The sequence below is a fragment of the Akebia trifoliata genome, chromosome 12 (assembly GCF_017979445.1).
Source record: "Akebia trifoliata isolate Shusen 1 chromosome 12, ASM1797944v1, whole genome shotgun sequence".
NCBI lineage: Eukaryota > Viridiplantae > Streptophyta > Magnoliopsida > Ranunculales > Lardizabalaceae > Akebia > Akebia trifoliata.
Window position 1 is genome coordinate 27,544,511 of NC_141386.1, and position 72,089 is coordinate 27,616,599.

At 32.6% G+C, this 72,089-nt stretch overlaps 3 protein-coding genes across 3 annotated transcripts; 1 reads left to right on the top strand and 2 right to left on the bottom strand.

Annotated features, from left to right (window-relative positions):
* Nucleotides 1-2,064: 2,064 nt before the first annotated feature.
* Nucleotides 2,065-13,519, bottom strand: LOC147389243 (COP9 signalosome complex subunit 5-like). Its single transcript, XM_086417625.1, has 6 exons — nt 12,984-13,519; nt 11,960-12,241; nt 11,664-11,811; nt 11,377-11,456; nt 2,621-2,698; nt 2,065-2,536 (listed from the first exon to the last, which is right to left on the bottom strand). The coding sequence occupies exons 1-6, from the start codon at nt 13,407-13,409 to the stop codon at nt 2,441-2,443; spliced, it is 1,110 nt and encodes a 369-aa protein (XP_086273751.1). The 5' UTR covers nt 13,410-13,519; the 3' UTR covers nt 2,065-2,440.
* A 15,027-nt stretch (nt 13,520-28,546) lies between these two features.
* On the top strand, nt 28,547-41,353 carry GC6 (golgin Putative 6). The gene is made up of 20 exons (XM_086417618.1): nt 28,547-28,777; nt 29,046-29,104; nt 29,302-29,354; nt 29,752-29,879; nt 30,151-30,203; nt 31,218-31,364; nt 31,485-31,558; nt 32,467-32,536; nt 32,864-32,917; nt 33,015-33,110; nt 33,878-33,928; nt 34,118-34,204; nt 34,525-34,638; nt 34,733-34,804; nt 36,706-36,891; nt 37,013-37,116; nt 37,265-37,313; nt 38,119-38,184; nt 39,252-40,025; nt 40,608-41,353. Exons 2-20 carry the CDS (start codon nt 29,060-29,062, stop codon nt 41,160-41,162), a joined length of 2,778 nt encoding a protein of 925 aa, XP_086273744.1. The 5' UTR covers nt 28,547-28,777; nt 29,046-29,059; the 3' UTR covers nt 41,163-41,353.
* A 15,392-nt stretch (nt 41,354-56,745) lies between these two features.
* LOC147389245 (wax ester synthase/diacylglycerol acyltransferase 4-like) lies at nt 56,746-59,256 on the bottom strand. Its single transcript, XM_086419044.1, has 4 exons — nt 58,445-59,256; nt 57,400-57,744; nt 57,158-57,295; nt 56,746-56,935 (listed from the first exon to the last, which is right to left on the bottom strand). The coding sequence occupies exons 1-4, from the start codon at nt 59,183-59,185 to the stop codon at nt 56,774-56,776; spliced, it is 1,386 nt and encodes a 461-aa protein (XP_086275170.1). The 5' UTR covers nt 59,186-59,256; the 3' UTR covers nt 56,746-56,773.
* Between the last annotated feature and the right edge of the window lie 12,833 nt (nt 59,257-72,089).

Below are 72,089 nucleotides of genomic sequence, written 5' to 3' on the forward strand. Positions count from 1 at the left end.
TTAGTTTCTTAGTTTAATTGTTTTTTTATTTTTCTCTACAATTTCAAATTTACCCAAATTAAATTGAATTGACCTCTCGTCCAATAATTGTTGAATCCAAATTTCTTTTTCTTTTTTGGAGGGCAGTGAATTATGAACTAGATAAGGTTCGATTTGAATTTTTCTGTGTGATGAGCATTGCAGAAGAAGATGACGCATCCTTATGGACAATTATCATTATAAGTGAGAGCGATAGGCTTACAGTGAAAGGATAAAAATTATAAACTACATTCAAGGATTTTATAGTGTCAAGTTCAACGATTTCACACACATATACACTCACTTTACATGTGCTCTTGACTTGAAGAAGACAATTTTTGTCACTAGCTTTAATCTCTAAGATAATTTGTTTAATTCTATGACCCTTTACAAGTGGGGTGTAAAATGAGTTGAATTTTTTCCAAAACCCAAGTGATCCGAATTTAGCCGGTTTGATTCTTTAGAGTGTATCTGAATAAAAATGGGCCGAATATGAGTTGATGTCTTTTGACTGAGTCGGATCCAGATTGAATACGGACCCATCCTTATATCTACTTAGATCCAAATGAAATATTAGTTAGAAAATTATACTTTTATGTTTCGAAGTTATCTTTCATCTACTACTTTAATATATCATGAACTCTTATATAAAATAAAATAAATATGGTGGTAAATTAAAATAGTCTAACAATCAGAAAAGAAATATAGCAAAAAAATGTTGAAGTGTATGAAATTATCCGACCCAATCAACCAGAATCAAGTAATTTGACCAAATCAGATTCAGATATGGGTTAGTGAAATAAAAATGGTTCGGATATGATTTTAAGTAATAAGATCCGGGTAAAATTTTGGATTCAGATCCAGTCCGAATCCGACCCATTTTAAGCCCTAATTACAAGCTTTGACTTCAACCTTTTGGTAAAACTCACTAATTTACCAATCAACTTCCATCTCCCAAAGCCTATCTTGATATTAGGGTTTGATGGTTGAAAGTGATAAATTGTTTAGGTTGAAGAGCGGGGCTTAGAAGTTTAGGACAAAAGATTTTTAGGAAAAATCAAGGGATTTAAAGACTAGAGACAAGCCGTTACATTAGTATCTCAAAAATTGAAGTTAAGGGATGTCTCCCATTCAAAATATACGTTGGGTATCTCTAGTTTTCACCAAAACCTGGAAGGGTTCTTCAAAATTACCCAACCTTAAATAACTGGTGTGATTTAATTATTGGATAATTTGTAATAATTATACATATATATTTATTGATCGGTTGCAATGATTATATAAGTATTGGGACATAAAAAATATATACTTGAAAGTGACATGTGCATATGATCATGTATCAAAAGGGTTTATTTGTAATTTAAAATATGGATTAAAAGATTTTTGAAGATTATATAATTTTAAAAAAAAAATTATATATATATATATATATATATATATATTTCTGAAATTTTGAAAGGTTAGTAAAGTGCTGGATTGAAATTTTGTTTTTTTATTTTATCAAAATGACCTTGATTATATAAGAGTCGTGATTTTCTAACACACACACGCCCCTATACTTCCCTTGACATGGCATGGGCTAGAACCATAGATTTTTTTTTCCCTTGGGATACACAACTGAGGTCATTTATGACCGCTTAAAGTTTGGAGTTGAATCACTTCTACTCATGATTTTTAAACTCGGTATCGCATCTCGTCTCGCTCAGCTCCGATACTGAGTCGTCTCAGACAAGTTTTTCGATACGTTTGAGATGTCTCATGAGATAACTCAAAAAATTGCTCAATCAAAAAATGACTTTGTGAATTGGTCTCATTCAGCTCTGATACCGAGTTAACTCGGGTGATATGTCTCCGTCCCGGACGACTTTAAAAACCATGCTTCTACTCCACCTTCTCTCATTGTAATAGTAAGGAAAATGCTGAAATGACACAGTATTTACTGCGATTCTCACAAGAAAAATAACTATATAACTACTATAAATAAAAGAAAAACTATAACTATAATGGTGTGGCAACAGCATTAGCCCAAACCAAAGAAAAAAAAAATTTGAAAAAGAAAAATAACTATAACTATTATAAATAAAAGCAACTAAACAATGTAATACTTTAGCATCTTTCGCAACACATATACCCTTCTCTAACAATATGTAGCACTACTACAAACAGATCTCGAAGCAAGCACATGTAAACCAGATGAATGAAATAAGAAATCGTGCATAATCTTACTCCTGATTTAACTGGAACTGGAGAAAAAGAGCAACTAATTACAAATCTCACCACCATTCACTTTATGAGGAACCAAAATTTCCATTTAGTGCTTGTTGCATAAAAAACAGTTGTCAGGATGGGGCCAGCAGCTGTAAGCCTTTGGAGTTCAAAATGTAGTGTGTTTCATCCGAAGCTGCTAATATCAAGGCCAACCTCAGGTCTCAACCATGGGTTCAGGGCTGGATGTCTCAGTTGTCACATGGGACCTGTTGCACTGATGCACAGAGTTGAAAAGGGTGTCTTTGATAACCTGAGGAAAGAAAGACCAGTCAGTATAAGAATAGACAGATAGGTGTGTCAGCTTTGATGAACAAGAAATAAGAAGTTAAGTCACCTGCGACATTAGTCCATGGACCTGCTCGGCAGTTATTTTCGAGCTATCACGAGTGATCTTTGCAAGTTGAGAATCTTCCTGCACTTACAAAGAAATGATCATCACAATAAAGATTAATAGAAATTGGAAAGCAAAGGATACAGAGAAGACATCAATTACTAGAATCCACATCGTAGGAAACAGATTTGTCTTCAACTCCACCGTAACAACTGTCTTGGGTCTTGATGAAATTAATACAACAGTGCTGTTGATGGAATAAGGTGGGCTACGGAAACTAAAATGTTCAAAAAATACTAACTGGACACCACTGCCTGAAAAAACCCAACAACATAGCAGGGATTGGAGATTGCCAAAACAAGCTCCAGGGGGGAATTTACTGCTTCATTCTTATTAGAGCATAGCAAACGAATGGAATAAGAAAGCATTTTTAGAACTCTGTTTTCATAGTGGTTTAAGTTTAATTTAAACATCATTCATGTGTATTGGGCACTCATCAAAGTGTTTCAACTTGGCTGTGTCTTACTCAACTTCCTAATATTCATGGACACTGGATTTGTTCTACTTGATTCATTCAACACAATCAAGCACCCAAATCCCCTTCTGACCTGTCTTATATAAATGAGGGAATAGAAGATACAAAGGAGGAGAATAGCCGCGCCTAGGTCTTCCCAGAGAATTTAGGAAAAAAGAAACACAATTTTCAACACTCCCAAAATAAAAATTCTGCTCTTCCAAGTTTCTTAGGAACATTAGGTGTGCTGAGCTTCCCGCTAGATTTCAGTTTGTTGATTTGTTTTCTATTTCAAATAAAAATAATGGTATCAATTTAGGTTTGATGTGAGGGGGGATTTTGGTTCAGAAGTAATTCCAATAGTTGGGAGGTTAATTCCTTGGCTAACTTTACTAGTTGAATTACTTGTATCCCAATCTTTCCTAGTGAAAAGGCGTCCTTGTTTCCAAAAGTAACCATACCAGAGTGCTCTTAATCATATATTTTATCAACTATTCTTTCCTACATGTATGTATCTTTGACTTCTCTGCTTCCATCATTTCCCTCCAAGGTGTCTTTTTTCATTTGGACAACCACCTTGGATATACTATTAACTATTGATCATATTATGTCGCAGAGCATCAACATTATGGATTTTGGTTCCCTTTGTAAAATGTTAGTGGTAAATCCAGCAATCACTTTATTACCAATTGTGATTTTTTGCTCGAGTGGTACCTTCTAAATGTCTTTGGATTCTTTCCCGAGTCAGTATATTCTTCCTTCCAAAGTTGGCATACCACAAATGTCTAATTTAGAACGAATTATTTGGGGTGGTTCACTCTTGTTTGAAGTGTGCTGAGGCCTTTTGAAGGAATGGAATATAAGGATGTTTGATGGGAAGGAGCAGTTGATTCATGTTTTCGTCGTTAGTACTGTAGGTCTCACATTTTTTTTTCCCGAGTCCTTGAAGGAGTTTTGGGGTCTATTTGTTAAGGATTTTGTTCATGGGGGGGATCTTGTTATTGTTGAATAAGTTGATGTTTTTTTTTCCCTTCGCTTCTTTGCTTTGTAGTTTCCCTTGTGATCTCTAGGTAAGTCTCCTCAACTTCCTTCCACACCTTGTTTCTTCTGTTAATATAATCTTGCACTTGTCCAATGGGAGGGGAAAAAAGTGCACACCAAGTTAATGGTGAAATGATTAGCCTAGACCAATTCAACTTGTGATCCACTTTTGATGGGATTAAAATACTCAAAATGAGGTAATTTTGTGAGGAGGATATCACAAAAAAAGGTCATGGACTCACCTCCATGTGGACCCCATAGATTCAAGTTAAAAATCATTGGATGGGTTTAGTAAGAAGAATGTGCCACAAGGCAGGACATATCCATAAATGTAGGGCAGCTCGTGCGTTTGGATACATTGGGCATAATTGCTTATGAGGTAGAATCGAGAGTAATCTACCAGCTCACCTTCCCAGGGTGAGAGGGATGGAAAGAGTCCTAGATTTTATTCACTATCAGGATTCTCTTCCTTGACAGATCTATCTTAACACCATCAATCCAAACATTTTAATGCAAAGAAGCATGCATACAAATTTGAAGTCTCCTGACACCATTACTTTTTTAACCTTGTTTTAGTAAAACTTAATTTCATTTTATAACCAAAAAAAGGGATCAGTGGTGATGCCTGTAGTGCTTTGTCATTTGAATGCTCCTTGAGCTTTGAAATCTTGAATTGATCTTCTATGCGAACAATCTTCCCAAAAATAAAGCCTATTACCTTTGCATGCCCTGAATGCCACAATTTTCCTAAATTCAGTCATACGTTTTGCATGTCTACACTTCAGAACCAAATAAAATCCTCTACTGCCACTCTCCCAATCAAAGGAACTACTCTCGAGTTTAACCTCAATTGATGTTCCCCCACAAGCTATTTTCCTCAATGCCAAATCTCCACAACCACTTGCCAGGCAAAGCAATGTTCATGACCTTAAGGTTGTGGAATTATCTTCCGATCCACCAAGTGAAGCCCATGGTCATCCTTATCCTTCAATAAGATATCGTGAATGAGCTTGTCGATTTGCTTCTCAACAGCTTTAGGGATGAGAAATAGTGAGAGAAATGTATATGGGTATTAGAGAACGTTCTTTTGATTAGATGTTCTTTCCTCCCCTTGGATAAAAACTTGGACTTCCACACACCCAATATTTAGCCAACTCTCTCAGTGGCTGCAGCCATATGGACAGATTCTCAGGTGCAGCCTCTAGTAGCAAACCAAGGCAATTAGATGGGATTCGTCCCACCTTGCAAAGGATTGAATTAGACGCTTCAACCCCCATAGACCTTACTCTATGTTAGGATGGACACTTTCAAAAGTGGCACATGAGCCCCTCTTAGAAACTTAAGCAGACTTGATGAGTTGTTGGTAAACACAAGAACGTCATCAGAGAAATAAAGATGAGAAATACCACCAGGTGGTGGAGTGAAGGCTGAGGGACTTGGGTGTGCTCCCCAAGCTTGTGAGATCGAGTCTTCCCTGCCGATTATACCTAGTATGCTAATTTGTGGTGGATGGGTGTATCCGGTAGGATTAGTCCTACTTCCAAGGGGGTGGGGACACCATACATTATAAATAAATAAAACTAAAAAAAAAATAAAGATGGGAAACCAAGTCGACATTCTTTGACCACAACCCAGGTAAGATTAGTGTCATTCACCGACCTTGAGATTAGCCTCACCATGACCTTAACCACTATGCCAGAGAGGAAGGAGAAAGGGGGTCCAACCATGCCATAGGGCTCCACACCTCTTGAAAAATTCTGGTGAACTACCATTTACTTACTAGGATCAAGAAAGATGAACAGGACACATTTTGTAATCCAGTTAATCCACACATTCCAAATCCCATCCACCCATACATGTATTCTAGGAAATTCCAATTCATGTGGTCATAGATATTTTCCAATTTGATTTTTCACAATCCCTAATTTGCCTAACCGTATCCTAGAGTTTATGCACTCGTTCTCAATGAGAACGTCATCCAAGGTTTGCCTTTGAATTTTCGAAGGTTCTTCACAATCAATACAAGAGTTGATTCTTTCGATTCTTGACCTGTTATTCTATTGGTGCAAAATTTTCAAAGAGTTCAAGGGGTATTTTTTTGGTCCGGTGGGATAGTATTTGTAAATTTTATGTTGCTTAGTTTGTTGGTTAATTTCTTCGCTTTCTTTTTTGGGGTGGGTCACCTCAACCTCCCATTTCTTGTATTTCTTTCCTTTTCAATAAAACAAAAAAGATTTGCCTATTCTTTACAAAGGCATTTTGTTTCAGTGTAATAACTTATGGAATAATTGTTTTGATACTCGAGGTAAGCATTTTGACAATTTTATAAGAGCCTGTGAGGCTAATTGGTCTAAGCTCCAATATATCAACGCTACTTGGGGATCAATGCCACAACTGTGCTATTGGAATAATGATCAAGATAGACCTCATTTTGAAAGCCTTTAAGACCCTCATGGAATCATCTTTAGTGACTTCTTAACAAAATTTAAGGCAAGCCATCAAGAATTTGTCTAGACTTGGGGATTTGTCTTATCCATCCCTTTAAGCCTCTCCACCTTCCTCTTTGTCAAATGTTATTTCCAGCCATTTAGTATGATTAGGTGAAATCTTATCAAATAAAAACTCATCCAAAACAGGTCTTACTTTGTATTGTTCTAAGCATAAGTTCTTATAGAAATCAACCACCTTCCCTAGAAATCTTCTCCTTCCGACACATTCCCTCTAATAAACAAAGGAGAGAGGAGTTTGACATTCTATGGTCGTTGGTCGTATGGTAGAAAACAATTTTTGTAATGTTTTCCAATTCTTTTAACCACATTATTCTAGATTTTTGTCTCTGACTAATCTTCTCAAGGAGAACGAATTTTTGGAATTCCATCCTAAAATTCTTTTTTTTTTTTTTTCATTTTTAATTTCCCTTCAAACAACAAACCCTCAACCTCCTCCTTCAGCTCTAGGATTGCAATCTCATTCAATAGATCACTTTTCTCTACATCCACCCTCTCAAACACCAGTTTGTTCCAACATTTAGGATTTTCCTTAAGACTTCATTTTTCATTTTAACCTGAAGCCAATCCTTATATTTAAAAAACAAAAGAGAGAGAGAGAGAATTCCACAGATCCCTTAAACTCCAAGAAGTTGGGATGATTCAAGCACATATTTCGAGAAAAAATGGAAATGGATAGGACAAAGCTTTTCCATCCTCTAAGACTAAGGGAGAGTGCTCTTAAGCCAGTTTTGGGTTTGGAATCTAGAGAATAGTAGTGAAATGCTATTCACAAGAACTCATTATTACAAATCTGCCCAATGCACACTTAGTGGGGAACTACCAATATTATTGAACCAAACAAAAGAATCACCCCCAAGAAAGAAATCTAGTATAAAATACCGGTTTACAAGTTCCCCAAATAACTTCATGCGTATTGTCCCATGCAAATGCCTAGCAAAACAACTAATGACGTTAAAATTCACACCTAAATACCAAGGGCAGTTTAAAAAACGATTGTTGTTATCAAAATATCCCTAGAAATGATTCCTTTTCTTATAATTTGAAGGTTTGTAGATCCCCAAGTATACTCAAGAAAAGGCCCCCTTCCCCAAGCATTTACACAAAAGAGGGACCATGACTAAAGCTAAGATTGGAAGCACATACCACGCAATGTCTCTAATTCTACACAAATCCGAAATGATGTTCTCCGAATGATGACCAGTTTAGTTTCCAAGAGAGTGACAAAACTTGATTTTTCTCAAAAAAAAAATTTATAAATAAAGAAGATTTTATTTATCAAACAAGGAGGCCGAGGAGCCTCCAAATACAAGAAACAAAAACAAAAAGGGCGAAGAAAAGCATTACAACAAAAGCACACAAAACTAATTACTCCCCATATAAACCAACTCCCACTTAAAGAGAATATCCTCAAAAAAGACGCCTTTGAACGCGTGATACAACTTACACTTCCAATAAATAAAACCCATAATTGAAATAACGACATCTTAAATTGATCGTTCATTCCCTTCAAAAAGCATGCTATTCGTCTCCCTCCATATAACCCAACTAACCTGAAAAGGAGTGCCTCCAAGCTAGACCCATTATCCAAATCTCTTTCAAACCAAAAAACTAAAACGTGAGACTCCAAAACATCCAAATTGGATAAGGAAGATGAAATGAGGTTTTGGGAAAACTTCAAAGCTCCATTAACAAGTGACAAACATAGAGTATAGTGGGAATAACTAGACTAGAAATACTTGAGAGAATGATAGACCATGGGGTACCAATAAATAAAGAAATGAAAAAACCAATATAAACATAGATTACAAGATATGAGAATCCATACTTCTTAATCCAAATTCATGAGAAAAAAGAAGGGCAGATATCATATTACCAGGTTGAAACAATCCAATGAACATGATTTTGGATGTTTTGCAATGAGATAACATGTCCAATGTCATAGTGAAGATCTCATTGCAATTCTTCTTATAGAAACAACAATGAATTTGGAAGGCTTTGAATCTTGTCGGTATTATCCATTGATTGACTTGATGGTTGCTTATTTTCTTCACGAAAAAGGTCCTTCGAAGATTGCAAACACTTTGAGAAATAGGGAAGGTTGTACTAGTGAAGAAACACGTCTTCAAATGCAGTCAGAGCATATTGGATATTCGAATTCAATTTGGCCTGCACCAAAAACATCTTGTCAGTCTGAATTGCTAGCATTGTCAACTTGACCGAAGATCCTCTTTGGTCCATGGTACTTCCAATACCAAGTGACCTATGGGCCTATATGTTTCACGAGCATATTCACACCGTAGATAGAAAGTTTTTCACTTTAACAAATAGGGTTATTGGGAGCGGAGCTAGTCTATTGATAAAACCTCCCCTTTGGTTTTTTCTTGAAATTCCATGTTTATTGTTAACCTGAAGAAGTAAAGAGCGGAGCATTGAAATCATGTTGAGACCACTTGTATTACATGATTATCCCTACCTCAACCCAAAAAAGACTCATGAGTCCCTAATGCATGGAAATCTTTAATTGCCCCCTGCCAAGTGTCATCTTACGATATTGATTCCCTCACTTATCATTGCCTAAATCTCCTGCAGACCATGTTCAATTCCAAACTAAGCCCTATAGCCAAAACCTAAATTTAAATGCTTTCTCCATGAACCAAGAAAATTTTGTTGACCGCTTTATCATGATGTCTTGATTATAGTAACCATTTGTTCCATTTAATAGAGAAAGGACTTGATATGTTGAAAATTGAATCCATGTTATCCACGTTATCCACCTTATTTGGCAAAGCATCAAATGACCTCTAAGACGATTTTCTAAAGTGGTCTCCCTTGGGAGCTTCAATGGTTTTCCCTTAATTTTCCATCAATTAAGCCTCGAAAAACGATTATAGTTTGACAAAGACAATCCCTCAAAAAGAAGTTTGAAAAACTACCTGAAAGAGCTTCAATGGTTAACCCCCTTCGGGGTATTTGCCAAGATCGTTATTGATGTAGATAATTGCTAAGTCTAAAAGTTTCATGGCCTTTGTCTCGCAATCCACCTCCACAAGAACTCCAAGAACATCTATGCTAAGGACATTTAATAAGATCGTTGTGGATGTAGATAATAGCAAGTCTAAAAGTTTCATGGCCTTCGTCTAACTCCAAGAGTATATATTGTTTTTCCAATAAAAGTTGTGGGACCAAAGGAGGAGAGGAACGCCCCCACCATAATGTTATCCAAAACAGGACCAACAATCCACAATGAATCTATGGTTCCCAACTCCAATCACCAGTGTCGAAACTGGAATTTATTCTGGCAGATAAGTAGATATTGGATGCTATTTATGAAGGCAAAATCATATGGATTATCCATGAAAAACATGAGATGCTCAGGACAAACAAAGTGATGTGGAGATCAACAAGGCCAAAGTTGATATCCTTCAAGGCCCATTTGAGGTCTTCCAAAGGAAAAATGGTTTAGTTTGCAATAACAACAAAAGCATCCTTCCAAAGGTCTATGTTCTTCAAAGAAACCTGAATTTTGGAGCATGATCGAGTTAGGACACATAGGGATGAAAGCATTGGGCACTGGAGATAAGGTACAGTGGTTTGCTATGGCCTCAACACAAAGACCGTGGGACTAGCAAAATCTAAAGGTTCCAATAATGACTTTCGATAGTTCCATCCACCCGAACCCAATCGTACCGAACGAAGCAATGAAAATAGGATTTTCACCTTTAAGCGAGACCACCGTAATGCACAAAAGTATCCCGTCCTTGTTGCTTTTAATATACACTATATTACTCCATTTGAATTCTGACATGCTAATTCAAAGGGAATGTACGATCCCCTTATCGCTTCTTTCCTTTCCTACCAAATGACACAATCTTCCCTATCATACTTACTTTGTGACAGAGGAAAAAGTTATTGCTTCCACCACCATCACTTAATCCCATGCAATTGCTTAGCAAGTAATTTTGTCCTGTCTGCCACAACCTTACTTCATAAGAAAGTTTTATGTTAATTGTTATAATGGACTTCACTCTTGAGTCTTGACCAAGCTCCTATGTTACCAAATGTATAACGGAACTCACACTTCATATCCACTTGGATTGGCTAAAACAATGGTGTGAACTGTGAACCGAATATCAAATTCAACCAAAAACATTCTTATTTTGCCACCAAAAAGATTGATGGAATCAATTCATCTGTTGCATACCATGACCTCCGTCCTGAGACCATTCTCACTAAAAATCGTATTTGGTCTCATCCCTATGTGGGTATTCTCACAAGAAACCGTCTTTGGTCTCATCCCCATATGGGCCTCAAGCCCTCAAATGACCTATGAAAAACCATGAAAGATAATCCAAGGATTTCCTACGCATGCTCTCTTTGCCAAAGATTCACAATATTGTAGCACTTAAATAAGTATGACCATGTAAAATTTCTTTCTTTCTTTTTTGATAGGTAAAGACTATGTCAAATTTCTTTATCCATACAAAACTAATCCTACCTAAAACGTTTGAAATCTTCAATGCAAATAATAAATAAATAATCACGCATCTTTAGCAAGCGTCCAATCATTCAGACTAGTGGTTGAAGTTATAGGAAAAACCCGGACAACCAACCAAAGCAATATATGTATATATTCAGGGTACTGGCAAAACTATTCTAATGGGACAATGTTACAAATTAAACATATATAAATTGACCTCTTTCTTTCTTTGTGCGGGTAGAAGAAAAGACCCCAATCGTGAGTGAAGCTGATTCTCCGCTTGCTCCAGCTTTTCCGCTACATGATGTAAGGGAAATTATTTAATTTCAAAGAGATAGAACCAAGAAAAATGCTTCTATTGTTATCAAAATGACCAGCCAATGAGGTTCATTGAAACTAATAGTAATCAAATGACCAAGTAAAAACTATCTTGCCCCACTTACATGATAAAAAATAAAAAAAACACACCATTTCCATAGCAAGCAGAACTAAGGTAGGACTCACCAAGATCAGAAATCTGCCCCGCAACATAGTCCCTATTTCCCAATAATGGAGAAGAGGAAAGCGTGTTCACCCAATACTTGTTCCATAGTAAATCCAAGAGGTGGCAATCAAGAGAAGATTTGAAATATGTGATATCCAAAGGATAATACTGCAACAACAAGCATTCACAATGAACTACCATGGACTCTTATGATGAATTACAAAACAAATACTATAAATAAATACCATTGCAACTACTACGACTACAAAATCATTGATTCTTGAAAAGTAGGTACACCTAGGAATGTAAAATAGACCTGTTTACAATGCACGCCGAAGTCTTCAATCTTATTTAAAGGGATAGTCTGATACTCTGAAACAGGCTCATCCGGAGGCTTATACCCATCGGGGTAGGTCCTAAAAGCTCCAATGTCAACTTTCCCAGCTGAAACAGTCCTCGTTGGATCAATCACAACTGCCAGAAATGGTTCCTGAAATTGCTGGTTAAGCATCTGCGTCGTAACATCGATGCCTGAAAGCCAGCATCCGTAACCAGGATGCGAATGGTACCAACCAACCACATTCTCCAATCGCCCAGCCTACACCGAAATTCATGGAAATTCTGATTTGTAACTTATGATCAAATCACAAAACAAGAATAAAAAATAAATACGATAAGAAAATGATCTTATTCGAGGAAAATTCGAGATAGTCAACGTCCAAAATCCAAAAGGATTCAAATAATATTTCTCATTCAAAGTCAAAATACAAGAGATTTATGGTGCAATTATCTAACCAACAAATTCAAATTCAAACTAATTGGCATAGCAACAAAGTTTGCATTCGGTAATTATTTGGTGGAGTTTCAATTCGGATAAATTTGAGAAAGTTTCATTAAAAAAATGGGCAAAATTTCGGAGATCATACAATATATATGTTTGGGTTTCTTACCAAAACACAACATTTTCAACCTCTCTAAATATCCTATTTTCTTCTTGATGTTCGAATGTTGAAAAAAATAAAATTTTGAAGGTTAAGGATAAAAATGTTACCATATTCCACAATTAATTAAGGAATTGTCGTTTAATTCGTAAATTCACCAATTTAATCGGCTAAACCCTAATTCCAAGAATCAGAATCCAATCACTTATCCCAGGATTTAGGGTTACGGTTTTGTAATTTGATACCTGCTTATTTCTCATTGATTCTCAATACCAAAAGACATATTTATATATAGTGCACTTATCTAACCAACTAACCCTAAATCCTAATTAAATTCAAAACGAAACGAATCCAATCCCTTGTATCAGTAATTAGGGTTAGGGTTTTGTAACTTGATACCTGTTTGTTAGTCTGGGAATAATCGACCATGTACTCATAAGCATCAGCTTGAGCATTAACCCTAGTTTCGGTTCCTTCGACTGGCAGGGCAAAAGCGTCCATCACAATAATGGCATCACCATCGATCTTCCCCTGCATCAACCCCATGACTTCGATGTTTCCACCAGATCTAGCGTGGACGACCATCTTTAACAGGGCGAGAGCTGAAACCTTGACACGTTTGAAGTAGTGAGGATCGCTAGCCCATGGTTTCTCCTTCTGAAACTTCGTCTGGGCTGATTCATCGTAGAAGTAAATGGCGTCCGAATCTACAGAAGAAGAAGAAGAAGATGGGGGAGGAGGAGAATCCATCTTTACTATGTTGTTCTCAAGCTCCCATGTCTGCTGCGCCATTGCAGCTGATGCTGCGACTGCGAGAGACTCCATTGTTAGGGTTTTTTTTGTAGAGAACTGAGCAAAGGAACCCTTCGAAGAGCTCTCTTTGTGTTCAGAGTTCAGTTTCCTGGACTTTTCTTATCGAGTTTGATGTGAGAGCTTCTCCATCTAATAATTATACGGATCCTTAAGAAACTGACATTTGGAGGTTAGGCAAAAATTGGTGGGTGTTTGATAACGCTTTTAAAAGCTCTTTTAATCGCGTTTGAGTTGTAAATTTACGTTTTCATCCGTAATCACCGTTTAATTAAAAAAGCTACGCTAAAAAATTGTATTTTTAAATGCAAATATGAGAAGTTGTGTAGAGTCACTTTTTTTATTTGCTTTTGCGGGGAAAGCAAACACTGAAAAACGGTTCACTTATAAAGATGGATATGCCCTTGATCATTTTCTTCTCTTTTTTTCCTCTGTCGACATAACACACCTCTCTTTCTCTCTCTCTCTCTCTCTCTCTCTCTCTCTCTCTCTCTCTCTCTCTCTCTCGCTCGCACAGATCTCTCTCTTCTTCTTTTAGCTGTCAACAGAACCTTGCACAGCTCTCTCTCTTCTTTTCGACACATCCTTTCTCTTCTTCTTGACAGCACCTCACCAACACACAATTGTTCTCAACAGAGTCTCACATAGCACGCTCAACTGTTTTTTACTCTTTTGTTCTCGACAGAAGGTCATATAGCCCGAATCCCGAGACAACCCACCTTCGACAGCAGCTGATCTCGACACTAGTTTTTCATACGACGATCATTCAGGTATCATCTCTCTCCTTAACCTGAGCCAAATAAACCCTTGATTTGTATGTAAAAAAATGATTGATTTTCATCTTCAAAATTAATAATTTTTGTTGAGATTTGTTATAAATTTTTAATTTTTTTCATCTTCAAATCAAAGGTTTTGATTGACTGATAATCAAATGTTATCGGGTATTCGATAATTTAATTTATAATTTTATAATTTTTTTATAAATCAAATCGAATGTTATCATGTATTCGATAATTTAATTTATAATTTTATATATATAAAATTTTATAACATTAGATTAGGATAATCTAATCGAATAACCGATATTTTGATGTAGTTTGTAACATCCATTGAATTTCAAATTCGAATTGGAACAAATAAAATAGAAATCCTAATGTAGCTTGAATCAAATCGAATATTATCGGATATTCGATAATCTTATCAAATACCCGATATTTTGATGTAGTTTGTAACATTCATTGGATTTCAAATTCGAATTAAGAAAAATAAAATCGAAATCCTAATATAGCTTTGTTTATTATGATTTATTTGTCATTAATTTTAATGTAGTTTGTAACTTTTGTATGCATTTGAAGATTATCTATTTGGTTTTGTTACTAACTTGATTAAATTGATGAAAACATGTGAAATTTAGTGGTTATTTATTTGGCTTAATCTAAGAAAATATATGAAATTTGATAGATTATTGAAGTTTAATTGATAAATTTGAAATGTAGTGTATTATTTGGTTGGATTGATGAAAATACATGATATTCGGTGGTTAATTTCCTTAAATGTAATTGATTCTTAAATAGGATCTAATGGATTTTTAGAGTCATTATTTTTCATTGTCAAATGAATGAGAATAATTCAAAAGGTGTAAAAGCATATTGAACACCAAATAACATGAAGTTTGAGTCGAGATATACCATGAATTAATTAAAAATGGGAAGAGATCACATAAAATGATTGACAATATCAGATATGAAATGTTGATGAAGGAGTTTAAAAAAAATAACTAATGTTTATTATGATAGAGGGCAAATGAAATATAAGTGGGATAAAAAAGGTATTTGGGAATGTTAGAACAAGATTTGCACGAATACCAACGTCTCTTATGATATTAAGATCGACATATTAGATGCAAGTGAGGAGTAGTAAGATGAGTAGTTAAAGGTATATTTTTTGTTAATTTTTCTTTTATTTATTTAAAAAAAATTATTTTTTATATATAATTTAGGGTTTTTATTTTTTAAATCATCATCCAAAAGATACAATATTTCGAACGAAGCCTCTGAAGTTTGCGAAGTAATTGGATTTCATCTTTTGAAGCACATATGCTATTGGTAGCTGGATGTGGTTGCTTACATTTGGTACAATACCATATACCTCACAAGCCTAGGAAGAGAACTTTAATGTTGATGATCTAGATAATGTCATGGAGACCCAACTCCTAGAGTCTCAACGCCTCTAAACCTAACTCTTGATGATACCGACGAGTTTGAGGATAATGTTATCCTTACTATACCCCTACCCACATATCATATTCAACGTAAATGTGGCAATACTCTACAGTATCAAGGTCGTAGATAGAAGATGACTACTACTATGAGAATTGGTTAAACACTGGATAAGCTCGTAGATGTAATTCACAGTCAGACATATGTTTCTAACAACCTCGTTCATATTAAGAAAATCAGTATTCAAGAGTTCATCGACCTCTTAAACCAACTAACAAATGTAACCCTAAACGGTGATCTTTATCATTTTATGTTGAAGATGTTTATGAAGAGCAAACAATTCATATAAAATTTTTGTGGGTTACGATTATCAGCTATTTATCTTGGGTGGTCAGAGGACGAGATGACTAATTTTCTTATTAGAAGAGATTTTTAGACATTTTTTCATGTTATTTTTATATTTATGTTGTTTTTATGATGCACCTATATGGTGCAATATACTTTGATTACTTTATTTACTTTTTGCACTAATATAATGCAATATACTCTATTAGATAGATATGTTATTTTCTATTGGATGAATATTTGATTTTCTGTTAGATGGATACTATAATTAATATTATGGATAATAATTTTTGTTGTATGTGATGGATATCATTTAATTGTGTCTTTCTATATTGTGTATTGTAAGTTGGATGTATATACCACTAATATGGAATTATAAACAAGTCATATAGATTTAGATGTTGATACCACAAATATTATTAATTTAGATGATAATATGATTGATACCATCAATTCAAATGGTGTTACCATTAATACTATTGAGTTAAGTATTTTAAATATAATTACGACAATAGTCGTTCTAGGTTCATTATTTTATTGCAAGAATTTCTTAGGTAGGGAGCCACATAGTAATAGTCAGTACGGGGAGATTGACTTTGCGTGAAAAATACTAAATGATAATTATACGACATGTCATACACTATTTAGAATGGAACAACACGTATTTCTGAATCTGTGTATCATTTTGGAAGAACGATGTCTATTAAAGATGGAACGATATATTATTATTAAAAAATAAATATCGATGTTCTTATTGATAATAAGACATAAGTAAGGATAAAGAATAATAGTAAATCGTTTCGATCACTCACTTCAAAAGGTTAGCAAATATTTCAACATAGTTCTTTTGACTATTATGAACTTGTTAATGTCTTTAATTGTATCTCCCAACTTCAATGAAGTTTCTTTGCATATCCATAACAATCTTCATTTTTTACCTTATTTTAAGGTAATTTTTTATGTATATATATATTTTAAAAATATTTGTTTAATTAATGTTTATAGATTAATATATTTTAAAAATATTTATGGTTGTATTGAAGTGATAGATGGGGCGCATGTCAGTGCATTTGTATCAATCTAAGAACAAGTGCGATGTCGAGGACATAAGGGACTCACAAAATATAATGGCAACTTGTTCATTTGACATATTGTTTACTCATAATAATTGGTCGGGAAAGATCGGCTAATGATTCACGTGTCTTCCTTCATACATTAAATACTCATAATTTAAAATTTTCATATTCTCCATTATGTCTGCATGTAAAAGTTTGTCAATTATATATGTTTATATTCAATCCTAGAAATTTATTTTTTTAGATAATAGGTAAATATTATCTGATAGATGTTGGGTACCCATTCATGATGGTTGTCTTACACCTTATCGAGGTATTCGATACCATCTACAAAACTATAAGAGACCATAAGCAAATGATTGAAAAGAACTATTCAATCATTCATATTCTTCACTTCGAAATGTAAGCAAACGAATATTTGAGGTTTTAAAGGCAAAATGACAAATAGTGAAGTTGATGCATTTATATAATTTGAACAAATAACGAAATATTATTATTGCTTGCGTAACATTGTACAATTTTATCAGAAAATATGTCATTGTCGATGAAAATTTTACTCGATTAATAAAATAATAATCAATGAAAGAAAAAGAAGATGACATCATTGATTAAGAGTATTTAGTTCCCCCTTCAGTAGATCGTCAAAGTCAACAAACAATGAAAATACATAATGATTAAATAGTCGATGTCATTTTTACTGGTAATTATTGATACATTTTTATATTATATTTTTTACTTTGTATTATAAGTGTAAATACTATTATTCGATGTTGAGACATAGATTATATTATTTTTAAGTATATTTTCAAAATTCTATACATATTTATTTATATTTTTATGTATGATGAATAGCATTGATGGTAAATTATATGTATTTACCATTTTGTTCGAGAGATAACATTAGTTACAACTAAATCAAAAGAAAATAATGTGAGGATGTTTTATAGATGTTCATTTTCATAGGTAATATATCATTGATATTAATGTTGGATGTCTAATTATATAATTAAATTGATATTAATTAATGTGTTATTTTACTTTATAGAAACATGCATGATCTTTTGTGTGAGTAGATGAAGTTGACATTATCAATGATAATGTTACTCAAGATAAAGTAACGGTAACAAATAAGAAGAATGAAAAATATATATTATATGTATTTGTTGGATGTATATTTTTTATATTTGTATTTATTTCAGTTTTACTTATTATATTAGCTATGATTATTATGTTTAAATAATGGGAGAATATAAATAAGATGTTATGTGGATGTGTTATGTATATATATGATGTAATGTGGATGTTAGATTGTGTATTATGCAGGTATTTTCTTTATTAGAAAAATTTTATATGTTCAGTTTTAGGAAGAGATGCTGTCGAAATTTTTATAGAATTATAAATTTTTTATAATTTTGTATAAAATTTAAAAAAATTTAAATTTAAATAATTATTTTTATAATTTTATAATATAATTTATTATATTTATATATTTAATGTAATTATATATTTATAAAGGTATTTTGGTCATTTTTTGTTCATGTTGATTTGCATTATCAACATTAATTATGCAAGTATTTTCTTTATCAGGAAAATTTTGTATGTCCATTTTTAAAGGAGATGTTACGGAAATTTCTATAGAATTATACATTTTTTATAATTTTTTAAATAATTTTTTAATATAAATTTATTATATTTTATATATTTAATGTAATTATATATTTATAAGGGTATTCTGATAATTTTTTGTGAATTATGGGTACATTATCAACATTAAAGGTATTTTGGCCATTTTACCCTAATATAGTAGAATCCAACAGTTGTATCAAATAATAATTACCAGATTCTGGTAAACATCACAACACTTTTACAAGACTCTATCAAACAAGTTTTTTGAGTTCCAATTTTTTACAGTTGTTTTTGACAGCAGAATTTGACAATAAATTTTGACAATTATATCAAACGAGGCCTTGATGTTCAGCAAGATATTGAAAACTTGATGTCGTCTCTTTCAAAAGAAAATTTTATTTAATTGATTAAAATTAATTATGAAAAATGATCAAATCCAATTAATAGAAATCACTCATCTAATTATTTGTTTGAGTACTTTTTCACATGAGAAACATCGCAATTTATGTGCAAATCCCAATTTCTATTCATTGTATTGCTATCAAACACATTATTTGTCATCTTAAAGCATTCATTAATCATCTCTCCTTGTTAATTGTGATAGGATTTGTAATGTAGATATGAGGCAATTTCTTGTTCTTTTTCTCTTTGACAGCTTGTTTGTCTTTTGTTAGGTTTGTTTATTTCTTTTGATTGGTCTGCTAGACCTCAATTTCTTTAAATGAATTTATTTTTACTTATCAAAGAAAAAATCATCTCACAGAGTGTCAAGCAGCATACAACCATGGCATACTGTAGCAGCAACCAACCGTGGCTTGGGGTGCACTTATATAAGATATTTTCATGCTATATTAGTGGAAGGATATTTCGTTATCTTTTTAGGTATTTTTATATCAAGGGCCCGCTCAAATTTGGGTGTCTACAATATTCATACCCCTTCAATTATGACTAAGGATTCAATATGGTGTCTCGCTCCTACTATGATTTTAAATTTATTTGATATTGTGATGACTAATTCGGATGAGACAAATGGACAAGTCAAACGTATCGGATGAGATTTAAAATCATGGTTCATTTGTCTCATTGTTGAATGAGACGACTCAAAAATATTGAAAAACTTGTCTGAAATGACTCGATCTCATTCATGAATGAGTCGTCAAAACAAGTTTGAAAATCATAGTTCCTAGGAACGATGTTCAATTGGAGTTTAAATCACCTTGGGCTCCTAACCAAGCCATGCGTGCAACCCAATGCATATGTTATCCAATTCAAACGGGACATCGTACTGGATCGTGACTCATTATGACTCAAGAACCAATGTGATGTCCCGTTCTTATTTTATAGGAACAATGTCTATGTGGCACAATTTAGTTAGAATTTAAATCACCTTGGGCTTATAATCAAGTCATGCACATAATCTAATGTGTATATTTTCTGATCCAAATAGGACATACCATACAGGATCTCGACTCTTTAATTATATGGTATGACAACATCAACTTTATGGGTTTCAGTACTAATCATATATGTACCATACATGCATTAAAGACGTGAAGAAATCAATGTTTATTATATTCCCTTTCATGATCAAGTCGAGGATGTGTTCACTAAAGGCCTAATGGCTCAAAGGTTTCAAAGTTGACACCAGCTAACAGTCATTGAGGTCACGTCCCCGTCTAGCTTATAGGCCAATAATGGTGCAACTAAGGTTGTCAATAGAAGGGTTGGGGATAGACTCAGTTGAGTCCTAATGTGACCTTAAAAAGACGGGTTGCCACTAATCAAATTCTAAAAATTATTATCTAGCTTAATTTGGCCAATCCATATAGGCTTGAGTCATAGAATCACTGATTTCTTTTCCTAAATTTGTTTATCTTAAAAGTAGGTTATTGTTGTTCAAGTAAGTTCCCTAAAGTTTTTGCTTACTAGAAACTACTTTCGAAGAATTTACTATGAGACATAATTTTTCACGACTCTACATTAAGGTAATGTTATATTTCTTTACCAGAGCATTATGTTCACAATAAGATTTTTTTCTCACTTTTGTGAAAAATAAATAATAGAAAGCAATTTCACATTTATTTAAATATAATTTAATAATCCTTTGTGGATCGGGTTTAAGAGCTAATAATACAGCAAACATGTTTTATCCTATATGGGCCAGAAGTTTCAGAATGGACTAATATTTGGGATGATTTCTACGGTGAGTAAATCGTCCTCACAAAAAAATCAGCCCCCGTCTAAAACTTCTAGCCCTAGTTTACAAGTTGAAGAATCATGGATCATCAATTTTTACTGTTAATTTGTAAAGCTTTTTTGACGAGGTTAGAAGTTTTTGAATGGACTGATTTTTTGTAAGGATGAGGTTGGGATATCATCCTCATAAAAAACTAGTCCATTCCAAAAGTTCTACATTAATGGCTCTTGAACTTGACCCATCTTCTATTTAATATATTATTGCAAACTGGGTTGGGTTGGGTCAAGTTCTATTAAGCATTAGTCTGACCTGAAGTTTATCGACTTGTTAATTATGAATTCATCTATAATTGATAGACTCAAAATCAAGGCCTTAGCTCTTATTATTTCTGGGGGCTAAGCTATGCTTGGTTAGTGGGTTTTCGGACCTCTCAAAAGTCTAGTTAGCTTGCACAATAGTCCAATCAACACTCACATAAGATTCCCTTAAATGTTGCAAAAGTAGAAGGACCATGCAAGACGCAGGTCCTAATTTGGGCAACGTTTGTCCACATAACACTTCAAACCCCTAGATTTGATGGTCTAGATTATGTTTATAATAAATTTTTTTTTTAAATCAGATTTTTTTTCTTTATTTTTGACTTCATATAAGACTTTGAAAATGGGCAACCACTCGGTTTTCTTATTGAAGACCGTATTGGTTCTGACACAATACGTCATAATTTTTCTATCTTAATGTAACACTAATAAGGAGAAATTTGTCGATTAACTTTAAAAGTCAAATAATTTCTTGAATTGGTATCAAAACCTTAATCAGTTCCGATTTGTATTCAGATTCATGACTCAATACTCTAGAATAAGCCTAACTTGTAGGGACATGCAGAGTAGTTAATTTATTAGTTTGGTTTACTTTGACATCTATACAATTTAAGTATGCAAGTTATTGAATTATATGAAAGCTAAGTTAATGACTCACCACCTTCAAACAACAAACCAAGACCTTTTGGAAAAAAAATGAGTCTAATCATGAATAGCGTCATCAGAAAAGACAACATACATACTACTATAATATTATATATTTATAATAATTATATAGATAGAAGGAAATCTAGATTTCTCAAAATAATATATTATATCTTAGTTATTTGAATCACTTAACCCAATGATAAAATTCGACAAACTCAAATGTTTTTTATTTTTTTATTTTTTTATGACAGGATTTTTAGACCCATAGGCCCGACTAGTAGGAGGTAAGGCAACTGGTCTCTTAGAGCACCGTATCTCGTCCAAATCCCCCTGGTACACCACGTACATGCAATACCCCATAAATCATATACACCAGGAAAATAAGGAAAAATTCATATGGGTGATCAACGAGGGGGCTTGAACTCAAAAGCTCTTCCTTTTTAAAATGGTGCTTTGACCACTACGTCCAACACTCGTTGGTTAGCAAATTGAACTGATTAGATTCATAAATTGATTAATACATGATTTGTTGTAACGAATATGTACTACAAAAATTAATTTAAATTTTGTGTAATTATTTTAAAATTTTAATATAATTTATATCATATTTTATAATTTTATATATCATATGGATTTATTTGTAATTTAAAATACTAAGGTGATTTTGTAAATAACATGATAAAAATGATATTTATATAATTTAGAAAGTTAAAACTAACTAATGTAATTCTAAAAATCGTGAGATTGTGGATTTTTTAAACTTTGATAGAAATTTCCTTTATAATAATAAAGTCAAAAGCACATATGGGGTATTTGGAGTATAAATGCACTTGTACAAATACGCATATATTACAAAAATAAGGATTTACGTATGATTTACATTTTATGTAATTATTTAAAAAAATTAAATAGAGAATCTAATTTATACCCTATTTTATCATTCAATACATTCTTAGAGTCTTGTTGTAATTAAAATATTAACTAATATAGTGTTGTACGTAATATAAAATAAGTTGTTAAATTTTTAAAAACTTTAAAATTTTAAATAGATAATCTAATTTATATCTGGGATTGTGGATTTTTTAGCTTTGATAGAAATTTCCTTCATAATAATCTATTACTAATATTAAAAAAAAAGGATTGTTTGGTAAGACTTTTTCATTGGACTAAAATATCATTTTATTTAATAAAATTCTATTTACATCAAAATATCCATAATACATTTTTCTTACGACTCTTGAACTTGATATAATTTCACAAATTGCTGAAGTGGATGTGTAGAGAACCATATCAGCATGACTCTTGGTTCACGCACGAAGAAAAACTTATCTCCTTCAACTTCTTCACTTTCTCTCAAGTTTCGAGAGCCTAATCAACAACATTTCCTTACGATTATGCTTCGTCTTTGTAACTCTTACAAACAAAAGAGAGACTCATTTCCTTCAACCTACCCTTCGAAAATATAGAATGAGAAAACTATTCAAAAAAGAAATGGGTTGACATCTGAATTTTCAATTTCCTCTCTCTCTCTCTCTTTGAGTCAGTTCAGAAGATAGAAGAATTTCTTGTAACCTATTGTTATTGTCTTTTAGTTCTATGAGATTATTGGTTTGAATACTTTGTTGGGTGATTTTTTTTTCTTTTCTTTTTTATAGATTTTGTGTTTACGACGAGTAGAAGAGTCGATATAAGTTTGTTTGTTTGTTTGTTTTTTTTTTTAATTTTAAATTTTTGTCTGTTTGGGTTTCTTGGAATGATTCATGGGTATATGTATTTTTTTTTTATGATGGGCTTTTTTACCGAGTTTTAAGCTTTACTATTAGAGTTTTTGTGATTTTCGAACATGGGGTTCTTCTTATCACTATTTTAGTTGGTTCACGGAGTTTTGGATTACCAAGTTGTCACTGTTTGATTTAAGATTTGGGTTTGCGTTATGTTTACTTTTTATTATTATTTTTAAATGATTGTGGGGTTATGTGATTTCAATTGCCTTATGATTTCTTGTTTATACATAGACGAAAGAATAATAATTGATCGTCAAAACAGGTTTTTTAAAGACGTGTTATAATACAGTTGGTTATGATATAATATTGACTATTATATCAATGGATACAATTTTTTTTTTTTTTTTTTTTTCATTTAAAAAATATTGGATGATATGCGAATATATGTTATTGTGAAATTGTATATCATTGTATATGCTATTTAAAAACTACAATAAAGATCACTAAAGATACTTTGACCTACAGGATATCAAAAACAACTCTAACTTATCCAGATGTTGATATTTCTTAATCTAAAGGATATGGTTGTTGTAAGTAGACACACTACAATAATTTTAACGAGAGTTCACATCCCTTGTTTGTTTGTTCTCTTAATCTTTTCTTAAGAAAATTATTATATTTTATCTTTTTTTCCCATTGTTCGAATATTTCTCTTCTAAATAAAAACTGCATTTGATCTTGTTAATTTTAAATTGATATGGGTGTGGATGGATGATTTATTTTTATCTTGTTATTGATCAACTAAGTCATTATTCTTTCATGATTTGTGTCATTTACAGTGTTATCATGAAGGATGTTCAAACGCATGGAAGCTTTAATGTGTTTATGCAGGAATATCAAAATCAGGAGTCAAAACTTAATAGATAGGTTATGTAGCAGAAAAATGCACTAATCTACAAGTGCTATGGTTGCACAAATCATGTTTCGTTTTCATTCTATGTTGGGTAGCTGCATGTTGGCTCGTGTTTTATTTTAAGAACATGTGAATATATAAAAGGGCTTCAGTATATTAGCAAATTTAATTTTTTGGAGAAATGTGAGAGAGGAACCGTTTATTTGGCTTATGAAACAAGTTAAAATTTTACATGTTATTTCATCATGTATATATGTTTTGTTACTGCAATATAACTGTTGGCATTTTGATTAATTTGAATATGTTAGGAAATAATGCAACCTGTTATTTCGAGAGTGATCATTTGGAAAATTTTTATTTCTTACTTCTTGTCAGATAATTAAATTTTAAAGTTTTTATGTAGGACTGAAAGACAAGACAGATTTTATCTCAACTTTCTCAAACTAAGGTAATTTTCTAAAATCCTTATATTTTTTATATTATTTTAAAATTGAAGGAGAATATGTTGATGTTGGGATCCAATAAATGATTTAGACGGGTTAGTATTCCCTGGATGAATTGATGGAGATTTATATAAATCAATAAGTTTGGTCAATTTATCATTTATTTTTTCTCTTTTTTTGAAATTTTTCTAATTCGTATTTCAACGCTGGATAATTTTATGAATCAAATTGAATTAATTAATCTCAGCAGTCTTGAATTTTGAAAACCATCTTGACCAAGATCAACGTGAAGGTCGTCAATTTCATTGGTTGCTAAAAACTTTCTTCTCATCACTTGTTACGGTAATTGAACTAATGGATTTTATTCTTTCTAAAGATTGAGTTGTAAATCTTTAAATGTTTATTTTCTTACACTTTTGTGAGATAATAACATTTTGGTATACTTATGAACTTAGCAGTAAATTTCAAAGATGTTCTATATAACTTTTACATATTAACAAAAAAGATCAAGATGGTTTGTTTCATATGTTGGCTGCAGTTTTATGATTAACATTATTAATGTGATTGGTGAGGAAAACCTTGTTTCAACAAATTGCGTTAAAGCAAAATGTATTTCTTTAATTTATTTTAAAAGAATTGTTAAGGTTTTCACTTGTCAAACTAAAAAGAACTATAAATTAGTTTGTTGTGATTACAATATATCACGTAATATTACTAAAGTTTGTGACTTGCACACATCCAATTGATATCATTAAATGAAAGATCTTTGATTGTAAATTAATCTTGGGATGCTATTTATTAAAATTATTGGGAAATACCTTTTAGTAAAAAAAATAAAATATATTCACGTGCAACGCAAGTACACTTTACTAGTAAAGCTAAAAGCAAATGTGGGGCATTTGTAGTACTAATGCACTTGTACAAACACACATGTATTCTAAAAATTAGGATTTATATATGATTTATGTTTTATATAATTATTTTTTAAAAATTAAATAGATAATCTAATTTATACCCTATTTTATCATTCAATACATTCTAAGGGTCTCGTTGTAATTAAAATATTAACTAAGATAGTTTTGTAGGTAACATAAAACAAGTTATTAAATATTTTAATATTTTAAAATTTTAAATAAATACTCTAATTTATATCATCTTTTTTTGATTTAATATATTATAGGAGTCTTTTTGTATTTAAAATATTTATTTAGGTAATTTTGTTATTTTAAATATGATTTTTACCATGAAATCTATAGGGTTTTGGTGTTAGATGCCAATGTGGCCAATGCTTCCAAGTATACTCACAAAGATGGAGTACAGATTTAAAACGACAAGGGAAAACTTTGGAAAAAACGTAAAAAACAAGAAAAAAATGAGAATGAAATGGAAAAAAAAAAACGCTGAAACAAAAACGATATCAAATATATTATAAATTATGAAAATGTATATATCTAATAATACATAATGCATTTATTTTAATTTATTCTATCTTCTCAATATAACATGCTCTCAAATATAATTATACTGTTACGATACCCAAAATTTTTTTACACATCAACATATCCTTTGTTGAAAATAATATACTATTGACAAAAAATGAAAAATCACAAGAAAGAGATATTATCATCAAATCTCATATTTCTACATTTATGAATCACCAAATTCTATTATGTATCAAATCTCACATTAAAAAAAGAAAGGGTCTAGTTTTTTCTAAATGAAAAATACTTGTTTAAAATGTAAAAAATGTGTTTTAAATGAAAAAAATGCAACTTTTTTTTATATATAAAAAATGCATATATATATATATATATATATATATATATATATATATATATATATATTTATTGTTTTAATCGTCAGAAGTATAAGACATGTTTTAAACGTGTTTTTTTTCAACAACAAAAAAATTGTGATTTTTGGTACTATATCGCCCAACTATAAACAATAAAAAACACTTAAGATATGTCGAATTCAAAAAATACTACTTGTAGGTATTACTTTTATATATATTATTTATAGGTAAGCTGGACTTGAACGCACAAATCAAAATTGTTTTGCAAATGTGTCAAACAAGCTGAACTATGGGACTATGCCCCATTTTGAAGTATTACTTAAAAGTGTTTTTTTTTTTAAATAGAATATATTTAAAATAATTCTATTCATTTGAAGTGAGCATGCACTTGAGTATTGTAAGTGCCCATGTATTTTCAAATTAATAGGGTTTTGTCTAAAAAATCAAAACAAATGACCTAAATGCCCTTATCTTCAAGGTCTAACTGATTTTCTCATTGACACTAATCATCTTCAACCTTAGGGTTAAGTGTTTTACCCCATTCTAAAAGCCTAGGATTCAATCTTCTTTAACATTCAAATTTGAGAACAAGATAAAATTTTGGGTAGAAAAGTTAAGAATTTCTAAATATAAAGAATGTAATGGGTTAAAGCCAAGATTGAAAAGAATAAAAATGACATATCCTAAAGATTATCATTTTGGAAATGATTGTTTTTCTTCCTTAACCCTCAAATTATATCTCCTTCAATCTTCAAATTCTAGGAATAAGATAAGATTTTTATAAGAGAATGATAGATTTTTGAGTTAAAAATGAAGGTTTTGTTACATTACATTCAAGAATAAAGATAATGGATAGAAATTTAAATAAGTTAAAAATATTAACTAGAGTTGAAGACAAGGGCATGGTCTGTTTGATCACGCATGAAAATTCATTTTCCATGGAATTTGAAATCCATAGAACAATAGTATGGAAATTGGATTTCTTAAGATAAATTTTTTTAGAGTAATGGTTTTCTAACTCCCCCACGTGGCATACACTCCCCACGTCGATGTGCATAGAGCCATAGATTTTCATCGGGATACACAATTGCACATCCCCAGAAAATATGTATTAGTGTATCCTGATGAAAAAAGACCTATGGTTCTATGTATAGTCACGTGGGGAGTGTTTGGGAGAGTATGACATGTGAGAGGAGTGAGAAAATCATGATTTTTTTTTTTTTTTTTTTTCCTTTGTTTGATTACACATTGGAAAATACATCTATATTCAAAGAGACGTAATAAAACGACTGTTAAATAATATGTGATTGACGTGCTAAGTGCAAAATTCTTATATCTTTTTCCTAGTGTATCCTGAAGAAAAAGATCTATAGTTATGTGTTTTTGTCACGTCAGGGAAGCAGATCATTTGTAGCACACGATTCCTATACACAATCCTGTAGCACACTTTAAATGATTGAGAGAGAGTATCAACAATAAAAGTTAGATTCCACACTAAAAATCTTGGGAGTTCAGTAGCCGTTCATCTTTAAATATATGGATCTTAATCAAAAACATATTTTTTGATTTTAAAAATCAGATCTTAGTCATGATCCCAAGAGGCTGAGATGCTTAATTGCTACAGTGTACCGTTTTGGTAAATATTTTCCAAAACTGTATCGTTTTGGTAAATTTTTTCTATTTAAAAAACAGAAAATCTAGCGCAACACTTTAAAGCGTGCTACAGAACCGTGGGACACGTCAAATATTACGTGGCATCAAGGAAGAGATGTACGGCTCTATGTAATTGCCACGTCATCCGCGTAGTTGTTAGCGCGTCCCGTTATCATTAGTCATATTCGATTGTAGTTTTCACAAGAAGAACAAGAGAGGGACTTCGTCTCAATACCCGCTGGCTTGAAAGTTGAAATCCACGAAAGAAATCGAAAATTTCAAAAATCTGAAATCGCTGGAGTAGATTTTTCGGATTCAATTCAAGACTTCATTTCCCTCTCTACCGGAGACCGATTCGAGTTGAGAACCTTACGATTTCGATCTGAAGAGTTTTTTCCCCAATTTATTTCTACGGGCAGCTTTGAAGGTAAGGAAACAAGAAAACAGTGATGTAATTTGAACTATATTTTTACAGATCTGTATGATCTAGGGTTACGAAGGTTCTCTCTCTACACTCCAAATATGTTTGAATTCATAAATTTTCTCCTTTAATTTCGCTTGATTTTCAGCTATTTTGGTCAGATTGTGTCAGTCTTTGTCAAATTTGATTTCTTTTAAACCCCCAAGTTGTTTTGTTGTTCATTCTCTCTCATCTCTAACCAGACATGTTTGATCAAATTTGTTTATTGGATCAGGTTCTGTGATTCCAATGGATTTCAAGCTCGGTCGCATCAATCTCAACGCAGTCGCTCAGGTGCTTTTCAAAATTTTATTTATTTATTTATTTTATTTGTGTTTGTGTGTGTGTGTGTGGGGGGGGGGGGGGGGGGTTACTTCCATGATTTTTTTTGCTTCCTTCTTTGCTTTACATGTAGGGAATTTGATACTGTTAGTTAAGGTTTCCTCATTTTAAGTTTTTCTGGGAATTAAATTGGATAATTTGTTGTGCAGGGTGTTGGTGGGCTTGTTTTCGGAAATGAGAGTTCTACTTCGAATGAGGATAGGTAAAATTATGATAATTGAATAGAAGTTAAATAATCAAGTTTTAATTCTCAATTTTAGACCGTTGAGATAGTGTAAATTTTATGTAAGCCTTGGATGGAATTTGTCAGTGTTTCAGAATTTTTGCATAAACTGAAAAAAAAAAAAAAAAAATGAAGTTTTGACTTTGTATGAGATTTATTTTAAAAAATTTCTTTTTGTTAGTGTTTTTTAATATCGCTCCCATAGGCATCATTCCTTAGTTTGCATTTCAATTTTATGTCTCGATTAAACTCTTTAAGTTGGTTACATTGTTTTCTTATACACTTTTTATGGTTTATCTTGGAATATACGCTTGTTAATTTTTTATTTTATTTTGAATTTGACTTGTTATCTCCACTCTATGGCTTGTTTCGATAGCTATGTGGAACGTTTGCTCGATCGTATAAGTAATGGTGTCCTAGCCGAAGACAGGCGTGCTGCCATGACTGAACTTCAATCTGTTGTAGCAGAAAGTCGATCTGCCCAGCTAGCATTTGGAGCAATGGGTAACAGCTTTTTTTCTCATTGTATAAAGAAAATTAAGATTCTTGTTTAAAAAGGAATATTAAGAGGAAGGAGAGATTAAAAAATTATTTGGGTAGTGTGGGCAGATTTGAGGACATTTGAATTAACAAAATACAAGTTTTTAGATGGAATTGAACGGAGAAACATGATTGTTTTAGCAGACCCAGATTGTGGGAATTGGGATAAGTTTTTGATGATGATTTTCTTATTTATATGACCTCATGTGTAATGCATGTCAGTTACTCTTCACAGGCTTCCCAGTGCTTATAGGTGTCTTGAAGGAAGAGCGTGATGATGTTGAGATGGTTTGTAATATTCTCTTCTCTAGGTTTATTTTTCTGTTATCAAATTGTGTAAATTGATCTATCATTTCTCTTCCATTCTCTGTTAGATACCATGGTTCATCATATAAAGTAGTTCCTGACCTGAAAGATAAATTAGGCAGAAATTGTTATCCAAAGGGAAATCTCAAAATCTCTTTCTGATGGGTAGTCCACTCCCTCACCTTATATGATGGATGCAACCCGCTATACCTCGATTAGATCAAATTATGATGGATGCAACTATACCACGATTAGCGGAAATTATGATGGATGCAACTATACCACGATTAGTGGAAATTAACTCCCATGCAGATCTTCTATGCTTGATAGCTTTTCTTCATCTACACATATGGGTTATTCTGCCATGTTATCTATATATATAACTTTTATTTGTCATTTTTTATTTTACTTCTAGCTATGGTTCTTTTTTTTATAAGTAAAAATATTTATCAATGAAAGGGAGGTCGAGATGACCTAACCAAGAAGTACAAGCAAGAAAGAATGACCAAATCACCTAAACAATATCATCTACACAGCAGCCAAGTTAGAAACCCTATACCATTTTACAAGAAAATCTTTAAAGGAGATCCCTTGAACTCTTTAAATAGTTTTCCCCATCAAAATAACAAGGAAAAAACTGAAATGACAAGATCCTCGAAGATACGCCTATTTCTCTCCTTCCAAACACCAAAGAAAATGGAAAAAAAGGCATGAGGCTCCAAAGGATATACTTAACAAGCTGTAGAGTAGACCGTTATAATGGTGTCATAGCAAAGGGACGTTAGCATTGCATCTTTTATATAGACAATTTAATGACATTATGTAGTGGAGGGCCCCACTACAACTAATATTTCAAAAATGTCAAAATGAATTTCAAATTTCAATTTTGAACTTAATAATAGCTGTTATTTAAAATGTTACACTGCTTCTTCCACTTTCTTGCATCTATTTTTGTATTTACTGGTGTTATAATGTACTTTTGGTGGATACGTGTAGGCTAGAGGTGCCTTGGAAACTCTTGTGAGTGCCTTGACACCCATTGATGCTGCACGAGGACCAAAGAATGAAGTCCAACCAACTTTAATGAACTCTGATTTATTTTCCAGAGAAGCAGAAAACATCTCTCTTCTTTTAAGTTTGTTGGTGAGGTTCTCTTGACCTATTTACTCTTTGTATTCTTCTAACATTTGCTGTGGTTATGTACCAAAGTTGCACGTGTTATGACTATAGTTCTACTACTTGCCCTTGTGAAATTTTTTGCAGGCAGAGGAAGACTTTTATGTCCGATACTATACACTTCAACTTTTGACAGCCCTTCTTACACATTCCCCAAATAGGTACTCAGTTCATAGCTACATTGATATGCATTTTGCCATTAGATTCTTGGATTCACTTTGGCCGTGTTTGAATCGCGGGAGTTGAATGTGGGAGTCGGACATGTAATGCTACTCGCAATCTTATATTTATTTGGATAGTTACACGACTTGTAACTCTTGGTGAGATTTGGACTCTACCACACTTTTGACTTCAACTCTCACTATCCTTGAGAGTTATGTAAGCCTCTCTTGTTCTTTCCCTTTTTATTCCCACCACAACCACTGTACCACCCCAATCGACTTTGACAAGATTCCTCGTTGTCACCAACACTCACCATTGACACCAATCATCGAAATTGGTGGTGGAGAAAGCTTGGTAAAAACTGTTCCTATTTTCCTGAGCTACTTAGTATGTTTCGTGGGTCTTTTACATCTCGACCTAAATCATGCCATGAGTGAGAAAGAGCTAGAACAAAAGAAGGAAATCACCAAGTGGTTAGCTCACTAGATTTTTTGGATTTTTGTTGAGATGTATCAATTACTTGTAGTGGGTTTTAAGCATGTAATTTTGATTGTCATTTAGGTTCCTAGTTTCTGTTCACTTTGATAAAAGAATTCATTTGTTTTTTTGAAGGGGTAGTTTTTGGTGATATTTATTGATTTCTAGACGTGAGTTTTAATCCACACATGTACTTTTAATTGCTGTTGTGAAAACAATCTGTATTTGCTAGATGGGGCGATGGGTTTGTGTTGGGGAAGAAGTTGACATTTTTTGTAAATACCCTTTCAACTCCCAGAGAGTTCAACTTGGTGAAAAAGCACCAAATTCTCCCAACACATACTGCCAACTCTCTGTTAATTGCAACCCTTGCCGTCCAAACGGAACCTTAATCATGTCGAAATGAAGTTTTGTCGAATTCTTGTTTCAGGTTACAGGAAGCAATTCTTACCACGCCTCGTGGAATAACTCGTCTTATGGATATGCTGATGGATCGTGAGGTATGCCTTGGTTTTCAATAAATGATGCTTCTAGTATTTTATACTTATTCCGAAGGCTGTTTAGAATGATGTTTATGAGAGCAGAAGCATTGTATGTATAATCTTTGAAGAGCGCAATTTTTTTTCCTTTGCATATTGTAGCTCTCCAAATTATCTGTGGCCTTGATATAACAAATAGTTATAATAAGTTTTTCTTTTTTAAATTTTGTTTTTAACGATCTCCTTAATGGGAAAAAATAAAAAGAATTTGATGCTGCTCATGTTTTTTTTTTTTTTTTTTTTGAATTTAAATTTCTTCTCAAAACTGATTGTGTTTTCATCTTGTAGGTTATACGAAATGAGGCCTTGTTACTTCTTACTTACTTGACTCGTGAAGCTGAGGTGACTCTTTTCTCCTTACCAGTTTTTCACAAGTTATTTTACTGGTGAAAATGTTTGTTCAACTTTCCTACTAACCAGTGGCCTTGTTTGAGTTCAGGAAATTCAAAAAATTGTGGTCTTTGAGGGTGCATTTGACAAGATCTTTAGCATTATTAAAGAGGAAGGAGGGTCTGAAGGTGGTGTTGTTGTGCAGGTGATTGCCTTGAAACTTTGATCTTTATGGATCAGCCAACTTATCCAAGCTTGTTTGCAGATTAACTTACCCATTACGTTGAGCCTTCTGCTCATTGGGTTTTTATTGCTTATGTGCTTTGGGCAGTTCTATTCCATATTTGAAAATTTGAGCATCATACTTATGCTAATTTATAGAAATTTAACTGTGTCAAGGTTTATGGTGTTTTGGATTTCGTCTTTTGGCCAAGACAAATTTGTTAGACTATCAATAACTGAATTTGATAGACAAATTTTCGGATTTCTTCCTTGGGGTCGGTATGTGACCGTAAGGACTAGTCCCATCCCAAAAGACACGTGGGATACCCTGTGTTATAAAAAAAAAGAGTAAAATGCAGTGATAGAGCGATTCCTTATCATGTGAATGTCAGTTACGAGCGTGCCATCGAATTTTAATTGGGAACCCCAAATGAAATCTTGTAGTAATGATTTAACTTAATATTTATATCATTGGGCCAAGATTAAGGAGTAGGGGAAGGGAGGGGGAACTGAACAAACATTTGATGTAGAAGAAAGTAAATTTTCGTACTTATAAAAAAAAAATGTAAATTTTTGCCCTACATTTTTTTTTCTTTATGGTCATCCTTTCAAAGTATGACTTTAATATCTTCTATACACTGCCTGGTTTCCTGTGTTATGTTTCGTGGCATCTATTATTTTTATTCAATTCCTCTTCATGTTTGCTTGTAAGCATTGAAGAAGTTTCAGAAATCTATGATTATCATGCAGGACTCTCTTGAATTGCTGAACAATCTGCTTCGTAAAAGTGCATCCAATCAGGTTTGTGGTTTTTGTTGTTGCTAATTCGTGCTATACTTCTATGGTAATAACCATACTGGTGCAGGATAAAAAAAACCTGATGTAGGACAACTAGGGTTTTGATTGAAATAAGGTTTAATCTGGATTTATGATTTTAATGGGCTTGATCTACAATTATTAAATACTGGAATTTGGGCTTGTCTTATTCAGATACTATTGAGGGAAACTATGGGTTTTGAGCCTTTAATATCAATTTTGAAGCTCCGAGGAAGCGCCTACAATTTCACCCAACAAAAGGTAAGATACTCCTAACATGGATTCTCCCACGTCCTAGGTTCAAACCCCCTTGAACCCATACTTCTTATGCGCACCACTAACCGTATTACCTATCACTAACCACTAATCAAGCATTTTCCTATAAAAAAATATTGAGCTTGGACCCATATCCGAGTTTGTCGACATATTGCAATGCTACTTTGAGGTCATGGGTTCAGCTTACCAACCAAAAAAAAATAAAAAATTGCAGTTAAATGTTTTATTTCTCGATAAGACCAAGAATATACTATCACTTACTAGTCAATTTTTGCTGTTTCTGAAAACTAACACCGTGACAGTAGACAGTAAATCTGCTCGGTGCGTTAGAAACCGTTGACTTGTTATTGGTGGGAGGTCTGGACACTGAACCTGGAAAAGATGCCAACAGGTTATCTAACCAAACAGTCTTGGCTCAGGTTTGCCATAAACCCTTAAACTACTTTGTGCTATACCTTTTAAACCTTGAACATTGAAAATGTCTCATCTGTTAAAATTTTGGATCAATTACAGAAAAAAGTTTTGGATCATCTTCTACTGTTGGGAGTTGAGAGCCAATGGGCAGCAGTTGATGTGCGTTGTGCGGTAAGATCTAAGCCATATTTGGCATGTTACTTTTGATTTGAGAATTCACAAGAGTGGAATCTCTAGGAACCTTTTTGGGGTGGAAATGGCCTATTTTTTTTCCTGTCATATTTCATTTTGCATTTTGCATTTTGAATGATCCGGTTCAATGCAAAGATTACGATAATTATGCCTTTGATGGTTCTATTGGGGTGTTGTTCTGATCCTAATCAATCGTTCCATACTTCCCTGTTTATGTCCAAGGGTTTTTCGGTCGGTATGGAAATTAATACAGTTTTAATGGAAATGAAAATATGTGAAAAGATTTTCATTGAAAGAGTAGGACATGTAAAAAAGCATAAAGATGCATACATGTCATCGAACTGCATCACATAAGTATATGGAATGTGGAAATGAAGATGAATAGTGGAATTATCAATCGCTTCTGCTAAACATGGGCACAAGTATCTGAGAATCTAATAACAGATAGCAACTATATTATTCATGGGAATTCTAGTTTCATTATTGATAAGAATTCTAGATCTTGGTGTTCATATGTTTTGTGTGAGTATATATCATAACTTCCATTATGCATTGATGATGAGATTCCATTGAAATCAAGCCAATTCCAAATGATTTTCCAATGCACTTCGATAATCTTGTTACGTTGCTTAATGTGTAGAGGTTTATATATGTGCTTACATGCTTAGAATACTTCAAAATAATGTGATATGTGCATACCTAATAAATCTTGACATCACTTCTACTTATTTACAGCATTTTCTGAGTAGTTTATAAATGTCTACTGTTCTATGACTTTTATCACTATTTTTATAATTTGCATTTTTATACCTAAAATTTGATTATTTTGGTCTTCTTGTTCACCAAATATTTTGCAAAATGACCTATGGTTTCCACCAAGATGTATACCAAAAAAGAAGAAGAAACTATTAGTTGAATTTCTTGTTGAGGCTAATTGGAATTTTTCGTGAAAGTATGTCAAAATTAAATGGTGTGGTTGTTGTGCCGTAACTTATTCCCTATTGAGACGAACTCAATGGGACATTTGACAGCTCAAAATAGAATAAAGTAACTCGTCAACGAATATAATGTATTTCTATAACTGACTGTTTTTATGTCAAGAACAGTAGATTTCTAGAAATGGCAGTCTTACATGTTCATCATATGAAGCGATAATTCATGATGCAATAATTAAATTGAATCCAGTAGGAGCCCAATAAGATTCTACTTAAGTAAAACAGCACCCCCCCCCCCCCCCCCCCCCCAGCCACCCACAAACCCACACACGCACACATGTTCATCATATGAAGCGATAATTCATGTTGCAATAATTAAATTGAATCCAGTAGGAGCCCAATAAGATTCTACTTAAGTAAAACAGCCACAGCCCCCTCTCCCCCCCACCCCCGCATGCGCGCTTCTTTTATTAAAAAAAAAAGAAGAGAACACCCACCCCCACATTCTAATGCAACTTTGAGATTGTGCAAGTTCAGCTTCCCTACCTGAACTCCTTGCCACCTTTTATCGTCTTTCTTTTAAGGCCACCCAACTAAGGTTAAGTGGAACTTGCATAATTTTTTACAATCTGACAAGGATCATAATATTGATCCAAGTGACTCAGATTCATTTCTTCCCAGATTGGTAGCATATTTTTATCAGTCTTGAACCATCATCCAGTGTATCTGGGTATATTATGTATCCCTAGGAATTCTATTAATATTGAAGTGATACTAATGTAGTTCCACTGTTGGATTATAATCTTAATTAGTTAGTATATATAAGTTTATAAAATGTCTGTCTGTTTCTCTTTCAATGTGGAATGATATGGGTATTGCTATGCTCAAACCTTAAGGCATTATAGAGACTTTATGATTGCATTTAAATTATATGAACTCTTTCAGGCACTACGATGCATTGGTGATTTGGTTGCCAGGCATCCTCAAAATCTTGAAGCCCTCGCAAGTAAAGTACTTGGAGAGGAACCACAAATTGAACCTGCCCTGAATTCGATTCTCCGAATAATTTTGCGGACCTCTAGTGTGCTAGAGTTTTTGGCAGCTGATTATGTTTTCAAGCGATTTTGTGAGGTTGGTCTCTCATGGCAAACTGGACCATTGTAGAGCTCACTGACTGTGTTGCCAAATGTGATCCATTGTCCATCAATCTTGATTTGTGGTTAGATGATTTTTCCACTTTTATTTGAACCAGAAAAATACTGATGGCCAAGCAATGTTAGCATCGACAATGATTCCTCAACCACATTCAATGACTCATTCTCCTCTAGAGGAGGACATTAACATGTCATTTGGAAGGTTTGTTCACTCTTTAACTATCTCAGTGTGTTGTGTACTTTCATTTTTGTTGGTATTAATTAAACTTACTCCCTACATTCTTCAACATTTTAGCTTAAAGTTGCAACTCTTCAATGAATAATCTTCCTAAAGTTTTGGTTCTTGGCAGCATGCTATTACGCGGTCTTACTGTGAGTGAGAATGATGGAGATCTTGAGGTAACACACCTTGAGTATTTCACCCTTAAATATTGAAGAAGATTAGCAAGATTTCTATTCAAGGATTTCTGTGGATTTCTTGCGTCAGAGACATTGACCCGGGTGGATTGCATCCCAGCGATTTTTAAACAATTGGCTCTTGGTTGTTGATTCCACTAAGGGGCTCGAAACTACTTTGAGAATGTATCCAACACATTCAGAAAATGAACGAATTATTTTCTTTATTTTAGAATTAGAAAACATATGCCAAGCAGCTGAGGTTCCTAGATACTTCAATATGCCCAATGTAACCATATCCACACATTATGATACTGATAGCCATATTGTTTACTTTTCATTTCCTATTTTATTATTAATTATTTTCAGGACTCCTAATGGTTTGCTTGTTCACCGAAATTATGTACACCAAAAAAAAAAAAAAACTTTACAGTTAGAACTTGAAAGTTTCATCCCGTTTGACATCATGTAGATACAAAATAAGTAATAATCTTATAAAAAACATCTTAGCCTAGAAAAAGTTTAAAAAATCGTATCAACAGTTTAGATAAGATACTTCATACTCGTATCCATGTCTCTTGTCTTGAATTTTAGAAATACGGAGTCATATCCCCGTTTCATGCACCATTGTCCTTATCAGTATCCATATTTTGGCATCTTAGCCAAACTTTTTATTCAATACATAAAAAATTCTCTGAATGATCAATATGCGCATTGGCTCATAAAAATTTATCTGTATCACATTAAACTTAAGTTGTTAACTTCTTGGCACACTGAAAACCGTTACAGCTAATGTTTTGAATTGCAGACTTGTTGCAGAGCTGCTAGTGTTCTCTCTCATATACTGAAGGACAATATCCAGTGCAAGGAGCGGGTATGCAATCTCATATCCTTCTATTATCTATCTTCCCTTTATTCTAGTATGATCATGGGAATCTGGAAATTGGGATTCATGAACCATGGTTCAAAGTTTGCCCTTTCAGATTGTTTTGTTTTAACATTTTGGTTTCGGCTGAAACCAGCAGTCCAGAAGTAAACATTGATCCCTAAACATTGAGTGGGTTGGTTGAAACCATCTTGATTTTTCTCTTAACCGAAACAAGATTTTAAACCTTGCATAGAAGAACCATTGCTAAAAGCCATTGAGGATATGAAAGCTCACACAGAAGTGAGTTTGAATGTTCCTTGAATTCTTTCAGAAGAAGACGAAATTCTCGGTTTCTCTACTAAACCCAACTCTATAGAGGTGTATTTTCTTTAGTCTTGTTTAAACTACAACTTTATTTTGGTTGCATAATAAATTCAGTTAGTGGGTTTTCTGCTATTTCTCTGTGTTACCTAATTCTTGATGGTAGAAGCAATTCATAAGAATCATGAACTTGTGTCTTATTTTTTTTATTCTACTTATTCCTAATTTTCCTTTATTTTTATTGTCAATTTCATTTATCATAATTTTTCTCTTCCTGGCGCCAAAAAATCTCCTTCTACACCAAGTTGCATCTTGAGCCTTAATGCTTCACTTCTTTGGTGACCACACAACTGTACTTTTTTGTTCCCCCTTCCAGATCATTATTTATACAAATTAAAATTGCTATCAGGTTTCGTGATCAAATGACACGAATTCTGTCCTTCCAAGTTTTAATTCATGAGTCGTGCTGGAGTGACCTCAAGCTGGAACCTCATATTGCACTTCTTGACGTGAAAGTGGATAGGAACCATTGATACTTTTCACTCATATCTCGATGAAAAGCATCTATGGTTCCCATACACTTTCACGTCAAGAAGTGTGATATGAGGTTCCAGCCTGAGGCCACTTCAGCATTGTTCTTAATTTATTGGTTGCAACCAAATCCCTTCAGACCAGCTTTCAACGTTCAAAGGACCTTTTTATGCTATTGAAAGCAGGGAATATCTTCTCTAACACATTATGAAATCTTGCAGGTTGTAGAAGTTCAACTTGAGGCACCTGTACCATCCTTAGGTGCCCCAGAGCCACTTATGCACCGAATAGTGAAATACTTGGCCCTTGCTGCCAACATGAAGAACAAAGACAGTGACCACAAAGACTCAAATTCAGCAGAACTGTATATCCAGCCGATTATCCTTCGATTGCTAGTCACTTGGCTGGCTGATTGCCCAAATGCAGTCCACTTGTTCCTAGATTCACGGCCCCACCTCACGTATCTGCTTGAGTTGGTATCGAGCCCATCTGAAACTGTGTGCATAAGGGGTTTGGCTGCTGTTCTCCTTGGGGAATGTGTTCTCTACAACAAATCTGTTGATAATGGTAGAGATGCTTTTACGGTGGTAGATGCTATTACGCAAAAGATTGGGCTTAGCTCATACTTTTTGAAGTTTGACGAGATGCAAAGAAGCTTTCTTTTCAAAGTTGCAAATCCTGCTCAGCACCGTAAACCATTAGCAAGATCTAATGCTGCTAGTATGGCAGAGATTGAAGAGGTTGATGAGGACAATGGGATGGATCAAAGGGATGGTGAACATCCAGTTCTTGTGTCAATTTTCGATGCCCAGTTTGTTAATTTTGTTAAGACGCTTGAAGCAGATATTAGAGAAAGCATTGTGGAGGTTTTCAGTCATCCAAAGGGAAAGGTGGTGGTGGTGCCAGCAGAATTGGAGCAGAAGAGTGGGGAGAGCAATGAAGATTATATCAAACGGCTGAAGTCCTTTGTGGAGAAGCAATGCAGAGAGATGCAGGTATGTTGCTTTCCTATGATTTTCCATATGTTTTGAGAAAAAAAAATTGAAAGGAGAAAGAGAGCCTGGTGGAATAAAGTTCATGCTTGATCATTAACCGTAATATGTTGTGTACATGCCAGTTCCCTCCAAGGTTATATTTATGTAGCTTGTCGGTTCTTGGTCCAACACGCAGATGGGGATGAAAATTGTTGCTCTTCTTAAGCATAGTGACAAAGTCGGGATTAATGATTTAATCAACAACTATTAAAATCATGATTTAATCGCTATTTGTTAGAAAATCGCAGATTTTTGTCACTATGCTCCTAAGAGAATCCCCACCCTAACCAGCCATTGCTATCTATTTATTAGAAGGGTAGTATCATGCGACCTGGTGGATTCCTGGAAAAAGGAAATCCTCTGATTCCAATTCTGTTACGACCCTCTCCATGTCTCCACCATGCTTGAATATGTGATACTGTGCCACTACTGTTAATTTCTTTCACCATTTCCTTTTGTTACTTTGCACTTCTGCATGTTGTTACCCATATATCTTTACCAATACATCCACATTCCTGAACTTTTGGGATTCTTGATTTTAAGGATCTTCTTGGTCGGAATGCGACTTTGGCTGAAGACTTGGCCAAGACAGGTGGAGTTGTTTCTTCTGGATCTGAACAGAGAGCAAGTGGAGGCAGGGAACGTGTCCAGGCCGAGACCCTCCGCAGAGATCTTCAAGAAGCAATGCAACGGGTAGACATTCTCAAGTCCGAAAAGGCCAAAATTGAAGCCGAGGCGTCCATGTACCGCAACTTAGCTGGAAAGATGGAATCTGATTTGAAGAGTTTATCGGGTGCTTACAACAGTCTTGAACAGGCCAACTTCCAGCTGGAATCAGAGGTGAAGGCTTTGAGGGGAGGTAGTGAACCACATTCTGACCTTGAGGCTATAAAGGCGGAGGCAAGAGAGGAAGCCCAGAAGGAAAGTGAAGCTGAACTGAATGATCTACTTGTGTGCCTTGGGCAAGAGCAGAGTAGGGTAGACAAGTTGAGTGCGAGGTTGGCTGAGTTGGGGGAAGATGTGGACTCGCTGCTTGAAGGGATTGGAGATGATGCTGGGGCACCACAAGAAAGTGGAGATGATGAAGAAGAAGGCTGATGATCTAGGTTTTAATTTCATTTGGCCAAGGCTGGAAACTTGTACATTTCTTAGTGTTTGGTAGACGAAACATTGTGATGATCTACAACAATGTTGAAACTCTGGACATAATTGTTCTTAAGTTAACGCAGATTGCGGAATTGGGACATCCGGATCTCTTGTTTTAAATTTGATTAATTCTTTTTTAATTAGTATTTGGTGTGCTTACATTCCTATTATTTTGTTTTCAAGTTAGCACTTTCTGAAACTATCCCTTTTTTGGGGTTGATTTAGACAGACCCCTCCGCATTTTGGTGTGATTACCTGCATGTGTTTCCAAACTAATGACATATTCCCTTGACATTGGTCTTCCTTGAGAGACTAATGGAAAATGACCGAAATGCTTCCATCTTTAAATATTCACCAAAATGAGTTTATCTAAATCAGCTTTTTGAAAAATACTTTTGTTTCGAAGGAAAGTTTCCTGACCACTTCACCATGTGACATCCAAGAACATGATTTGATGTCACAGGGCCGTGTTGGACAAAATACTGAGAACTTAAAAAAAAAGTAAATTTTCACGATTGAATTTTAATTTTCAATTGAATTTTACAAGCCATCTATTTTTAATACTTTTGATCAAGTTGATGTGGGGCATCTATAATTTTAGTTAGAATCGTAAGTAATTTTCTAATTCTAGTAGAATTTGTTATTTTTTAGTTCTCGTAGGATTTGTTTCTATTTTTTTAATTCTAATAGGATTTCTATTTTCTAATTCCAGTAGAATTTCTATGTGTATTTGAAATTTATTTTTATTCCTTAAGCTATGATTAGAAGTGTTCAAATTGAGTTATAACAGATTATTATTATGTTATAGATAGGTTAGAAAAGTCATTTTCTAGTATTTTAGAAGGTTTATAGGTTATTATAATGAAGTTATCTATATAAGGAGTTTTACATACAAATTTTAAAGTATTAATAATAATTTATCCAATAAATTTGAATTTAGTTTTTTCTTTTGTTTCAATTTATTTATCTGGATTCTTTTCTTTCAAGTTTGAATTACTAATTCAAATTAATTTTGTATGTTAGTTACATTGAACACAATCTCTCAATTCTTTTTAAATTTATTGATTCACACATTTCAACAACATTACCAATTTATTATTATTTTAATATGAGATTTACCATGAAACTTAAAAGATTGTGTCATTGGATTTCCAATGTGATAATCCATGTGGGCACCTTTAATCAGATTTCAAATCTTACTTAGTAAGATTTACTCGGAGTTTCTTTTTTTTTTTTTTTTTTTGGAAAATCATCTTGTGGATATTGTACACCTTATAATCATAAATAATGATTTGACCCTGGAGGCATCATGACTAAAGTTAATGCTTAGAACATCTCCAATGCCTTGAGCAATTTGATTTAAAAAAACATGTTTTTATTTGTTTGGATTGGTCAAAAGAAAATTTAAAAAACACCTTTTATAACCTAAAAGTTAGGTTAACAAATTATGACATAAGCTAAAATCACTGTCAAATATAACATTAATTTTAGTATTTGCTATCATTTAAGACAAGTGTTAGAGTGCAAATTTGAGACGCTATTTCAAAATTTGGAATTGCCATCCCAATTTCAACACGGGTTTTGTTAACATGTGTTTTTAAGACACATATTAAAGTGCAATAAATACACTTTGAAAATTGGAATTTGAGGGTATTTTAATAAACATAAAAAATTTAAGATTATTTTTGGTACAAAATTCAATTTTCAAGGTGTATTTATTGCGGGACACATATTAACATGACCCATTTAAAACACCTTTGGAGATGCTCTAATCTATGGACGTGCGCATGCCATCACGTCAAGGTGTCCCTGTGTCTTCCCCCCTCCCCTGCCCGAGGTCACACCAGCTTTAATCAACAAAAATTAATATTTATGAGCATTAATATTGACTTGAAAGCCCCTGTTACCTAGAATACTGTAGAGATTGACCTATAGATAGAGAAATGAAACACGTGAATCTTATTTTGCTATGTAGCTGGGATTTCCCATCTTAACCATTTAATACAAGTTCAAACCTACAAATTAATCCATAGGGACAGCATAGACATTGGAATGACCTCAGTGATATGGAGGCATGCACATATCTGTAGATGTATTTCTCCGAGATACGACTAAAATGCATTTACGGTCTCCTACTGAGGTCACTCCAACGGTCACCCTTATCATCTCAACTAACCCTTGGTAGGTAACGTTAAAGGAACATGTGATCATCATCAATTGAAAAAAAAAGAAACACGTTATCCTTGCTTAAAGGAATTGGATTTTTCCATCTTGAACTATTTGATACAAATTCCAAACCTAGAATCGAATGTCAATGAAACTGATGATCCTTAAGATTCGAATGGATGTTTTCATTTAATATGAGAATGCATCCACAAATGTATTTTGAACCATACATGAAATGATGATAAATTTCATGTTACACACTTTTATTAATTGGCACATGCACAATCGATCCTTTGAAGTCTTTAGTTCTTTTTCCTCACTCGATAACGATAGAGTGCCACGTTGAATAAAATAACACTTTAGCGTTTTCGAGATAATAATAATTTTTTTAAAAAAATAGTGATTTTACTGTCTTGTTAATGTGGCATTCTCTCAACGATTGAAGAAATGGCACAGAAGTTTTCTGAAAATTTTACAATTTTTTTTTTAATATAATAAAACTTTCTCTTATTTATCCAAATCAACCCCCGCCGAATAATTACCTATCCAAACCTTTTTAACTATGCCTTTAGTTAAGTTATTCTCGGGACACATGCGATGATACAACATGATTAATTTAATTTCTTTTAGTTTCCATCAAAAGTTTTTCATTGGACGACCGAGTGATGATACTAGACAACGATAATTCTTAATTGTTTATCATCTAAGCAAAAGTAATTTAATTTCTTGTAGTCTCACATTCATGATATCGAAAGCATCCAATGTGATTGGTAATAAAAATCAACCACAACCATGTCTCTCTGCATTTATTTGTGAATTAAGGTGTCTACAGACCTTGTACCAAGAAGAAGGTCACCCACACTTATCTAGTCAAGATGGCTCGATAGGATGTACCATCATCATCATATTTCCAAAGGCAAGAAAATTCCTGATTGAATTTTCTTCTAAAACCATTCATGAACAACCCATCAAACATCTTTCACATATTTGAATTATTTAACCTGAAATGATTCTCTTATAGTCTCATGTTCATGTACTCTTTGAATGATGTACGATAGCGGAAGCTCATAATGCGAATGGTAATAGTACATGTACTACAAAACCTTAATGAATTTTCAGTGAAAACTATTATGGACTGCCCATCACATTTCTTTCAAGCTGAAATGATTTCAAACCAAAATAAATGGACTCTTAAACCAAACCCTATACGTGCATTAAACACATATATAGAGATTGATTATCATTTCACTTGAGAATTGTCTGCAAAGAAATCAATGTCCATCTATATTCCCTCTCAAGATCAAGTTGTGGAGGTGTTAATCAAAGACGTAATGGCTCAAAGATTTCAGATTCGTCGAGGGCCCGTCTAGCTTGCAACTACACCTGATCATATATATTAAAGTCAACTCTTGGGGGATAAGACAATGTGAAAAAAGCCCAAATTTGACGGACCAAGGGGTCGAATTAGAGTTGAATTTTTCATTGTCAATTTTTTTTTTCGATGGGCTGAAACTGTTAAATTAATGAAGGATGGGAGAAATTTGACAGCTCTGAGCTGTCAAATCTGGGAACATCAAGAATTTCAACGGTCCTAGACCGTCAAAATTCAGTTTCTAAAACTCGTGGGTCTTTGCCCGTTAATTTTTTCTATCGAATTTTTCAGTTTTCATATTGTGTAACATTCAACTATCAATGGGCAGGCGCGGTTGAGCCCTAACCCTACCCTAAATAGACAAGCTACCACTAGTTAGACGCCAAACTCCTATCAGACTTAGCCAAGCCCTAACCCAGTCCACATGGGCTCAAGCTTTGTTTTGGGCTTGATTATTTATTATCGAAGATAAGAGGGTCAACGTGTCAGTTATAGCTTAATTCCTGAAGTACCCAGAACTAGAACCATCATATATATATACTTTTTTTTTTTTTTTTCTTGTTGATTATGATTTCGGTTCTTATATAACTGGAATTAGAATCAGAATCATCACGAAGCGGGGGTACACATTTATTCCAATTCTCAAGAATCGAAATGAGGTAAAAAATACATCAAGTGATACTAGAGTTCCATTTTATTTACATGCAAGTCTTTTCCTATCACAAAATATGAGAAAATATCTTCTACGAACCACCACCGGAGAGATTTAAAAAACACAACATATTATTGTAAAGAGTACTAATTTGTTCTATAAAAAATGTAAATTTCTTTCAAAAACTAAAATTCATTTTCTTTACAAGTAATATTCATCTGAAGAGATTCCCCACTACAAGCTCAAATACATAATTTATATGAAAATTTGAAGAATTTTATGTAATTTAGGTATTGTAACGATTATTGATTCTCCAGACGTACCTGTGGATGCATTCATACATCGTACGTACTTTTGTTATCCCAATTAATTTATGCAACATTAACAGATAGAAAATTATTGACTTAAATAATAAAAAATCAAATAATTTCTTATGACAGCTTGGCATCTAACAACATTTTCTTAACTGTTGGGCATGGGACCTATAAGGAAACATATGGAGTCCACTCCAAATGAATGGAAACAGCTTTGGATATGCAAACATGGAAATTTACTTGCTTTTTAAGGCAAATAATTATTTTCGATTAAGTTTTATGTTCTTCTTTATATTTCAATTATAATTTTAAAACTTGTTATGTCGACTCAAAACTCGGCCGAGCCGATTGAATTTTAAGCTGACTTCGCCCAAACTTAATTGAGTCAGGTAGAAAAATACGTGAAGCTGGGTTATGTAACCCTGTCAAATTGTATAATTTTATTTATTTAATATTTTGATGGAGAACAAAAATAAATATTAATTTTTAATTTATATACTAAAAATTAAAAAAAATATTTTTACATATTTATAAATTTAATTACTTTGAAACTAGTCGAAAAAGGACACCAATAAAACAAGAGAGCTATTGGCACCTCAACTTTTACTCCTTTCAACCTAATTAAAAATAAAGAAAATATGTGAATAGTTGAGAATACGTGAAGTTGGGGTGCCAATATAAGCTCTCTCTCCCTCTTACTCTCTTCTTCTTCTTTTTGGGTTTAGGATTTTAAATGAGACTAATCATATTTGTAAATTACTAGAATTACTTGAACTAATGTTATAATGTTTTGTAATGTTGAGATTATACTTACAAAAAAAAAAAGAAAAAAGATTGAGATTATAATTTGAGCAAGACCTTTGAAATGTTTGAAGGGTATGTTTAAATCTTTAATTGGGGTGTGATAAATAATTTAAGAAACTCGGGTGTAAGAAGTTAAAGTTGGGGTGCAAATCGTAGCTCGGATCATCAAATCGATTGGTTCCACATAGAAGTTGAGTCGAGTTTTAAAACTGTGACTACATGTGCAATTAATCTTTTCAATTTTAAAAGAAAAACAAAAATTCATATTCTCCTGAAAAACAATTCCTTCGAATGCTTTAATGTTTTTTTTTTTTTTTTTTTTGCCACTACTTACTTTATTTATTATTATGGGAACACATGATTTTAATGTGCAAGGGAAATCAAATGAAACACGCCCAAGGCTCACACAGAACCGATTTTGTCCCTGAGTTAATCACCCATGGCCCTAAGGTTTTGTTTTTGGACTTTTACACCAAAAAGGCCTCTGTACCAAGTAAGGTTCAGTTTGCCACTTATGAATACTTCAAATTCCTACTCTTGGGTGATGTGGGACTAAACCCATCACCTCGTGTCATGCTATCTTCAGCAGTGGATTACTATATTCACCCCCTTAGCAAGGCATACGTTCACGTGTGCACAAGGTGATCCCCCCATCACGCAAGCATCGGGTTCTGATACCATTTATCATGCCCCGACCCACACATTATTGATATTATCCCTAAGTTAACCACCCATGGGTCCAAAGTTTTGTTCTTGGGCTTTTACACTCAAAAAGGTCACAAATAAGACATTTCCATTGCTTAATTTTGAGAACTGCTATTGGCACCCCATCCTTTACTTATCGCGCTCCAATTAAAAATAAAGGAAAAAAGTGAATGGTTGAAAATAAGTAAAAGTCAGGGTGTCAATAGAAGCTCTCTCATTATTTTATTTTATTTTTATAGATTTTTATTTCTTGGGATTAGGATTTTATATGAGCCTAATCATAATTATAAATATCTAATGAAATTGTTGGAACGAGTGTAAGAATGTTTTGTAATGGTGAGATTATAATCTGAACCAAACCTTGATAATGTATTGAAGAGTGTGTTTTAAAACCTTTAATTGGGGTGTGATACATAATTTAAGAAATTAGGTTGCCAATAGTAGCTTTCCAAATTTTATGTCTCACAAATGATCTATTTTCTTTATCAACTTTTTATATATTTTTCATGATGGACAGAACTTTAGCAGGAATAAAATAATACCTAAATCTTCTAGGATTCATTGTTTTGATTAATTAAATTTTTTATTTTATTTTATCATTTAATAAATTAAAATAAAATTATTTTTTCTCTCCACACAAATAATTATAAAAATGACAAAAGAAAGCTACATAGGTTCTACTTTCGGGTACAGTCCTTAGGTCCAATCAATGGACCCACACCAGCTTAGGCCAGATTTGTTATAATAATCAAACTATTTCCAAAATAAATTGCACATGGACGTTCGACCTCTAGATGCTTTGCATGTGTTTGACTGAAGATGACATGAGAGTGAGACTTCAAAGCAATTATTTAAACTTAATCCAAATCCTTTGAAGATCACAAAACGAGTTCAAAGGAAATTATTATTTACTATATATATTATTCAATTATTAGATAGTTTCCGTGCAAGGCATGATTAGATGTTTGAATAATGCATCTAAAGTGCATGATTAAAGGATTAGACCCATAGTTTTAAAACTCCACGAGTTGACTCTATTGAATTTTGAGGTGTCTCGGTCTTCAAATCCAATAAAATCAATTTTCAAGTCAACTCAGCAAATCATCAAATCAAGTTGGTCCAGTTGGCTTGAAGAAATTCAATAATACAATTTTTTTTTTTTTTTTTCGCTGAGAAAAAAAATATTATTAAAATTAAAAATATATTTTTATTTGATTCGATGGACATTCGAATTGAGTTCTAGAATATTTATGTTCTAAAGCAAGGTAAACCATGATTACCATTTAGTAACCAAGGTTTAGTGAGATCATTCTTGGGTCATTGTATCATCATACAAAGGTGATTAGTTAATTTTTTAAAGTTTCTATCAAAGATTTTCCATCACATCTTTGAATATCTTTTCTTTTGTTGAGTTCCCACTTTAAGACTAATCGACAAATTGTTAATTAATTTTTTTGTATCACCTAAGAAGAAATGATTTTCTTCATTTTCTCGAAGCGTGTTCCTATCTTCTTTGCATGATTTGATTAGGAAAACGAAAGCTTGTAATGTGATTGGTAATGGGAAATCTATCACAAAGTTTAATTGAATTTTCTTCAAAAGAATTCACGGACAAGACTTGTCAAAGATTTGGATTAATCCTTGAGTTGACATATATACATTTATATATCAATTGTCTTAAGATTGTATATTCTTTACATGGTGCATGATAATGAAAGAATGCAATATTGTGGTAACAAAAATTTCTAAGATGATGTGTTATTCCTAATTGAATTTTCTTTTGAAAGCTATTCATGAACAACTCATCGGATATCTTTCACAAATTTGGATTATTCGTGTTGAAATGATTTCAGACCTACTGGTGATTCAATTGTTATCGTTTTGCCACATGAGTTGGGCAATATGTAGTAGGTTAAAGACAATATCACTATCTAATCTTGTTGATTAGAAATCGACAAGGGTGGGGGCAATATCATTGGCACCCCATGAAATTTTCTTTGTTTTTTTTTTTTTCTTTTTAAAAGTTTGGATTTATTCAAAGTGATTTTCGAACCAAGCATTATTGATCCAAAAAGGATATTTTGAGCAGTAAAACTGGCAATTTCCCACTTTTTAGTGTTGAACCATTTTTCCGTACTCTCCGACTTCTCTCATTATAATAGTAAAAAGGTAATTTAACTCATTTTGATCAAATGAGGCAACTCCGTCGATAGACACGACTACACATGACATGACATCTTAAAATCATTGTTTAATAGACACACCTTTTCTTCACTCCTCTAGATTCATAGTCTAGATCAAATTTAAAAAAAATTAGAAAAAAAAACATTTTTCAACCTGATTAAATACTTTGAAAATGATAGTCACCATACCCTCAAATTTAAATGAATTAATTTTAGTGTCGAACCACTTATACATACTCTTTGACTGCTCTTAGTATAATAGTACAAAGGTAATTCAACTCATTTTGATCAAATGAGGCAACTCCGTATGTAGACGACTACACATGACATGACATCTTAAAACCATTGTTTAATAGACACACCTTTTCTAATTTTCTAAAAATATTCATAACAAAAAAACAATTTTCAACGTGATTAAATACTTTGAAAACGATAGTCACCATACGCTCAAATTTAAATGAATTAATTTTAGTGTCGAACCACTTTTACGTATTCTCCGACTTCTCATTATAATAGTACAAAGGTAATTTAACTCATTTTGATCAAATGAGGCAACTCCATATGTAGACGACTACACATGACATGGCATCTTAAAACCATTGTTTGATAGACACACCTTTTCTAATTTTCTAAAAAAATTCATAAAAAAAAAAAACCAATTTTCAACCTGATTAAATACTTTGAAAACGATAGTCACCGTACCCTCAAATTTAAATGAATTAATTTTAGTATTGAACCACTTTTACGTACTCTCCGACTTCTCTCATTATAGTAGTACTAAGGTAATTTAACTCATTTTGATCAAATGAGGCGATTCCGTATGTAGATGACTACACATGACATGACATCTTAAAACCATTGTTTAATAGACACACCTTTTCTAATTTTCTAAAAAAATTCATAAAAAAACAATTTTCAACCTGATTAAATACTTTGAAAGCGATGGTCACCATACCCTCAAATTTAAATGAATTAATTTTAGTGTCGAACCACTTTTACGTACTCTCTGACTTCTCTCATTATAATAGTACAAAGGTAATTTAACTCATTTTGATCAAATGAGGCAACTCCATATGTAGATGACTACACATGACATGGCTTCTTAAAACCATTGTTTAATAGACATACCTTTTCTAATTTTCTAAAAAAATTCATAAAAAAAAATAATTTTCAACCTGATTAAATACTTTGAATGAATATTAGTGTCGAACTACTTTTACGTACTCTCCGACTTCTCTCATTATAATAATACAAAGGTAATTTAACTCATTTTCATCAAATGAGGCAACTCCGTATGTAGACGACTACACATGACATGACATCTTAAAACCATTGTTTAATAGACACACCTTTTCTAATTTTCTAAAAAAATTCATAAAATAAACAATTTTCAATCTGATTAAATACTTTGAAAGCAATAGTCACCATACCCTCAAATTTAAATGAATTAATTTTAGTGTCGAACCACTTTTACGTACTCTCCGACTTCTCTCATTATAATAGTACAAAGGTAATTTAACTCATTTTGATCAAATGAGGCAACTCCATATGTAGATGACTACACATGACATGGCTTCTTACAACCATTGTTTAATAGACATACCTTTTCTAATTTTCTAAAAAAATTCATAAAAAAAACAATTTTCAACCTGATTAAATACTTTGAATGAATATTAGTGTCGAACTACTTTTACGTACTCTCCGACTTCTCTCATTATAATAATACAAAGGTAATTTAACTCATTTTGATCAAATGAGGCAACTCCGTATGTAGACGACTACACATGACATGACATCTTAAAACCATTGTTTAATAGACACACCTTTTCTTCACTCCTCTAGATTCATGGTATAGATCAAATTTTAAAAAAATTAGAATTTTTTTTTTTCAACCTGATTAAATACTTTGAAAATGGTAGTCACCATACCCCCAAATTTAAATGAATTAATTTTGTGTCTTGGTCAAGTCACGTTCTCTGAAAAAGTAGCATCCACCATCCTTTTTTCCAAGTAAATATAAATGGGAGGTAGGGTCTAAACTTTTTCATATCTTGAATTATGTGGACTATCGATCATAAAAATATTATGTGGATATGACAATTGGTACTTTCAATTACAAGAGCAAACATTTTTTTATCTCGTGAAGGGAGGCTTAGATCCGACAAATTGAATTACTACAAGTGGTGATCCAACGTGCCACTCTTCCACAAAAAAAATCACTAAAAATATCATTTGCTCGAAAAATTATTTGAACCACAATTTCATTCTTGAAAAAGTTATCAAATAATGTTACTAATTTTCACAAAAATAACTTTAATAATGGCATCTTTATCAAAATTCTTAATGTGACAATAATGATGTTATAATGTCTCTTCTGAATTCTGCTTTTATATCTAGTTGGGGTGTCATTGGGTGCCCATTTAATGGAATCAAAAATCCTGATTTTGGATTCTTATTTTTAACACCCGATTAGAGTCAAGTCTATAAGGAATCGAATTGAATAAGAACTGGATCGGAACTAATAGGTTCTACTTGATGGCTATCCGCGGGTATCTGAAATCGATTTGTTTTACAATTTTCTCAAATTATAAATATTGAAAGTTTTCCTACCTTTTAAAGTTAATAGATATTATGTACTTTTTTTTTTTTTTTCATGTTTTCATATAAATTGTGGATTCTAATTTAAAATGTCATTTCTTATAAGTTTATTACTTTTAAAAAGATGGATTTTGATTTTTGAAAAAAAGCTAACTCATATATTTGTTAGATAAATTTGTAATTATGTTATTGATGTTTTTATTATAAATGATGTATTGTGTTTTTGAATCGTATTTCTTTTTGAAATAATTTGTAAATGATGATTTATTTATTTATTTTTGTATTTTATGATTAAAAAACACTAACTTATAAATAAAATTGAATGCTAACATTAGTTGATCGGGATTTTTTTATCTCATCCATTTATTAAGAACTGAAACCAATGGATACAATTTGTTTTTAGCGATTCTGTTTCTGATTCCACTACTTTTAAAGTTAAAATCAGAACCTATAAGAACTGAAATCGAACAAATATGATGGTTCTAGTTCTAAAAATCTTCGGAACCAAATCGAAATTGCCTCATTGACACCGCTAATATCTACTAGTAGCTTGCATGTGCAAACACACATGTATTACAAAAATTAGGTTTTATGCAAGATTTAAAAAAATTATAATTATTTTTAAAATCTATTTCATTTTTTTTAACTAGATAATCTAATTGTGTATCATATTTTAGCATTTAATATATTTGTAATTTGAAATATTAATAAATTGATTTTGAAGATAGCATAATAAAAAAAGAATATTTTTATAATTTAAGAAAAATAATTAAATTGGTTATAGGGGTAGAGAGATTGTAAAGGCTTTTTTGTAATTTAAAATATTAACTACACGAATATTGAAGATAACTTGTAGAAGGTGCCACTTAGCAAGCATGAGGAGTCCCATGATCTAGGTTCAAACACCGTAGAACCACTTTCACATCCATTAACCACCAATCCTAGGCTTGTTAAGCCAAAAAAAAAAAAAAAAAAAAAAAGAAAAAAAATTAATGCACATATGTTTCGGGGAGAGATTTAAAAAATAAAAATTTAATTAGAGAATTGGTTAGCACAAGTTTGTTGTGTTTTACAATATGCGAGAAGTAATTCACTTAGTATTGATTCATGATTTGATTTAGCATAAACAAATCTAATAACATAGGTCTGGATCATGAGTTTTTTCATGATTCATTTTTCAAAATTCATCCGATCTTAATCGTTTAAAATTTATATAATCATATCACTTCAATAGTCTTTTTTCCCCTCAATACAATTGTGAGCTAGCTGTTTTTCCTTGGTTACATTTCGTTAAATTTTTCTCATTTAAGATTATCTATTTCTATATAAATTTTATTAGGATTTTTATAATCATAATTAAGAGAATCAATTATTCCCGACGATTTAGAATAAAAAATAATGGTTATAATAAGAAAGAATAAGCCTTGGCACTTCTTGAAAAGGAAGAATGTAAGATGTTTCCAAATCCAAGTGGAAGTGGAAGTAAGCTTTTCTATGTTTTTAGTTATTTCTAGAAATGATGGCTAATTACAATGATTCATGTGATAAAGAACATTAATTGCTAGTACAAAGAAGGTCTACTTAGATGATGAAATTTGATAAACCATCAGACTATGAGAATCTTCTCTTTAATAATGACAAGTAAAACTCCACGGAGGAAGTAAATGAAAAAAGCAAATTATGGATCCTATCAACCTTCTAATAAGAACACACTTAGAAAGATTCATGGAGAAGTTGCCAATACTATGGGAAATTCATTAAGAAAAGAGTCCCACTAGCCTTACTAAGTTAATAGGGGATTTCACCTTTGTGGCATCCGAAAAATGATTTGATGCTTCAAGGTTGTAGAGGCACAAAATTCATCTATGAACTCCAAAATATATATAAACCTTGGATCAAGTCTAAAAAAAATTCTTTTTTTTATTTTTTATTGTTGTTGTTTGTTGTTGAGTTTTCGATGAAATTTAGAGGATTGTGGTGTTGGATTGTTAATGTGCTAATCCATTTGAGCAAAACAATGCTAGTAAGGAAAGTGTTTTGCTTGAAAAAAAATTGAGATCTTCCTCGAAGCTTATGTACAATAATCATTGGAATAATTTCATTCCCCTCATCAGTTCCTCCAACAAAAATCAAGTTCAACTTTTGAAGGGGGTAGGCCACTTCAAAATTTTGAAGGAACCCTCCTCGTTACAAGACATGTGGCATTTTGAATTTATTTCACACCCCTACCACAATGTGAAAAAAATCCGAATTTCATAAAATTCAATGGACCAAGGGGTCGAATTTTTCATTGTCAATTTTTTTTTTCAACAGGTTGAAACTGTCAAATTAATAAAGGATGAGAAAAATTTGACAGCTCTAAGTCGTCAAATCTGAGAACATCAAGAATTTCAACGATCCTAGACCGTCAAAATTCAGTTTCTAAAATTCATAAGCCTTGGCCTGTCATTTTTTTCTGTTAAATTTTCCAATTTTCACGTAGTGTATATTTCCACTAAAATTTGGAATACTACCAAGAAAATGCCACATGTAATCCAATAGAGTGGCTTCCTTCAAAATTTTGAAGCAGCCAACCCGCTTCAAAGTTTTTTCCTCAAAAACCTACTTGAAAATGACAAATTAACTTAATGCTTGGTAAACAACTGACAATGTTTTATCTTATATGACAAAAAAAATTTGAAATTGACTGATTTTTTTGTGACAATAATCTCTATGGTGAGGAGATCATCCTCACAAAAAATCAACCAATTCTAGAACTTCTAACCCTATGAAAAATGATTACAAATTAAGAATAAATATGAATGATCCACGATTCTTTAACTTATAAGCTGGGGCTAGTAATTTCAGAATAAGAGCCACCACTAAGCCAATGCATTTGTCCTATATATATATATTGTAAAATAATCTTATTTCATCTTTTAGTAGTAAAGACTACAAATAAAAAAAAAATAAAAAAAAAAATAAAAACCTTGAATATTGAATATCATGTAGATCTAATGTACACTGATTAAATAAAAATTGGACATTTATACCAATTGAGAGGAAGGTTATGAGGAGTCAAATTCTTGTAACCCCTATCCGTAGTCTACATGTGATCTTGGGATTCACATCAATATTTTTCAAATAAATAGTACCTTAGCTTTTTTCAAATAGTATCTTTAACTTCCACAATTAATTGTAAGTGTGGGAGAATATTCACATGCTATTATAAACAAAATCAACTCGAATACCAAATTCTAAGATCAGAATATAGGCAATAATCACATTCTAAAATCCAAATAAATTATAAAACATCGACCAAGGTAGCATTGGCAACATATTTAGGGGCCCTCATCCCATTTTCCGATGCTTGAAAGAGATTTTGGCACTGAAATTAATAACCGCTGATTTTGAAAGCTATCAATCAAATCCGAAACTATATCTTCTTTTTTTTTTTTTCAAAACTGATTTAGACCATGAGTTTTACATTATAATCCTACCCTCATATATTTCTAAGGCCCATTAATGTTCTTCATAACGAAGGTTGCTTCTCACCAAATGAACAACGCTACTTGGATAGAACCTAATTCATAACGAAAGTTGCTTCTCACCATATGAACATCCGTACTCAGATCCTAAATCAAAGGCCCATTAACGTTATTTATAACGAAAGTTGCTTTTCACCAAATGAGCATCCCTAGTTAGATCCTAAAAGCACCTATGTATATATATCAAGACAACCAATTGAAACCATGAATATTCCATTGTGCCATGCTACAATGACACGTTGTACCACTCAAAATAGCATTGTACCTGCAAAGAACCCTCGATTTTCCTAGAACATGCATCTATGGTTTTTTTTTTTTTTTTTCACTCAATTAGGTACACTCTCATAGCTACTTCAAGTGACTTTAATAATTTTCTATTCCACTAAAAGTGCTTTCAACAAAAGAATACTTCCATTGAGTCAAACCCTTCCTCAACGGTGTTAGAGTTAAGGCCCCATAAATAAAGATAGAATCTATATAATCCCCCTCCCCTAAAGAATGGTTCTGATTCAATGTCGCATCCATCTCAAGGAATAATTTTAATTTTATTGTCTTTTCTTTTTTATCTTTTTTTTGATAATACCCTACCAACTTTATTGTCTTTTTTTTTCTCATATTTCTTTAATAATACTTTTCAATTTTATTGTATTTATTCTTTTACCTCATTTTCAATAATACCCTTACAATTTTATTGTTTTTCTTCTTTTACCCCTTAACCTCAAAAAGGATGATGGTGTTGTAGACGGGCAAACTCTACTCTATATATTAAAACACAACAATGAGCCCTACTCTCAACATCTCCCACATAAAGGGTTTTGAAATTTAATCTCAATAAGAATCTCAATGATAAATTTTAATTTTATTGAATTTCCTTTTTAGAAAAATACTCTTCCAATTTTACATTTTTATCCTTCAACCCCTCTATTTCATAACACTTCTTTTATCTTTATTGTCTTTCCTCCACAATCATTTTTCAATAACACCCATGTCTATTGGCACGAGGAGCCAACTTGAGTCTATCGAAGATATATATATATATATATATATATATAGAGAGAGAGAGAGAGAGAGAGAGAGAGAGAGAGAGAGAGAGACTTTATTTATCACAAAGAGGCTAAATTTATAACCTTAGCGTCGCAAACCCCATAGCATCTATCATTACAGAGACATATAAATATAGAAGGGAAGAAGGATCCCATTGGACAAATATTGCATCAAATACATTAATGGGTAGCAAGTTTTTCAATTAAACTTCACTAGATCTTCTCCCGCAGCTGCTACATAGATCTTCTGAAAGGCTTCCTTCAAGCATGACACAAGCAGTTGGTTATCAATAAATCCTTTTTCTGTTGTAGCTACCAACCTTAGCTTTCCCATGTAGCTTACTATGGTGAAGACAATGCTCTGCAGTTCAACACAACAACTAATTAATTAAGTAGAAACAATTTATATATAAATGAAACTTGAATTTATTCTTATATTGAGAATGATTATATCCCTAACTTATATAACTGTAGATTTTCCAATCCAAAACCAAACTTTCTCAAACCCAAAATCCCATATTTTTTTTCCAGACATTAAATATCAATCAAAATGAAATTGAAGAACTTAGAATATTGGATCTACCTGAGGTACACCAGGAACTGTGAAATAGAAGTTCTTAAGTGGATGACCAGCGATCGCTGCTTTCTCGACAGGACCAACCATACTCGTAATCATGATGCTCGCGTTCCTCAAATTTGAATGAATGAATTCAGCTGCAGCCTGCAATAAAAACAACAAGAAGAAATTTAATTTTGAGTTTTACTTTTATGAATCCACAACATTAATTAAAGAGTTTTTGCTAATAAGCAAGATTAATTCCTAACCTCGGCGCCTCTTACACTTCCCACAATCCTTAACATTTTACTAGTGAAATAAGCAGACAATGAATTCATCTTTCTTTTCATCTCATTGTGTGTTTTGACGACAAACTCGAGAGGATCAACCTTATCGACATCCTTATAAGTGGGAAGCGATGCGCTCAAGAATCCAAAGTGATTGCCCCATATATTTGCTTTTAACATCTCTTCAAGACTCTTAAACCCTCCATACATCCTCAAGTTCATAACGACCAACGCAGTTGTACGAGAGTCTGTTGAAGTTTCGCCCATTCTCTTCATGTATAATTGGAGTGCGAATGCTATTACTCCAGTCACTACATCATTCACAGTCTGCTCAAAATTGAGCCATAAGAATTAGTATTGTGAGATAAAATGGAGTTATTTATCACAAAATTAGCAAGTTGGAATCTTCAAAACATGGTTTAAAAAAATGGCACAAATAGATCTTGAAAAGGAGTGACTTAGAGTTGATATTGAGATATATCTTGGGATTTCAATCTGATGACATACTCCATTAGATTGTGACATTATGTGAGTAACAAACAAAAAATCTTTAACAAGAAATCTTTCATATTTTTAATCCAAAAGTCTTTGGCTTTTTGTCCCAAAACCTATTGTTTTTTTAAGAGGTTGAAGACAAGGTGACGACTCCTTCAACATCCCAGTTGAGATTTGGAAAAATGATTAAGAACTACCAAATAAATTAATGAGAAGAAAGAAAGAATGGTTTTAAAGGATTTTGCCAATTTAATAATAAATCAAATTTTGTGCCCAGATAAAGATTTTGAGAAGAGGATGAAGATGAGTGTATTTTGATAATTTTCTATTAGTCTCTCGTAGAAGACCATGGTCAAGAGATAAATCATTAATATCACAACAAGAGATTATATTACCACACCAATTCATATTTTAAATCACCAAAGAATTAACACACATCTTGAGCTGCTGTTAGTAAAAGTTGGGTGGGATCCAAAACTCAGTGAGATAATCTGAAAATTGCCCAAAAAAGAAGAGAAAATAGCAGACTTACCCCTCCAACCTTGGACCTAACCTCTCTTATCTGATCAAGAGAGAAGGTAACAGAAGAAATGGATACAGGCAGATACTCCACTTGTGGTCTCTTCGATCGAAGTATTGTCTTACCGTCTTCCAAATACATACCCAGTATCCCCCGACTAAAATCAGTAAAAGTGTTAAAACATCGATAAACAAAGTTGGACATTTTCGAATAATTGCTAAGATCATGCAATCTCGAAGAAGTAGAAGGGAATCTAAGAGGAAGAGAAGAATTATCAGCCCTTTTAAACAAATTAAAAAGTGCATTCATGAATGAATAACCGTCACCAATTGCATGGTTCAGCTTGAACACTATAGTTCCAGCAGCATTAGATGTTGGGTAAACAATTAGATGGACTTCCCATGGAGGACGGGTTTCGGGTATTTGTTGCATTGATACATTAGATATGTGTTCTTCAAGTAAGGCATCGTAGTCTTCGGGCAATAAGCCCGATGGGAACTTAGGAATGATGAGATGGTCTTCTATACTACAATTGATTTTTTTCCACCTTTGTACACCTTTCTCATCTGTAACGATGATCGAAGAGAAGCGTGGATTAATGGGTATAAGGCCATGTTCAATGAATTTCAGAGCTTGGGTTTTGTCCATTGGGGTCTCTAATTCACAAACACCCATGACATAGAAGGTAAGTACAGGTGTGTTGATGTATTGTGAGAGTGGGCTTAGAGGTGGGAGTTGGCTTTCGTATGCCATTGATGCTTTTTTTTCTTTCTTTCTTTCTACTTCTTTTTTTCCCCACCTTCTCTTGCTTTCTTGTTATAAGCTTCTTAACAGCTTTTAAATAGACAAGGAAGACGCCCGCCTGTATTGACTCCTGTTTTTGGTGTGCTTTTCAATGTCCACGCAAATAAAAAAAAGGGGAAAATGTTAGTGATGTCATTGGGGCCTAAAAAAGACATAATTTTTTTGAAATGTCTGTATCATAACTTATATACCCACTTTTCTTTTTTCAATGTTTTCCCAACTTCAAATTAATTCTAAGAGGATGGGAAGGTCGGTGGGAGATTTGAAGTGGAAAATAAGTACCTTGTTGATAAAAAATGTCTTACGATGAAAAGTACTTTTACTATAGATTTATTATGTCAGATAATGTTGGGCAGACAAGATATGTTGGGAGACCCAAAAAAAAAAAAACCTCCTACTTGACTTAAAAGCTTTGACATGGGCTGAGTTTTTGTGTAGATGAAATCTTATGTGAGGAGATCATCCTCACAAAAAATCAGTATGATTTGAAACTTTTAATCCTATTAAAAATCATTTAAAAATTAATAATAAAAAATGACGATCTACAATTCTAGCTAAATCACTTTGATGGGATTTGAAGTTTCAGATTGAGGTGATTTTTTTAGAATAATCTTTTTACCATAGAGATTATCCTCACAAAAAATTAGTTCGTTCGAAATTTTTTAGTCTATATAAGAAAAAAATGTTGGCTTTGTATTATCTGTAAGAGCCATATACAAAATCAAACATTGTGCCAAACATTTTTCAATAAATGAGTTAGAAGTTTTGGAATAAGCTATTTTTTGTGAGGATGATCTCTATCATCATCAAAAATCAGCTCATTCCGAAACTTTTAATCCCATCCAAAGTGATTTACAAAATTGGATGGTCCACAATTCTTCAACTTAAAACTAGGGTTAGAATTAAGTTTCAGAATGGGCTGATTTTTAGTTTATGACAATTGAAATTTTCTTATGCAAGAAAAGGTTTTGAATGATCTTTATAATATTAATAATATTTTAGTTTCTTTCACTATTGGTTGCAATCGTCAAAAATATTCATTGCAATCATTAATTATATGACATTAAGAATCCAGATCTATGTAAGAAGAAAAAAATAATTTACAAGGTAAATGAACATTAATTGTATGGAGAGTGAGGTTCCAATATTTGAAGACCAAAGTTTAGATAATATCAACTCTTAAAGCGTCATAAGGTTTGAGAGCAAGACCAACCCTCCTGATAGAAAGATTTGATCACTAGAATCTCTTACCCTTAAAAGGAGAAAAGTTTGACCGTACACCCAAAAAATTTGCTATGTGCTTCAACCCCATTGGAGCCACAAATGTTTAATTCACCTCTAAGTTGAACTCCATACAAAAATGAAAGTATGATTGTAATTTCTAGATGTTGGATCCTATGAAAGTGACATCTACATCATATCTGCACCAGTACAAAAAATACTTTAAACAACAATTTTTAAACAATGTCTAACAGAGTGATGTATATTCTTTTAATTAAAAAGCTCATGTAAAAAGGGGTTTTAGACATTGGTTTTTTTTTTTTCTTTCAAAATTTATGTCTAAACTTCATACGTGAATCTATTTGTAAAGTACACACATTTTAGCGCAATCCTTTCCCCCATTAAGATTACATTTTAGATGTCAGTTTTTCAAAATTGATGTCTATTTCACAAAGAAATTTCTTTACGTCTTATAAGGAGCAGATCCTCTATAGCACTTTTTCTTGTAAATCTCTTCAAATGGTGGAGAACGAACCACCTTAGAAAAAAGAAAAATTAACACCTCAGCCTTATAAACATCATGGCCTAGATTAGATCAAAAGAAAAAAATTAGTTTGATAAAAGGCTTTAAACATGGACAAGAACTCCAAAGTTTAGACAATGAGATTTTAGTGTCTCAGTGATGTGTTACTCTCTCAACTGTCAAAATGTGCTATATGAAAAAAGTGCTACAAAGGATTTGCTTTCGGTTATGGGTCTTTCAAGATATGGGTATAGAAGTTTAGGGATTGGGCATGGAATTGAAAGATGATAAGCACCGGTTCCACTGAACAAAACATTAGTGTCTATCAAGTCCTTCTAAATTTAACTGATTGTAGATATATCATCAAGAGATCATTGCATAGCATCTAAATCATGATCAAAGTGTTAGATTTAGTGTAAAATTCATAACATAAGAAATGGATCTTTTGGAAAAAAAATTAAACCACTCTTGGCATCCTGATTATACTAAAAACTTTTCTTTCTTCATATTCTTGGAGCCTTTTAGGAAAATTAAATCATGTCTGTATCTAACTTTTAAATAAAGACAACTTCAAGACCAGACACCAACAGTAACGCTTCACCGTAGGAATGCTGGGCCCATTGAACAAAAATTACTGGAATGACCCGAGGGACCTTGTCGTCATAATTCGAAACCATCCACAAATATTGGGGGTGTCTTCATCAAACGTCTGTATCAAGTCGACTGCACTATTGTGTCAAAAGTTGTTGGACCAATGACACGGTCAGACTCACATATGAGATAAGAAATACAGGTTACGTAAGTTACCAGTTGCCCTTTTTTGTCCATTTCAACTGATTCGTCTGGCAACCTTGAACTTCACTTCCCAGTCCACGAGGAGGCGAGTTACTGGACTTACAGTGTATCTCGGGATCTGTGCAAGCCGTTGGCTAACTTGATTTTTAGCCAAGCTGCTTTGTTCTTCGAGGTCCCAATTCCTAAGATGACAGATGATGACTCGCGTTCTTTCCTTCAAGATGAAGACTTTTTTGCGATTTAGATAAATACCCCCTCAATGTTTGGTGAATATTTGAGATACTCCATGTTTTCAAACTACTGACAAGCCCCTTGACCTCGGTTTTCTCTAATAGACCAATTGAAAAATGACCTGAATACCCTCATCTTCAACCTATACTAACAAACTTGAGAATTTTCTTCTTAAAACTAGTCATCTAATTAGATTTTTTGAGAAGTAGAAAAATAATAAATTTTGGGTAAAACACTCAAGAGTTTTCTATAAAGGATTCATATGTGATTAAACATGATGGATTAAGGAAGGTTGAATGGCTTAAAAACATTAGAATAATGATAAACTAACTCAAAAAAATACACTAAAAATTAACCATAGATATTTTCCTTGTGTATCTTTTGAGAAAAAAAAAATCTATGATTTTGTGCACATGCCATGTCAATTTAGTGAATTTTGAGTGTCTTTTCTTTGTATTAATTTATCACGACTCAAAATAGTATCATAAAAGTTGAAGAACTTAAAAGGAAAAAAAATTTCAAAGAAAAATCAAAAGTCCTTTTATTAGAGGTTGAAGATGGTATTTAATTTATATTGCATTAGTTTACAAGAGAAGATACAGGTCAAGGGAGATACATCATTAGTTTGAAAATACGAGGGATATATCTCAATATTCATCAAAACTTAGAAGGGTATGTCTAAATCACCATATAATTTGTTTATTATTATTATTACTTAACGTTTACATTCATGCATTTTAAGGGGTCCTGAATCAGGAACACCAAAGTCATGCATTTAGCAGGGGCCTTGTGCCATTCCATTATTGCTGATGACATACAACCAGCCATTATTGACCCATGACAATATTTTAATTTAGGGTATGTAGCTGTCAGATAAAGTTGGCCTCACAAGTGTTTGTTATTATTGTAGAAACCATTGGATAGCTCCATGATTGTTCAATTGTCATCGTTTACGAATCAGCCAAAACCCTAGTTTAAAAGAGATTTTGCAACCATGGCATGGTAGATAATATCACTAGAGTCCATAAGGATTTATGTACATCACTGCATTCTTCTAGTAAATGTTGTCTTGCATCAATTAAGTGTTGTAAATTCTGATTTGGTTATGTGTTTTTGAAATAGTAGATTGTAAATAATAAAATAATGTAAAAATACAAAAAAATTAGAAGAACTTATCGGTGATTGAAGTACAGAGAAGTTGTTGTTCTTAAAATTAAACCTGTACCCCTTTAAGATTGTTTTTACAATGCAAGAAGACTCTGGTGGTTAGTTTTCAAGATTCAGCAATTACGTGCTTGCTAATCGTGCAATGGAAAATAACAAGTCCATGATGAACCCGATCAGTTTGGTATGAGCAATGAGATTTAGATATAATAGTAGAGAGAAGGAGAGAGATCAGAATGTTGTCTTCTATATATTCTCCAACTCTAGGGCACAACTTCTCTTATAGGCTTTGGGCCCAACAATCTATTGGATTAATGATAGAAATGTATGGGCTATAATTTGGCCAATTTCAAAATGTTGTTGAGTCTAACGGTTTAAAGCGTATTAACTCTAACGGTTAGTCAGATCGGGATGAAAATAATAAAGAATCAATGGATCTTTAAGCAAAATGGATCAAACACGCACTAAAGTTTTTCTGTAGGTTGATTCCAAACTCAATGGGTTGCAGTCCCACGGTGTCTTAAGCCACCATGTGCGTGAGGCCCACTTTTTTTCTCACTCAAATCCAAGCAAAAAAGAGAGAGAGAGAGAGAGATTCTTTATTAGTTGCGTAATATTCTTGTATTTATCCAAATGGGGCTTAAGGATTTGAAGAGTTGTCTTTACAACTCTCACAAACAAGAAAACTAAAAAATCTTTAACTTTCCTAAAAAGGAAAAAGCTCTTTTAACTTATATTTCACCAATTAAGAAAATCTCTGCACTGTACAAATAACACTCAAGAGGTTTTGAGTTCAAACCTTGCCCTCAACAAAATACATGAGTAAAACCATGAATTTTACAACATATTGGCCAGTATGAGTTCAGATCAACCAGCCTTGGATGAGCTCTAACTTGATCCTAAAGACCCAAGCTTGACCCTAATGGGTTCAGGTCAGGTTTGGATTGAGTTTTGACTTTATAAAATTATAAATTCATGCATCTTTTGAAAATGGTTTGATGCTACTTTACACTAAAATAAAAGTAAATTTGTTATTTTTTATGATATGTTTTAGTTATTTTAATTCTATAATAAAATCATAAATTTAGAGAACTTCTATTGGTGCCCCAACTTTTACTTACCACACCCTAACTAAAGATGAAGAAAATAAGTGGATTATTGAGCTAAAGTAAAAGTTTTGATGCCAATAAAATGTCTCTTTTATTTTTTTTTTGAAGCTAGATTTCTAGTTTTTGGATTTAAGATTTTATATGAGCCTAATCATAAGTGTAAACAATTTCTAAAATTGTTTGAATGAGTGTTATAATGTTGAAATTACAATTTGAATCAAACCTTTGCAATGTTTGAAGAGTGTGTTTTAATCTTTACTTGAGTATGATAAATAATTTAAGAAATTGGGGTGTAATAAGTAAAAATTGGGGTGCCAATAGCAGCTCTCTAAATTTAACATACACATGTGTCATATAATAATTGGCTTAATCAAGTTGGACTGAGCGTTGCAAGGATCTAACTCAAACCAAAATAGCAAGCCAAATTCACAAATCCTAATTATAGTGAACCTTCTTATGGAGAGATGAGAGAGAGAAACGAGAAGATAGAGGACAGGGGAAAAAAAAACCCTCACCCTCTTTTTTTATTTTATTTACAGAAAGTAATTAATATACATCACTAGGAAAAAGAATTTAGACATCACTTTTTAAATGATGTCTATAAGAATTACATCACTTTGTAAATTGTGGTTTTTAGACACCGATTTTTTCAAAACCAATATTTAAAGATCAAACATAAATCAGTGTCTAAAATCCAGCACTTTTTTGCGCGATCCCTCCACCTGTGAAAAATGCACTTTAGATTTAAAAATTGATATCTATTTAAAAGAAATTGATGTCTAAAGGCTTTTTTTTTTTTAATAGTAGTGATATATCCGCTTACACTGAGTATAAAAGAAATCGAGTTTGATGAATCTAGTTGTCCAAGGTCAATGAGTAAAAAAATCTCAAACCCAAGATCAGACAGAGGTTGCTCCACTCTTTGTATTTATAGATGTTTTTTTTTTAAAATATCAGTGTTCCATTATGGGATTATTTTTCTATTCATATCTGATATTATTTATGCAAGGATGTTATTTAATTGCTTTCATATTTTTACAAAAATAAAAATAAAAATAAAAATAGAGAATTACTATTGCCACACCAACTTCACTAATGCCAAACCAACTGGGTGCATTTCTTTGGTGGTTTACATAGGAATTGGTGTGGCATTAGTAAAAGTTGGTGTTGCAATAGCAGCTCTCTTTCAAATTTAATTAATGACCATTATTTACTATTTCTTATTATTATTAAAGAACAGCCATAATTTTATTTTAAATTCAAACTTAATTTTGAAAAATATTTTTAATATTATCTACGAAAGGATTATAAATAATAATCGCGACCATGCTCATATAAAAATCAATAATTTCATTTGGAATCTTGTTCCACACTATTTTTTTTATAAAAATAATAATAATTTTATCGATTGGCGTTAAAGTGCACCCCTTAGTGTTAAGAGAATGAAAAGTATTTGCCAAAAGATTTTAAACGAAAGTCATGATCATGTGCTGTTTCCATCTTTTATTGTCTTTCTGTCTTATGGTAAGGAAACATACGAAATTTTAATACAATCGACAACAATGTAGCAAGATTAAGACTAATCTACTCTAATGATAAATCACAATTAGTTGGGAGAAGCCGCCAATTGGGTAGTTAAAACTAAATGTCAATGGAGCGTGCAAATCAAATCTAGGTTGAGTTGGGGCAAGAGGTATTCTTCCAGATGAAAAGGGCGAAATGTAAATTAAAAGCAGGTTAATGGTACTATGGAGATGTGACGAACAATGCAAGCAAAATGTAGAACCCTTGCTGAGGCCTTTGAAAATTTCAATTTGACGTATTCAAACCTAATCAGTTGGATTCGTCTTTGATAGTAAATGGTCTCAAAGGGGTTTAATTCCACAGTGATTGGAATCGTGGATGCAGAAAATTCGAGCTTCTTTAGCCAAAGTTAATTGGTGTGTTCAACATACTTGGAGAGAATGAAATGTTGTGCGGATGCATTAGCAAACTTAGCTTTAAGAAGCCAATTTATCTTCCAACTGTCTTAGACATTGATGATAGCCTACCCTTGATCATGCGAAAATGCCTTTCAAGAGATGGGTTAACTTGGAATTGTAAATTAAAAGGGGTTCTCCCTTTGCATATGTATACCAAGCAATGAGCACAACATGTGCTATATTTCAAGAGTCGGCCTTTCGAGAATATTTGAAATGCATATATATGGGTCTGAATCCGGGGACAATTATTTTTAACAACTTTCTTTAGACCACCACCTAGACGTTGTTCATTTTTTCAATCTTTTCTATTAAATTACTACTAAATCTTCAAAATTATGAATGTGTTGTTTTTCAATTGTCATTTATTTTCATAAATTGTTGAAGTAGATAAAAAGTTACGTCTACATCTCTAAAATTATGAGTGTGTCATTCTATTCATCATCACAAATCGTCATGAAATGGAATAAGGACTCTGTTGAAACACGATAAGATCTAAAAAAAAGAAGAAGAAGATGAGAGAGCATAATTTAGATACTTCAAAACTTTTCTTAAGGCGAGGAGACATTTGGAAAGAAAAAAGTTACTAGCTAGATTGATAAATTACCTCATATTAGTGTCCATTAAGCAATTTTCCTCATTTTGAATATGCTAATATATTATCGCTCGTTTACTCTATTCAAGGGTGTTTTTTAAGGATAATTTTTTTTTAAAATTTTTAAATAAGGATTTCAGCTATTCTTTAGAATTTTAAAAATTAACTAATATGCTTTTGCTTCAACAATGCTACCTTCTTTCAAATTTTTTTCTTAATGGGTAAGCTTTCCATTTCTTAGATGAAAAGCTTATTTGATTCTTTTCTGTGTTTTCTAGTTATCATCAAATGAATATTTACTATTTTGCGCATTTTTTGAAATATGATTACTTAATAGGTATAGTTTGATTAATGCGAAACTTAAATTGATAAAACAAGTAACATATTCATTATTCATATTTAGAAATTAGATGATTATTTGTATTTTGTTTTTGTATAACTTAGAACTTGTTAACATTATGATTGTACTTTTAGTTTGTTTGTATGTTTGAATTAGAGAGCTATTATTGGTACCCTAATTTTAACTTATTACATTCCAATTTCTTAAATTATTTATCACATCCCAATTAAAAATTAAAACACACTCCTCAAACATTACAAAGATTTGGCTCGAATTATAATCTCAACATTATAACATTCTTCCAAACAATTTTAATGGTTTGCTTACAATTATGATTAGACACTCCTTTAAAATCTTAAACTTCAAAAAAAAAAAACAACAATGAGAGAGCTTCTATTGGCACGCACCCCAACTTATTCTCCACCATTTACTTAAATTTTTTTTTAATTGGAGTGTAACAAGTAAAAGTTGGAGTGCCACTAGCAGTTCTCTTGAATTATATATAAGCAGACAAGACGAGCAAACCAAAGCAAATTGGGAAACAAATTCTCTCTTCCTACCCCTACAAACGAGGTGATATAGATTCAAATAATAATAAGGGGCGGAGCAAGGACGGCAACCCCAATTTTTGGGTGATTTAGACACCTCTTTATAAAATTGGTGAATATTTGATATAGTACTGAGTTCTCAAGCTGATAAAACTTGGTGAATATTTTTGGGTGATTCCACTTTGACCTTGCTCTTCTTTTATAGACTTATATAAGTAACTTAAATACCCTTATTTTCAACCTATATATTAAACCTTCTTTTTTCTTCCTAAAATCAATCATCTTAAAGCTCTTCAACCTCTATAGCAAATTAATTTTTATCTATTTAACTTAATTTTCAACCCATCATTTTGAACATTGCTTTAATCCTTCTAGAAAATCCTAGGAATTTTTATTTATTTATTTATTTATCAAAAACTCTCTTCATGCTCTACTTCAAAAATTATATTTTTTTTCTTTAGATTTGTAGGTTAAGGAGATTAATCTTACAATTAGAAACTAGGGTAAAATTTTTGCCCAAAAACTTAAAGATGATTGATTTTGGGAAGAAAAATCAAAAGATTTATGCAAGTTGAAGACGAGGGTAATGAAGTCATTTTGCATTAATCTATTGGAGAAGACCAATGTCATTTTGTCTTAAACTGATAACATTGCCTCATAACTTAAGTTGTCTTTCATAGATCAATGAGAAATGATCTGAATGCTCCTTTTTCCCCCCAACCTCAAATCAAAACCCTTGACATTTCTCCACTAAATTGATTTTTCTAAGCTCTTTAACTTTATCATTAACTTTAAGTCGCACCCCAACAAGAAGATCTTTGCTACATTCAAGGGTAGAGCCAGGATTTTTGGTTAGTGAGGGCTAAGTGCTAGTTACCAAGAATACATTTCATCAATTTGAAAAGGAATAATACATTTCATCAGTTTGAAAAACACAATGTTATCTTTAACATCGAACAAAACTAAGGGGTGGTAGTAGGATTAAGTCATCGGTTTTTTCTTTTCTTTTCTTGTAGAAAAAGATTTACCAAGTAGACCTCACTGTTGTATTTTTATTTTAACAATAGGACCTTACTTTATCAAGTTTGTTACCTAACAAGCTTTGGAGTGGAGCCCATATCAATTTAAAATATTAAATACATGTAAGACCCTCATTTCCTTAAAGAAGGAGGGATTCTACAGGCATTTTATCTTATAAAAGAAGAGACCTACTAGTGGCACCTCAACTTTTACTTATTACAACCCAACTAAAAATAAAGATCATAAGTATGCATATAGTTGAGAATAACTAAAAGTTAGAGTGCCAATAGAAGTTCTCTTATTTTTTATGTGTTTGCTAGATTTCTATTTTTTTTGGCTTAAATGACAATTGTAAACATGAAAATTGTTTGGACGGGCATTATAATGTTTTGTAATGTTGAGAAAATAATTTGAGCCAAACCTTTGTTATATTTGAATGGTGTATTGTAATCTTTAATTGAAGGGTGAGAGTCGTTAGGTTGTGAGCCTGATACCCAGCATGAGCAGTATTTCCTCAGGGCCACCCGTGAGGGTGCACCCTCACTTATTCAATGCGTGTGATGTGCAGGCGTTGCACTTGCCCGAGAAAGGGACCCATATGCCTTCGCTTCAGCCCTGGCTCTTTTGGTCCCCCTAGTCGAACGTAAGTTCAGACATCCCCATCATAAAAAAAACAAACAAGTATGCACAACACGATTACTTTTTTTTTTTAGTGGGGGCTACATGTCATGAATTTCAATAACAACTGAGAAATCTCTAACATAAATCAAAATGTAGGAAGTTATCATTTATTAATCAACAATTTTCTTTTAAAGTCCAGTGGGGGATCATAACCCCCACTCGGCCCATGTAGCTCCACCCTTAGTTATATTCCTAAATAATGATGATGATGATGATTTGACTTCTTGGGGTTAAAGTGGTGTGAAAATATTCACTTCAATTGATATGGTGATGGCAGTAAGAAGAACGTCGGCAAGAAGTTTGACATAGGAAGTTTTTAAGTGGGGATGAACTTTATCACTCACTGTATGTATCGTGAAGATCTCGTGGATCATAGTTCGTTTTCAGGACATATGCTATATCCATCTCCCATCAACTTTCATCTTTTCTCTTGTCCATTTTGGTGTTCCACTGTTTATCGCTTCTTTCCCATTTTTTTATTCTTCTCATGAGTCAATGTTGCCTTTCATGACTTGTCTCCTTCTTCTTCTCCTTCTTGTTAAGCCATCACTTCTATCATTGAGCTGGTAGATGCTATCTTATCAAATATGTATGTAGGCACAAATTTTCAACAATTTGTTTGGCCCATCACGTCAATAATGCCACATGCACACACTTTCGTTCTATGTTATTTGGTCCACAGCTTACCTCAGCTCCCACTTGTTCGTGGTGGTACACAAGTTGGTCAAGTAATGACATTGCTTAGTTTGTTTTTATCTGAACAATAATTTCTTTCTGGAAAGATTTTTTCTCTAATTTTCAAAATGATGACATAACATTTGACCATATCTAAGAAGATAGATAATTACCTAATGAGAAGGGCTTCTTTCCTCTGAATCTCCCTAAATTTTGGGAGATAACTTGATGGTCCAGTTAGTAATTTTTTTTTTCCTTTCAATGTCCATGACAAAAGTTCTAAAACATCAAAAATATTATATATATAAATTGAAATTTTGACAGTTTGAAAAAAATTACTTATTTACTTGCTAAATCTCAACTTACCAAGGTTGGAGTGATAAGTAATTAATGCTTGTCGGTCGTGAGTTCAATACTTAGCATTATCATTAATTTCTCATAGGCCACCAGTGAGGGAGCACTCTCACTTACCTAGTGTGTGTGATGTGTGGGTGTTGCACATGCCCCGGATTAGCTTGTGGACAAGACCATGGTCCACTATTTATAGGAATACCCAAATATCAAAAGAAAAACAAAAAGTAAATAAGATCATTTCATTATTCGATTTGGTGATATGTCTTTATTAGTTTTCGTTGAATGACTTAGAAATGATTGTACTATGTCGGACCACAAATAATTGTGCTGGATACTTCTTTGAGACATTTACTCGACAGATTTAACTGTTGCATTTTTATTACAAAAACTCCCTTGAAGTTTGACAACTTAAGGGGACCCTAACTTTATGAAGTTTGTTATCCATCAAGTCTTACTTTATAAAGTTTGTTATCCATCAAACCTTGAAGTGATGATCCACGTAAAATTCAAATTGAGAAGGTTTATTTTGTTACTTGACATACCTTGGAGTGGATCCTATCCGAATCAAATTGTCGCATCCAAAAGATCTGATGTGACAAAGTTATAAATGACAAAATTCTAAGAATTTTGAAAAAAAAAAAGAAATTTAAAAGTTGTTTTTCACCATTAAATTTTAGTTTTAAATCAGGAGTTTGATAATCATCCATTTTCAACATCTTCGACCTAGTTAAAAGGATTGTTTTTTAACTTTTTATATTTAAATCTGAGTTTTTCCATGAATCTAGAAGGCTCTTGTGTTGGATTGGCAATTTGATAATCCATGTCGGCCAACAAATCTCAGTAAGATTTGTATCTATTTAAGCTAGTCATGCTAGCCTTATTCACAAAGTAAGGTTGGTTCACGTAAAAAGCTTGATAAAATAGGGGTGTTTTTGTAATAAAATTGTAACAGATAGGTCCGCCCGGTAAATCTCTCTATTTCTTTTCGTGAGCAAATTATTATTTCGAGGTCATAAGGATAAGAATTTTATGGCTAACGTTGAAACCACTTTGGGCTTCTCACAAGCCACATAGCCATGAATAATTACAAATCAAAACTTGACAAAAAAAGGAAACTATGGTGACTTGATCGTACAGTATTTTGAGTTAACTACTCCGTGACTCGTGAATAAACGAAAAAGACTAGTTTTGAATCCAAGTTGATCGTATCGTAACTTATCAACACTCGTATACTTCAAACAGCTTAGCAAGTACATACTTTTAAATACATATAAAATATAAATTGTAAAAATAAATATAAATTTATTAAATATTTTTAATAGTTTAAAATTTAATATTTTTTTCTTTCGAAAAAAAGATATAACATTTTTATCTTGAAGAAGTCAATCCAAACAGGCCCTTAGAGAACAATTTGATGCATGAACAAGTTTACTAGCAGATATCATGTTGAAATTGAAGGAGGGAACACATATGATGTTAGTCAAAACAGGAGATAGTGATAAGGAGACAGTGCCTATATGAGAAACAGGTGTAGGATTCCTATTAGAGATAGTTTAACAAGTGTAGAACCAAGGGAGGAAATTGTTGTAAGATGAGAAATATAGCTAACCATGTGATC

Excerpts from the sequence above, each read along its gene's own strand:
- GC6 (XM_086417618.1), top strand. The coding sequence starts at position 29,060 with ATGGATTTCAAGCTCGGTCGCATCAATCTCAACGCAGTCGCTCAG. Across the intron at positions 31,559-32,466 it reads CTTACACATTCCCCAAATAG|GTTACAGGAAGCAATTCTTA; the intron begins GTACTCAGTTCA and ends TTCTTGTTTCAG. Across the intron at positions 32,918-33,014 it reads ACTTGACTCGTGAAGCTGAG|GAAATTCAAAAAATTGTGGT; the intron begins GTGACTCTTTTC and ends GTTTGAGTTCAG.
- LOC147389243 (XM_086417625.1), bottom strand. The coding sequence starts at position 13,409 with ATGGAGTCTCTCGCAGTCGCAGCATCAGCTGCAATGGCGCAGCAGACA. Across the intron at positions 12,242-12,983 it reads ATTCCCAGACTAACAAACAG|GCTGGGCGATTGGAGAATGT; the intron begins GTATCAAGTTAC and ends ATTTCGGTGTAG. Across the intron at positions 2,699-11,376 it reads CCGCACAAAGAAAGAAAGAG|GAAGATTCTCAACTTGCAAA; the intron begins GTCAATTTATAT and ends TTGTAAGTGCAG.
- LOC147389245 (XM_086419044.1), bottom strand. The coding sequence starts at position 59,185 with ATGGCATACGAAAGCCAACTCCCACCTCTAAGCCCACTCTCACAATAC. Across the intron at positions 57,745-58,444 it reads TTAGGTCCAAGGTTGGAGGG|ACTGTGAATGATGTAGTGAC; the intron begins GTAAGTCTGCTA and ends AATTTTGAGCAG. Across the intron at positions 57,296-57,399 it reads GAAGTGTAAGAGGCGCCGAG|GCTGCAGCTGAATTCATTCA; the intron begins GTTAGGAATTAA and ends TTTTTATTGCAG.